Genomic DNA, 72,089 nt, shown 5'->3' on the forward strand with positions numbered 1-72,089 from the left:
ATTAAAATTTGCATTTAAAATAGATCCCTGAAATGTTTCAAGTTTAATTTTTCATAAAAATAGTTTCATAATGAAATATTGAAAGAGTATCCTATACATCTGAAAAAGTACACATGGAATAGTAAACAAAAGCATTCTGATAAAACTACTAGATTTTAATAAAAGGAAAATATCCTCTGGGTCTCTAGGGAAAACCACTCGTAAGTGAAGGAAATCAAATTATTATTAGACATTTCAATAATAATTTTATGCCAGAGGACAATAACACATTTAATATTCTAGGAAAGAAAATGTAAACCAAATACTTTATATCCAAATAGCTGACTTTCAAATAAAAAGACTGTGCACTGTTAGAAAAATACAAGTGCGTAATACTGGCACAATCATTTCCTTAGGAAAAATTATTTTCACAGATATTTCTTTAGGAATCTATTAAAGAGTTAGATTAGATTACCAAATGGAATGATAAATATTGGCATGAATATGTTGATAAACACAAAAGATAACGTTTTCCTTCAGAACCAAGAGTAAACAATGTTTATAGACAAGAGAAAAGTGGTTATAATAATGATTATAAAAGAGTAAATTATGGCAAACTTATATGCTCTGATGCTGTAGAAAAACTATATTCATAAAAAATAAGAAGATAAAGATCAGTATGAAAGATAGAATAAACTTTTTGATTGTTTTAAAGTTATTGAGGCTAAAATTTATTATTATATATCAGGTGCTGTGGGGAAGGGGAGAAAGAATTGGTTAATCACTAATTTCCTTATTGCTAATAGGAGGATATCAACATATATGAAAGGAGAAAAGTCTTTGACTTTATATATAGCTATTAATGTAAAAGCAAATGTTGGAATGAAATTAAAACCCCTCCTACATATAAAAGTAAAGATTAAATAAATAAATAAATAAATTTATTTAATAAATTAAATAAATAAATAATGAAATGGTTATATAAACTACATAAAATGGTTAACACACAAAAATATCAATCGTTAAGTGCAAACGAGCCTGACTAACCTCTTAAGTAAAAATATTTTCATATTGCCTGGCAAACAGCATATTAGATAATAAATTGGCAAAGGGATTTAGAAAGGACCAAACAAAATACAGTGTGCCCACCAATGGACAGGGCAATAAATGATGTGGATGTCACACAGTTCAGTTCAGTTGAGTCGGTCAGTCGTGTATGACTCTTTGCAACTCCATGGACTGCAGCACACCAACCTTTCCTGTCCTTCACCAACTCCCAGAGCTTACTCAAACTCGTGTCCTCTGAAACAGTGATGCCATCCAACCATCTTATCTTCTGTCGTCCCCTTGTCCTCCTGCCCTCAGTCTTTCCCAGCATCAGGGTCTTTTCAAATGAGTCAGCTCTTTGCAGCAGGTGGCCAAAGTACTGTAGTTTCAGCATCAGCATCAGCCCTTCCAATGAATATTCAGGACTACTTTCCTTTAGGATGAACTGGTTGGATCTCCTTGCAGTCCAAGGGACTCTCAAGAGTCTTCTCCAACACCACAGTTCAAAAGCATCTATTCTTTGGTGCTCAGCTTTCTTTATCGTCCAACTCTCACATACATACATGACTCCTGGAAAACTTTGACTATATGAACTTTGTTGGCAAAGAAATGTATCTGCTTTTTAATATGCTGTCTAGGCTGCACATAGCTTTTCTTCCAAAGAGCAAGCATCTTTTAATTTCATGGCTGCAGTCACCATCTTCTGTGATTTTTTTTGCTAAGTCACTTCAGTTGTGTCCGACTCTGTGCGACCCCATAGAGGGCAGCCCACCAGGCTCCCCCATCCCTAGGATTCTCCAGGCAAGAACACTGGAGTGGGTTGCCATTTCCTCCTCCAATGCATGAAAGTGAAAAGTGAAAGTGAAGTCGCTCAGTTGTGTCCGACTCTTAGCGACCCCATGGACTGCAGCCTACCAGGCTTCTCTGTCCATGGGATTTTCCAGGCAAGAGAACTGGAGTGGGGTGCCATTGCCTTCTCCATCTGTGATTTTGGAGCACCCCAAAATAAAGTCTCTCACTGTTTCCATTGTTTCCCCATCTATTTGCCATAAAGTGATAGGACCGGATGCCATGATCTTAGTTTTCTGAATGTTGTGTTTCAAACCAACTGTTTCACTGTCCTCTTTCATGTTCATCAAGAGGCTCTTTAGTTCTTTACTTTCTGCCATAAGTGTGGTGTCATCTGTGTATCTGAGGTTATTGATATTTCTCCTGGCAATCTTGATTCCTTCTTATGCTTCATCCAGCCTGGAATTTCACACAATTATTTATTTTTAGTTCAACTGAAGTAACCACCGTTTTTAATCTTGTACTCAGTGTCTATTTTATACTCTAATTTTATTGCATCTATATATGTATTACTATATATTTTTGAATTTTAACTATTTTATTTATTAAAAATCATGTGATATATCTTCTGTCAAACTTACTTTTCACTTCCATTAATGCAACATCAATGTGGTTCTAGTTCATTTTCTTTGACTGTTTTATAATAGTTGTGGGGGGGTGTGTGTTTGTGTGTATGTATGTGAAGTTATTCATCCTCTTTTCCATTGTTACCCTCTTAAGTTTATTCTAAGTTTTTGCTATTGTAAATAGTGTTAATGTGGATGGATAATCCTGTACCTAAATGAGGTAGGGAAATAGTTTCATTCTTTTTTTAACATAGTTAATTACTTTCTCTAACTTACTTGTTACTCATTTGACCTGCCCAGAGAAGACAATGGCACCCCACTCCAGGATGAAAAATCCCATGGATGACATCAAATTGCCAACATCTGCTGGATCATTGAAAAAGCAAGAGAGTTCCAGAAAAACATCTATTTCTGCTTTATGGACTATGCCAAAGCTTTTGACTGTGTGGATCACAAAAAACTGTGGAAAATTCTTTAAGAAATGGGAATACCAGACCCCCTGACCTGCCTCTTGAGAAATTTGTATGCAGGTCAGGAAGCAACAGTTAGAACTGGACATGGAACAACAGACTGGTTCCAAATAAAAAAAGGAGTACGTCAAGGCTGTATATTGTCAACCTGCCTATTTACCTTATGTGCAGAGTACATCATGCAGAGAAGGCAATGGCACCCCACTCCAGTACTCTTGCCTGGAAAATCCCATGAACGGAGGAGCCTGGTGGCCTGCAGTCCATGGGGTCGCTAAGAGTCAGACACGACTGAGCGACCTCACTTTCACTTTTCGCTTTCATGCATTGGAGAAGGAAATGGCAACCCACTCCAGTGTTCTTGCCTGGAGAATCCCAGGGATGGGGGAGCCTGGTGGGCTGCCATCTATGGGGTTTCACAGAGTCGGACACAACTGAAGTGACTTAGCAGCAGCAGCAGTAGCATTTGACCTGCCAACTCTGACTTCTTCCAAGTTCCATACCTGCATATGTCAGTGTGTTGGGATCTCTATTCTATCTGTTTAGTATGTATTTCTGTCAATATATCAAAAGCTTAATTATTATGGTTTCATAAGTTCATTTCTCTGTTCTGAGATTCATCCTCCTACCCAAGATTCAATGTTGTATTTAAGTGTTACTTCTTCTTAGTGTCCAACAGTCCTTCAACAGATCCTTAGCTTTTCTTTGTCTTTCAGGATCTCAACACTTTTGAAGTACTTATAAGTTATTTTTTAAAATTCTCTCCATTTGGGTTTATCTGATATTTTGTCATAATTGAACTGTGGTTATGCTTTTTTAGCAGCAATACCATAGGAACTGTATTGTATTGTACCATAGGAATGATATTGTGTTTATCTGAGTGCATGATATCATGGAGTTCATGATGATGTTTTTACACGTGATGTTTTCATTGATCACTTGATGAAATGTGTGTTCTGTGAACTTTTTCTACTGCAGTGTTACCATTTATCACTTTTATAGTTAATAAATATTGGAGAGAGAGACTTTAATATGATATAAATCCCATTTCTTCTCAAGTTGGCACTAACTTTAGCACACATCAATGAATCTGGTCTGCAGAAATTATTACTACTATGACATTTGCTTAATGCTGATTTTCTACTTTTTCATTTTCTTCTACATTTATTGAATGATATTCTACTATAAAGAAGAGCCATCTCTTGTCCCCCAGTTGAGTATTTATTTATATCAGTCTGGACTTGTAGATGTTTCTTTTATGTTATGGATTAAATTTCAATATTATCATTGTTTGTTTTCAAGCTTCCCTTTTGGCTCAGTTGGTAAAGAATCTGCCTGCAAAGCGGGAGACCTGGGTTCAATCCCTGGGTTGGGAAGATCCCCTGGAGAAGAGAAAGGCTACCCATTCCAGTATCCTGGCCTGGAGAATTCCATGGAGTGGCCAGTCCATGGGGTCCCAGAGTCAGACATGACTGAGCAACTTTCACTCAGTTACTCATTTTCATGCACAAAATGTTTCAGTTTGGACCATAAGAAGTGCCTTCAGGTTGGTTCCTGTGTTCTTTTGACACCCCATTGTGTTTCTTTGAGCTTTTTCTTATTTTCTGGGACCAGGCTCACTATTTTTCTTGTTTAGCCCTGGAATTAATCACTTCTCCAAGAAGTCCCAGTTCCATTTATTAGTGTATATTTAGAAACCAAGATACAGGTGCTGGACATGCATTTGGGGGCTATTTTGAATTTAAGAATCATTTCATATATTTAAAAGCAAGGTTCACACTCAGCAAAATTTATGCTTTCACTTTGAGGGAAATATAGGAATGAAAATGAGGGAGATTCAGATCTTAAACACACTTCAAGATCTGTATAATTGTCCATATTATTTTATATATTAATTCTCTATTGTCCTTGCATTAACATATGTGGATAATTTTGTCTAAACTAAGTTTATATGGTACAACCTCACCACAGTATGAAATTACAGACTAGGGAATCTTGTCCATTGACTCATATTGGCACCTGAGAAAAATTCAATGTTATAAACAAAAGAATTTTAAAATAGGTAAGGAGAGGTGGCTTTTATTTGCAATTTCACATATCCTTGTACAGGCCTCAGGGACAAATGCAAGTAGGAGCCCACGTGAAAAAGTTCAAGACTCCTGTGCTGTCTAACATTACAACCTCTTTCTGTGTTATTGGATGCAGGCTTCAAATTATTTTTTTAGGAACTTGATTCCTGACAGCTTCCATAGCTCCTGTAGCAGAGCTTAGTCATTAAATAGGAGCTGATTCTCTTTATTCATCCCAATCAACAAAATCAGGAAGATGGACTGTTTGGCGTGGCTTGGACCATATGTCCATCCCTAAACAAATCAAGAGGGATCAGGAGATGGAAATCCATGATTAGGACCTCTCACTAGAGTCATATATGATAGAAGTGTGGGAGAAATAGTTTCTCCCAAAATGGAATTTGATCTCAGAGAATGAGTACTCAGAATAAAAATCAGTTTCCAATCTTAGACAATACTTGAAAAATATTAAAAAATCCATTATGTGTGTGTGTGTGTGTGTGTGTATGAAGAAAAATCCTGTGCGAGTGAAATTGGAACCTGGAAGTTATGGAGGCACAGGAAAGCATCATAGGAGCTTGGAGGGCAGAACATATGTAGGCTACAGGATGTACAAGATGTTAGGAGACGAGGTGTGTGTAGCAAGAATATGAAGTGTGTCACAGGAAATAAGTTCACACAGAGTTGAATTTTTAACTGTTTTATTTTTTAGTTGAACTACAGTTGTGCAATATTATTATTACAGGTGTACAATACAGTGATTTTCAATTTTTAAAGGTTACACTCAATTTGTAAGTTATTTTAAAATATTGGCTGTATTCCCACATTATATAATATATCCTTGTATCTTAGTTTATACCTAAGAGTTCTAATGTCTTATTACCCTACCCCTAATAATTTGTTCTCTATATCTGTGAATCTACTTCATGAAATGCTTAGAAGTTTGAACTTTATCTTGGAGTTGGTAGCATCTGTTTTTATGTTTATTTTTTAATAACATAAAACACTGTCTTAACCAGGAGAGTGACATTATCATATTGCATTTTGCATTTTGCAAAGCAATCACCTTGTCAGTGGTTATTGGATGGGTCAGAAGCAGAAACTCCAGTTCGGGGGAGGAAAGATGAGAGAGCTCCACCTAGGGGAAATAAAAACGGGAAAAAAAGAAAAATCAACCAGTCCTTCAAGCTCATTTTATTTAAGGAAAATGGTAAGTCAAATAGGACTTGGTTTTGGTTTGGTAAAGAACCCACCTAACAATGCAGGAGACATGAGAGACAAGTGTTCAATCCCTGGGTCAAGAAGATCCCCTGGAGGAGGGCATGGCAACCCACTCCAGTATTCTTGCCTGGAGAATCCCATGGACAGAGGGGCCTCATGGGTCCATACCGTCACAAAGAATCAGACACGACTGAGGTGACTTAGCACACATGCAGTGAACATATTTTCTAAGCCAAAACCTATGTAATCTGATAAAATTTTTTATGATGCTTCTCAATATAAAATATAGAAAATGTAGTAGACTATAAATAGTAAAATATTATAATCTCTGGAATTTTAATGATTTACATGAACAAAGAAACAAAATATGTTTTAATACATATTTAAGGAAATATTATTAAGGAATATTCCTTAAATATTATATAAGGAAATACATTTTCCTTAAAATATAGGACTTATAGAAAAAATACATTCCTTTAATGAAAACCTTTACTGTAAGTTATAATGACTTTCTTACTTTCATTTAGCCTTTCCACATTCCATTCCAAACATCTCACACAGAATATAAAATATAACTCACTAAATTAAAAATTATAATCCTTTCCCCTGGATTCAATTGAAAATATTTGCTTTGTTAGATTTCCTCCTATATTATATATATACATTCCTTCATTTCAGTTCAACCGCTCAGTCATGTCTGAATCTTTGTGACCCCATGCATTGCAGCATACAGGTTTCCCTATCAAAACTCCCAGAGCATGCTCAAACTCATGTCCATCGATTGGTGATGGCATCCAACCAACTCATGTTCTGTCGTCCCCTTCTCCTACATTCAATCTTTCCCAGCATCACAGTCTTTAAAATGAGTCAGTTCTTTAGATCTTCTTTGCTTTCTGCCATAATGATGGTGTCATCTGCATATATTGATACCCAAGTTATTACTTGGGAGTTAGGGTGGGAGTCTCTTTCTTCTGTAACTACTTCCTCCTGGGAGTGGGCACTGTCTTGCCTCATAGAGAAGTCTCTCTCTACTTTATCAGTCCCCATCCTTTTTGGCACCAGGTACTCATTTTATGAAGGAAAAGTTTTCCACAAACAGAGGAAGAGGTGGGAGTTTGGATGGTTTCATCGGCATATCTGAAGTTATTGATATTTCTCCCAGCAATCTTGATTCTAGCTTATGCTTCATCCAGCCCGGCATTTCACATGATGTACTCTGTATATTAAGTTATATAAGCAGGGTGACAATATACAGCCTTGACGTACTCCTTTCCCAGTTTGGAACCAGTCTGTTGTTCCATGTCCAGCACTAACTGTTGATTCTTGACCTGTATACAGATTTCTCAGGAGGCAGGTCAGGTGATCTGGTATTCCCATCTCTTGAAGAATTTTCCACAGTTTTTTTGATCCACACGGTCAAAGGCTTCAGTGTAGGCAATAAAGGCAGAAGTAAATGTTTTTCTGGAACTCTCTTACTGTTTTGATGATCCAACGGATGTTGGCAGTTTGATGTCTGGTTCCTCTGCATTTTTTAAATACAGTTTGAACATCTGGAAGTTCATGGTTCATGTACTGTAAAAACCTAGCTTGGATAATTATAAACAATACTTGGCTAGTGTATGATATGAGTGCAATTTTCATTTGTTTGAAGGTTTTTTACCATTGCCTTTCTTTAGGATTGGAATGAAAACTGACCTTTCCAGTCCTGTGGCCACTGCTGAGTTTTCCAAATTTGCTGCCACATTGAGTACATCACTTTCACAGCATCAACTTTTAGGGTTTGAAATAGCTCAACTGGAATTCCATTACCTCCACTAGTTTTATTCATAGTGATGCTTCCTAAGGCCCACTTGACTTTGCACTCCAGGATGTCTGGCTCTAGATGAGTGTTCACAACATCATGGTTATCGGGGTCATGAAGATCTTTCTGTATAGTTCTTCTGTGTATTCTTGCCACCACTTCTTAATATCTTCTGCTTCTGTTAGGTCCATTCCATTTCTGTCCTTTATTGTGCCAATCTTTGCATGAAATGTTCCCTTGGTATCTCTGATTTTCTTGAAGAGATCTCTAGTCTTTCCCACTCTATTGTTTTCCTCTATTTCTTTGCATTGATCACTGAGGAAGGCTGTCTCATGTCTCCTTGCTATCTTTTGGAACTCTTCATTCAGATGGGTATATCTTTCCTTTTCTCCTTTGCTTTTCACTTCTCTTCTTTTCTCAGCTATTTGTAAGCCCTTCTCAGACAACCGTTTTGCCTATTTGCATTTCTTTTCCTTGGAGATGGTCTTGATCACTGCTCCCTATACAATGTCACAAACCTCTGTCCATAGTTATTCAGGCACTCTGTCTATGAGATCTAATCCCTTGAATCTATTTGTCACTTCCACTGTATAATCATAGTTAGTTAGTTCAGTCGCACAGTCGTGTCCGACTCTTTGTGACCCCATGAATTGCAGCATGCCAGGTCTCCCTGTGATCACCAACTCCCAGAGTTCACCCAAACTCATGTCCATCGAGTGGTGATGCCATCCATCCATCTCATCCTCTGTCGTCCCCTTCTCCTCCTGCCTCCAATTCCTCCCAGCATCAGAGTCTTTTCCAATGAGTCAACTCTTCCCACGAGGTGGTCAAAGAATTGGAGTTTCAGCTTTAGCATCAGTCCTTCCAAAGAACATCCAGGGCTGATCTCCTTTAGAATGGACTGGTTGCTGTCTCGTATACAGGGTTATTGTTACCGTCTTTCTAAATTCCATATATATGCGTTAGTATACTGTATTGGTGTTTTTCTTTCTGGCTTACTTCACTCTGTATAATAGGCTCCAGTTTCATCCACCTCATTAGAACTGATTCAGAACAGTCTTTTGGACTCTGTGGGAGAGGGAGAGGGAGGGATGATTTGGGAGAATGGCATTGAAATACGTATAATATCATATATGGAACGAGTTGCCAGTCCAGGTCCGATGCACGATACTGGATGCCTGGGGCTGGTGCACTGGGACGACCCAGAGGGATGGTATGGGGAGGGAGGAGGGAGGAGGGTTCAGGATGGGGAACACATGTATACCTGTGGCGGATTCATTTCGATATTTGGCAAAACCAATACAATATTGTAAAATTTAAAAATAAAATAAAATTTAAAAAAGAAAAAGAAAAAAAAAAAAAAAAGAATGGACTGGTTGGATCTCCCTGCAGTCCAAGGGACTTTCAAGAGTCTTCTCCAACACCACAGTTTAAAAGCATCAATTCTTCAGCGCTCAGCTTTCTTCACAGTCTAACTTTCACATCCATACATGACCACTGGAAAAACCATAGCCTTGACTAGATGGACCTTTGTTCGCAAAGTAATGTCTCTGCTTTTTAAAATGCTATCTAGGTTGGTCATAACTTTCCTTCCAAGGAATAAGTGTCTTTTAATTTCGTGGATGCAATCACCATCTGCAGTGATTTTGGAGCCCCAAAAAATAAAGTCTAACACTGTTTCCACTGTTTCCCCATCTATTTCCCATGAAGTCATGAGACTAGATGCCATGATCTTCGCTTTCTGAATGTTGAGCTTTAAGCCAACGTTTTCACTCTCCTCTTTCACTTTCATCAAGAGGCTTTTTAGTTCCTCTTCACTTTCTGCCATAAGGGTGGTGTCATCTGCATATCTGAGGTTATTGATATTTCTCCCGGCAATCTTTAATCCATCTTGTGCTTCTTCCAGCCCAGCGTTTCTCATGAAACACTGCCGCTGGCACTGCTACTAAGTCGCTTCAGTCGTGTCCGACTCTGTGCGACCCCATAGACAGCAGCCCACCAGGCTCCCCCGTCCCTGGGAATCTCCAGGCAAGAACACTGGAGTGGTTTGCCATTTCCTTCTCCAGTGCATGAAAGTGAAAAGTGAAAGTGAGGTCTCTCAGTCGTGTCTGACTCTTAGCGACCCCATGGACTGCAGGCCACCAGGCTCCTCCGTTCATGGGATTTTCCAGGCAAGAGTACTAGAGTGGGGTGCCATTGCCTTCTCTGCATGATATACTCTGCATATAAGGTTGCCTTCTCTGCATGATATACTCTGCATATAAGGTAAATAGGCAGGTTGACAATATACAGCCTTGACATACTCCTTTTCTTATTTGGAACCAGTCTGTTGTTCCATGTCCAGTTCTAACTGTTGCTTCCTTACCTGCATATAGGTTTCTCAAGAGGCAGGTCAGGGGGTCTGGTATTCCCATCTCTGAAAGAATTTTCCACAGTTTTTTGTGATCCACACAGTCAAAGGCTTTGGCATAGTCTATAAAGCAGAAATAGATGTTTTTCTGGAACTCTCTTGCTTTTTCAATGATCCAGCAGATGTTGGCAATTTGATGTCTGGTTCCTCTGCCTTTTCTAAAACCAGCTTGAACATCTGGAAGTTCACGGTTCACATATTGCTGAAGCCTGGCTTGGAGAATTTTGAGCATTATTTTACTAGCGTGTGAGATGAGTGCAATTGTGCAGTAGTTTGAGCATTCTTTGGCATTGTCTTTCTTTGGGATTGGGATGAAAATGGACCTTTTCCAGTCCTGTGCCCACTGCTGAGTTTTCCAAATTTGCTGGCATATTGAGTGCAGCACTTTCACAGCATCATCTTCCAGGATTTGAAATAGCTCAACTGGAATTCCATCACCTCCACTGGCTTTGTTCGTAGTGATGCTTTCTAAGGCCCACTTGACTTCACCTTCCACGTTGTCTGGCTCTAGGTGAGTGATCACACCATCATGATTATCTGGGTCGTGAAGATCTTTTTTGTACAGTTCTTCTGTGTATTCTTGCCACCTCTTCTTAATATCTTCTGCTTCTGTTAGATCCATATCATTTATGTCCTTTATCGAGCCCATCTTTGCATGAAATGTTCCCTTGGTATCTCTAATTTTCTTGAAGCGATCTCTAGTCTTTCCCATTCCGTTGTTTTCCTCTATTTCTTTGCATTGATCACTGAGGAAGGCTTTCTTATCTCTCCTTGCTATTCTTTGGAACTCTGCATTCAGATGCTTGTATCTTTCCTTTTCTCCTTTGCTTTTGAGATTGCATCCAAGTACTGCATTTCAGACTCTTTTGTTGATATGATGGCTACTCCAGTTCTTCTAAGGGATTCTTGCCCACAGTAGTAGATATAATGATCTTCTGAATTAAATTCGCCCATTTCAGTCCATTTTAGTTCACTGATTCCTAAAATGTCAATATTCACTCTTACCATCTCCTGTTTGACCACTTCCATTTTACCTTGGTTCATGGACCTAACATTCCAGTTTCCTATGCAATATTGTTCTTTAGAGCATAGGACTGTACTTCTATCATGAGTCACATCCACAATGGGCATTGTTTTTGCTTTGGCTCCATATCTTCATTCTTTCTGGAATTATTTCTCCACTGATCTCCAGTAGCATATTAGGCACCTACCGACCTGGGGAGTTCATCTTTCAGAGTCATATCTTTTTGCCTTTTCATACTGTTCTTAGGGTTCTCAAGGCAAGAATGTGGAAGTGGTTTGCCATTCTCTTCTCCACTGACCACGTTTTGTCAGAACTCTCCACCATGACTCATCCATCTTGGGTGGCCCTACATGGCATGGCTCGTAGTTTCAGATCCATGTGATCAGTTTGGCTAGTCTTCTATGATTGTGGTTTGCATTCTGTCTGCCCTCTGATGGATAAGGACAAGGGGCTTATGGGAATGTCCTGATGGGAGAGACTGCCTGTGGGGGACTCTGGATCTTGCATTCCTTAGATGTAAAATAGCAAATTAAACCAGAATACTTTAAAAATAAATTTATTTCTCCTTCAAACACTTCTCTCAGCTTTAGGATATATTTTTAAATTTCAACAGCTATTTACTCATAGTTTTATAAATGCTTCTGCTATCTTCCCACACAGTATTTATTGCAAAACAAATCATCTAAGAATTTTTAAAATGCATGAAAACTTTTTTCCTAATTTTTGCCATGTGCAAAAAAAAAAAAAAACCTGATCATTCCATTGAAAAACTAATAGACATCCTGAAAAATAACGTGAAATATTCATCTGAACCCCCAAATCATTATGAACTAAATAGTGAAAAGATATGGGATAAATTGAGCTTTAGTGATATATTATAAAAATAGTGACTTAAGTATTTTTATTATAAATAGTAGTAGAAAGTTTCTTCCTGTGATTGCTGATAAATATATTTCATATGAATATCTTCAAGAATTCTTGGAGATGGAGAGACATTAGTCAAAGTGTACTAACTTCCAGTTATAAAAATGAATAGTGTAATGTAATTTAATGTACAGGAAAGTGATTATAGTTTAATAATATTATATACTTGAAAGTTTCTCAGATAGTAGACTTTAAATGTACTCACCACAAAACAGAAAAACAAGATGATAACTGTGTGTGAGATGATATATGTGTTAACTAACCTTGTTGTGGTAATGATTTTGCAATACACATGTATATCAAATCAGCCTATTGTTAAGAGGCCAAATTATAAATTATAAACTCAAGTTATAAGTAATGCACATTTGCTTATTTGAAAAAAAAAAAGAGAATTCATGGAATGAGAATGTTGTGATTTATTTTTTTAAAGAAATAAATCTATAATCTGAATCTACTGTGGCTCTAACAAAGCTGATGAGTATAGGTGGTGGGTTGTTGTATGAGCTAAAAGGCATTTCATAAAAGGAAGAATCAGATAAGAGAGAGAAAGCAGGCAGAGATAGAAGAGCAAGTTGACTCAGAAAAGGCAGGTAGAGAAAGCATGTTAAAAAAAAGACATGACAGTAAGGGCAGGAGGGTGCCAAAGAAACAAGAGGACAGATTTGGATCTGGAGAGGGTAGAAAAAAACACACAAAAATGCTACTAAAGCGTGATTCCACATAATAAGCAGTGAAAAAACCTGCTTGTGAAATAAAGAAAAATACTGGTCACATTTATAATGCGGGCATTATTATAGTTAAGATGGTAAGATTAAGATACCAGCAGCCAAAATTGAGTACTGTAGGAGGTCATATGATTGACAACTACAATTTTCTTAGAAACTAAGAGATTTCCTATTATATGAGAAAGGCACATACATAGAACATGCAGAGTTATTCTCCCCTACCTTTTCCATAGCAAACATGGGCAATACATTGTGAGCCTTTTCTCTCTGGAGCTTGGAGGTGGTCTCTTAACAGCATTATTCATCTGATGACCATTGCCAACCAAAGTTGGCACATGATCAACATTCCCTCTTACCTATGTTGAATCTTTGAAAGTTAAAGTGTTAGTCGTTCAGTCATGTCCAGCTCTTTGCCTGCCAGGCTATTCTGTATGTGGGATTCTCCAGGCAAGAATACTGGTGTGGGTTGCCATTCTTTTTCCAGGGGATCTTCCCTACCCAGGGAGCAAATCCAGGTCTTCTGCTTTGCAGGCAGATTCTTTATAGTCTGAGCCACCAGGGAAGATTTTTTTGTTGCTATTGAACCTTTAAGCTTGTATTAATATAATCAACACAATATAATCGAATTATATGTCTAAAAAGGCACCAAACAATATTGGGTCTGTCACCTGCTTACTCACAACGGTTAGATCTTTGCATTAGAACCTTCCCAAATTTTTATCTACTCTGTGGCTGAAGACAGAACCATTGAGAGAGGTTTTATAAAGGAGAAAAAATTCTCAGGTCTAACATTTGGGCATTTGATGTTCTTTTCTATTTTCTTTCTTTCTTTTTTTTTTTTTAATTTTATTTTATTTTTAAACTTTACATAATTGTATTAGTTTTGCCAAATATCAAAATGAATCCACCACAGGTATACATGTGTTCCCCATCCTGAACCCTCCTCCCTCCTCCCTCCCCATACCATTCCTCTGGGTCGTCCCAGTGCACTAGCCCCAAGCATCCAGTATCGTGTATCGAATCTGGACTGGCAACTCGTTTCTTACATGATATTTTACATGTTTCAATGTCATTCTCCCAAATCTTCCCACCCTCTCCCTCTCCCACAGAGTCCATAAGACTGTTCTATACATCAGTGTCTCTTTTGCTGTCTCGTACAATGGTTTCTTAACCTGCTTCCTAAGATTGAATTGTGTCACTCCCAAATTAGTATATCATAGCCCCTACTTCCACTACCTTAGAAGGTGACTGTATTTGGAGATACAGCCTTTAAAGAGATAGGTTTAAATGGGGTCATTCAGGTGGGTCCTAATCCAGCATGACTGATGTCCTTATAAGAGGAAGATTAGACACAAGACAACACAAACTGAGGGATACCCATGTGAGGACATGGAAAGAGGGAAGAAATCTTAGGCCTCACAAGAAATCAAGCCTACTGACACTTCAATCTTAGAACTCTAGCCTCTAGAATTGCCCTTTTTATTACAGCACTAGTAACCTAACACAATGAGAAATATTTCCTGGTTGAGCACATTACTTTAAAGGATTTCTCTGGTGGTACAGTGGATAAGAATCTCCCTGCCAGGGCAGGGAACATGGGTTTGATCCCTAGTACAGGAAGATTCCACATGCCACAGAACAACAGCCTGCACGCCACAGCTAATGAGTATGCCTGCTCTAGGGCCCATGAGCCATAACTAATGAGCCCGTGTTGCAACTACTGAAGCCCATGCACCCTAGAGCACATGCTCTGCAACAAGAGAAGCGTGGCAACTAGACAGCAGTTCACACTCTTTGCAACTAGAGAAAGCCCACGTGCAGCAATGAAGACTCAGCATCAGTTCAGTTCAGTTCAGTCTCTCAGTCGTGTCCAACTCTTTGCAACCCCATGAATCGCAGCACACCAAGCCTCCCTGTCCATCACCAACTCCTGGAGCTCACTCAAACTCACGTCCATTGAGTCGGTGATGCCATCCAGCGATCTCATCCTCTGTCGTCCCCTTCTCCTCCTATCCCCAATCCCTCCCAGCATCAGAATCTTTTCCAATGAGTCAACTCTTTGCATGAGGTGACCAAAGTACTGGAGTTTCAGCTTTAGCATCATTCCTTTCAAACAAATCCCAGGGCTGATCTCCTTCAGAATGGACTGGTTGGATCACCTTGCAGTCCAAGGGACTCTCAAGAGTCTTCTCCAACACCACACTTCAAAGGCATCAATCTTTCAGCGCTCAGCCTTCTCCACAGTGCAACTCTCACATCCATACATGACCACAGGAAAAATCATAGCCTTGACTAGACGGACCTTTGTTGGCAAAGTAATGTCTCTGCTTTTGAATATGTTATTTAGGTTGGTTATAACTCTCCTTCCAAGCAGTAAGAGTCTTTTAATTTCATGGCTGCAGTCACCATCTGCAGTGATTTTGGAGCCCCCACAAGTAAAGTCTGACACTGTTTCCACTGTTTCCCCACCTATTTCCCATGAAGTGCTGGGAATGGATACCATGATCTTCGTTTTCTGAATGTTGAGCTTTAAGCCAGCTTTTTCACTCTTCACTTTCACCTTCATCAGGAGGCTTTTGAGTTCCTCTTCACTTTCTGCCATAAGGGTGGTGTCATCTGCATATCTGAGGTTATTGATATTTCTCCTGGCAATCTTGATTCCAGCTTGTGTTTCTTCCAGTCCAGCGTTTCTCATGATGTACTCTGCATAGAAGTTAAATAAACAGGGTGACAATATACAGCCTTGACGAACTCCTTTTCCTATTTGGAACCAGTCTGTTGTTCCATGTCCAGTTCTAACTGTTGCTTCTTGACCTGCATACAAATTTCTCAAGAAGACTCAGCATAGCCATAAACAAATAAAGCAGTATGTATTAAAAAAAAAAAAAAAAAGCCCTTCACTTTAAAGAGCAAAAGTTTTAACTGACAGACCATTCCATTTTTATAAATTCTGCCTTTTCTCCCCCATGACTACTTTTTCGAGGTAAATTGTCATGAAGTCAAGCTAAAAACTTATCAAAAGCTTTGTTTTAACTGAATAATATGTGTAGCAGATGATTTCCTATTGAAGATATTTTGTGTCTTTGACTATTGTATATTATGAATTAGCAAAGCATGGATCTCTTTCCTTCATTCCATTGCACTGTACATTTTTACAAAAATATAAGGCATAGTATGTTTATACAAAAATAAAATTTTTCCCATTCATTTCATCCAAATGTATTCCATTGTACTTTAATTATCTTGTTCACTATTTTCACTGAGTATACTTTGTTTTTATACAATACTAGGACTTCTTCTTACCTTTCTTTTAAATTATATATTTCTTTTTGTTGCTTCTGGCTAGTTTTGAAAACTGCCAAAGCACTTAAGGGGCTTCACAGGTGGCACTAGTGGTAAAGAACCCAACGCAAGAGATGTGAGAGGCAGGTTTGATCCCTGAGTTGGGAAGATGCCACCTGGAGCAGGGCATGGCAACCAACTCTAGTATTCTTGCCTGGAAAACCCCATGGACAGAGCAGCCTAGTGGGCTATAGTCCATAGGGTCTCAAAGAGTTGGACACAACTGAAGCGACTTAGCACACATGCACAAAGCATTAAGAAGCTATTTCACATTTCGTATAATGTCATGTTTAGCATCCAAACTCTATGCATTGGTATATAGACATCTGATGATATAATTGTTGTTTCTGACTTTATAATGATACTTTTAAGTTTATTAATAGAAAATTTGTCCATCATTATTTTTCTTATATGTATTTTTTTTACAGCCCCTTCCTCCTGTTCCCATATCATTAGTGAAGTTCTAGATAATACACCTGTCATGCATCTACCTGAATATATTTCTCCCACTAAAATCAGGTCTACAAATATTCAGATTAAAAAAACATAGTCTTTCATTCTTTTACAAGTGGTTGACCAGTTTTCCCAGCACCACTTGTTAAAGAGATTGTCTTTAATCCATTATATATTCTTGCCTCCTTTGTCAAAGATAAGGTGTCCATATGTGCGTGGATTTATCTCTGGGCCTTCTATTTTGTTCCATTGATCAATATTTCTGTCTTTGTGCCAGTACCATACTGTCTTGATAACTGTGGCTTTGTAATAGAGCCTGAAGTCAGGTAGGTTGATTCCTCCAGTTCCATTCTTCTTTCTCAAGATAGCTTTGGCTATTCGAGGTTTTTTGTATTTCCATACAAATTGTGAAATTATTTGTTCTAGCTCTGTGAAGAATACCGTTGGTAGCTTGATAGGGATTGCTTTGAATCTATAAATTGCTTTGGGTAGTATACTCATTTTCACTATATTGATTCTTCCAATCCATGAACATGGTATATTTCTCCATCTATTAGTGTCCTCTTTGATTTCTTTCACGAGTGTTTTATAGTTTTCTATATATAGGTCAACCACTTGTAAAAGAATGAAACTAGAACACTTTCTAACACCATACACAAAAATAAACTCAAAATGGATTAAAGATCTCAACATAAGACCAGAAACTATAAAACTCCTAGAGGAGAACATAGGCAAAACACTCTCTGACATACATCACAGCAGGATCCTCTACGACCCACCTCCCAGAATATTGGAAATAAAAGCAAAAATAAACAAATGGGTTCTAATTAAACTTAAAAGCTTCTGCACAACAAAAGAAACTATTAGCAAGGTGAAAAGGCAGCCTTCAGAATGGGAGAAAATAATAGCAAATGAAGCAACAGACAAACAACTAATCTCAAAAATATACAAGCAACTCCTACAGCTCAACTCCAGAAAAATAAATGACCCAATCAAAAAATGGGCCAAAGAACTAAATAGACATTTCTCCAAAGGAGACATACAGATGGCTAACAAACACATGAAAAGATGCTCAACATCACTCATTATCAGAGAAATGCAAATCAAAACCACTATGAGGTACCATTTCACACCAGACAGAATGGCTGCTATCCAAAAGTCTACAAGCAATAAATGCTGGAGAGGGTGTGGAGAAAAGGGAACCCTCTTACACTGTTGGTGGGAATGCAAACTAATACAGCCACTATGGAGAACAGTGTGGAGATTCCTTAAAAAACTGGAAATAGAACTGCCTTATGATCCAGCAATCCCACTGTTGGGCATACACACTGAGGAAACCAGAAGGGAAAGAGACACGTGTACCCCAATGTTCATCGCAGCACTGTTTATAATAGCCAGGACATGGAAGCAACCTAGATGCCCATCAGCAGATAAATGGATAAGAAAGCCATGGTACATATATACAATGGAGTATTACTCAGCCATTAAAAAGAATACATTTGAATCACTTCTAATGAGATGGATGAAACTGGAACCTATTATACAGAGTGAAGTAAGCCAGAAAGAAAAACACCAATACAGTATACTAACGCATATATATGGAATTTAGAAAGTTGGTAACAATAACCCTGTGTACGAGACAGCAAAAGAGACACTGATGTATAGATCAGTCTTATGGACTCTGTGGGAGAGGGAGAGGGTGGAGAGATTTGGGAGAATAGCGTTGAAACATGTATAATATCATGTATGAAACGAGTCGCCAGTCCAGGTTTGATGCACGATACTGGATGTTTGGGGCTGGTGCACTGGGATGACCCAAGGGAGGGTATGGGGAGGGAGGAGGGTTCAGGATGGGGAACACAGGTATACCTGTGGCGGATTCATTTTGATATTTGGCAAAACTAATACAATATTCTAAAGTTTAAAAATAAAATAAAATTTAAAAAATGAAAAAAAAGTAGTCTTTCTAGCATTTTTCTCGATCACTTTTGGGATGTAGATATCCTCATCCTTATTTTACAAACATGAAAACTTGGTAAAGATAACGGGTTTATGTCCAAGAATGGACATAAGAACACTAAAAATAGAAGAGACATTCAAGACATGTCTTTTTTTCTTTTAAATTAAGTAATTTATTTTAATTGGAGGCTAATTACTTTACTCCTTGGAAGTAAAGTTATGACCAACCTAGATAGCATATTCAAAAGCAGAGACATTACTTTGCCAACAAAGGTCCGTCTAGTCAAGGCTATGGTTTTTCCTGTGGTCATGTATGGATGTGAGAGTTGCACTGTGAAGAAGGCTGAGTGCCGAAGAATTGATGCTTTTGAACTGTGGTGTTGGAGAAGACTCCTGAGAGTCCCTTGGACTGCAAGGAGATCCAACCAGTCCATTCTGAAGGACATCAGCCCTGGGATTTCTTTGGAAGGAATGATGCTAAAGCTGAAACTCCAGGACTTTGGCCACCTCGTGCGAAGAGTTGACTCATTGGAAAAGACTCTGATGCTGGGAGGAATTGGGGGCAGGAGGAGAAGGGGATGACAGAGGATGAGATGGCTGGATGGCATCACTGACTCGATGGACGTGAGTCTCAGTGAACTCTGGGAGTTGGTGATGGACAGGGAGGCCTGGCGTGCTGCTATACATGGGGTCGCAAAGAGTCGGATACGACTGAGCAACTGAACTGAACTGAACTGAATTACTTTATAATATAATTACAATACTAATTACAATATACTGGTCATATCTGTGAATCTACAAAGATTTTTTTAAAAATTAATAAACTTATTGTTTTTAATGAATCCACAAACACCACCAGTATCTTCTCATTTCTTTTCAAACTGGAATAACCCATTATGCAATGAGACATAGATCTGTGTGCACATTTATACATTCAGATACACATGCACACAAGTTTTTTAATTTTACATTTTATCAAAACAATCGCAAATCACTCTGACAGTAGTATGTCTCGGTTTTTGAACCATCTACCACACTTGTATACCTGCTGATTAGCCTTCAAAACTCAGATCAAGGACCACCTTTTCTATAAACATCTTCTGACTCTCCATGATTACCAAGAACTACTTATTTCTATCTAAAAATTTGTGTTTTTGAACATTTGATATCCTATTGCCTATATTTATTTGCATTACTGCATTTTTATTAGACAGTAAAAGCTCCTTGAGTACAAGAACTTAATCATCTTTATATGTTCAGCATTTAGCAGTATGTTTGGCAAATAAGTACTCAGTAAGTGTGTGGTGGATCAAAGAATAAATATATATGAAGCAAAGTCTCTAGATATGAGTCTAATGAATGCAGTTTTTGCAGGGTTCAGACAACCTAAAAAAACATGTGCTTGCATTTTTGCACTGAAAAGTGAAATGTGTTAATGTTTCTTAACTGTTAAGAGATGGAGCTGGGCTATTAGAAATAAGACTAATGAGTATAATGCACATGGACCATATCTCATTTTTGTGCCCCAGCGCCTCCTACAATAGCAGTAAGGGTAAATGATTAATGGATAAAAAGATGATTAATATGATCATTTTTTACTGAGAAAATAAGAACACTTGCAGTTTTGACTGAGATAATATAGTTCTAATATGTTTTTAAAATTGCTAAAAGACTGTTAAATTGCAAATATAGAGTCTATATGCCATTAATGTTTTTTAAAAAATAAAGCCCTGATTATATAATAAACTGTTTTGCTTACCTGTCACCCTTTGTATAATCAGTATATAGGTTGAAGTAAAAATAATACACTTATTCAGATAAGAATTTTAGTTTCCTAAAATAGCTAAAATTCTTCACCAGGATTCTGAGGAACAGAAGCATCACAAGTAAATGTGCAGCAATTGAACTGAAATATCTTTCATATTTCTGATGGCTGGTGGTAATTTGGTTGGCTCCTGAGTGTCTATGACACTGATCAGTGCTCATGAGTTTTCCTTTTGCTTTGCCACACAATACCAGAGGATGACTTTTGCAGATGGAGGATAAATATTCTTTAGTCAAGGATATAGAAAATGAAGCTAAAAAGGAAGGTGAGAACTTTATAATATGATTTAAGCACATTTGCACTTCATCATCATTTACGTACTTCACTTCCTATACATTTCTAAGTAGTAATCTCTATTTTTGCCGTCAGGAATCTATGCATTGCAAACTCAGACTTGTACAAAATTATGAAATTTTGCTCCTTGAATTTTAAATGCAAAATCTGGCATTCTCATTTGCATGAGAGGAAATTTGTAGTTATAACCAACAGCCACATTTCTGTATGTTCAAAAACATATTTAACAACGAACAAAAAAGAATAATATTTGAACAAATCGAATGGTATGCTATTCTTAAACACAAATCAATTTCATTTTTGCCTATTCCATCCTATTAATTATCTGGCATTTATATTCTTCTTTAGTGAACTTTGTTTCCTCACTATCTCTTATTTGCCATCATTCTTCAATCTTTGCCTGTGGATCTCTCACAATCTGGAGCACCTTCATCCTTCTTTTCTTTACTATTCAAGTTCTCCATATTTTATAAGATTGACCACTTGTTTTCTTCATCCCAAAAGCCTTTCAGAAATATTTCAGTCCTATTTAAATTTGTTTTTGGCACCAGCTGACAATCCTGACAGTCTCCTCTGAAAGTGAAAAGTGAAAGTCACTCATCTGTGTCCAACTCTTTGTGACCCATGGAATACACAGTCCATGGAATACTCCAGACCAGAATACTGGAGTGGGCAGCTGTTCCATTCTCCAGGGGATGTTCCCAACCCAGGGATCGATCCCAGGTCTCCCGCATTGCAGGCAGATTCTCTACCAGCTTAGCCACAAGGGAGGCCCAATTTTCTCTTTACTCCTTCTTAAGTTTTTTTACATATATACTTCTGTATAATAATAATAAGACTTTTCATGACACAGTCTATGTCTTATAATTTTTTAGTGTTTCCTATTTCACTAAACTAAGTGGTAAGAACAAAATTCAACAAATATTTTTTGAACTGAAATAAATGTATCTTAAAAATGCATCTTATATTAAAAAAAAAAAAAAAAACTATGAAAAATGCTTTAAGACTAGGAGGAATAAAATTGACATGGCAGTATAATAGAGGCTCCCAACTAAATTCAGAGCTGCCACTATGATCACAGAAATTGTATACCCCAACAAGGAGGTTAATACACTCTATTTTGGTTACTTATTGCTGAATAATAATATCAACATTTAAAACCAACAACAGCCATTTATTATCTTTCATGGTTTTATGATTTGTCTGAACATATTGGGTGGATCTTCTGTTACATGAGGCATTGACTGGGGCTGCAGTCACCTGGCAGTTCCATTGAAACATCCAAGGTGACTAACTTGCATGTCTGACAGTTTAGTAACAGCTGTTGGCTGGGAACTCAGTTGAGACTGTTGAGCAACAAGCCACAGTTCTCACCTGTGTGTGGTCCCTCCCTGTAGCTTTAGTAATAGCAGCGTCTCTCTCCCTATTAGTAGAGAGGATCTCTCTCTATAGACTGGATTTTTCACAGAATTACAATTAGATTTCAAAATGGAGTGTTGCAAGTGATTAAAGCAGAAACCACAAATCTCTTTAGGTACAACTTGAGAAGTTGTGGAATCACTACCACCAGATTCTGTTATATAAAGCAAGTAATAAGGTCAGACAAAAAGAAGGAGATAGATGCTATTTCTTGACAGGAGGAATGGCAAAGAATTTGCTGGCATCTTTAATCAAAAAATCATCTCTTTGATTTTCAACTAAAATCCTGGATATTCATCAAGTGACTAATTAATTAGCTGATACTTTGAAACTAGGTTTTTCAACTTTTAAAAGTTAATGTAAATGACTGTACTGGATTTTCTATCTTGCAATGTTAAATTGCACTTAGATGATGAAAATATTATTTTTAGTGAGGAATATTTCATAATATTAATATGCCTTATCAAATTTGTATAAAGCAAGTATAATTACTTCTTCCTATACTTGTACTATCATATATATAACTTTTAATTTTTGTTCACTTTTCATCTGTCCACTGAAAAAGACAAATTGCCAGAATTTTCTTACAGATTGTGTAAAACAAATAGTAGTCCCAGATAATATGTCAATCTGCAGCATATACCATTAAAAGCTAGAATGACTTCAGGTCATTGCCTATTCTCTTTGTCTAGTTTGATGGATCTAGTTGACATTATTCTCTGAGATTCCCACAAAGTCTCCTAAGGTGATTTGATGTTAATAACTATGAGTTTCTGAAATGTTAGCATATAGTCTTAGTATAGAAACCACAGAAAACTGAAAGCACCATCAGAAGGTTTCAGTACTAAACTGAACCTAGCATATTTTATTGGAGTTAGAAGTACAAAGAAATTATGAATAGTAAGTTATCTGTGGTTTCTTTGAAAAAGACAACCATGGTGGATAGACTTAGAAAAACAGTGTTATTTTCATCAGCAACTACAAATACTGGTCTGTCTTAAATTTTCTTTCACACTGACCCTATGACATAAAAGGTACACTTTAGAGAAAAATATATGGATAGTTAAATTATAATACTTATATAATTATAAGATATATTTCTAGCTTAGGGAAACAGAAACACAGTAAACTACTTTTATAATTTGTACTATACTTTTATAATTTAGTTTTTTTAATTCTTCATTTTGAAATAAATTCAGACTTAACAAAAAAGTTGCAAAAGCAGTCAGCAGATTCTTATACACCTGACATTGTCTCCCAAAATGTTAAAGTCTTACATAACCACAGTATGATTATCTAAACCAGGAAATGAGCACTGATACAATATTGTTAAAAAACCTACAGGACTTATTTAAATATCATTAACTGTCCCAGTATCCAATCCAAGATCATAAATTGAATTTAGTTATCATGTCCATTTAGCTTCCTTTGGTCCCAGTTTCTTAAATTGAAGTCATTTCTACCTGATGAGAGAGTGAAAAGAAAGCCTTCTATAAATATATGTAATATTATCATTTTTAAAGTATTAATTCCCCTTTATGAATTAGGGTCAGAAAAAACTCCTGAAACTGTGCTCAGTTTCTTTCTATTCCCCAAAATAGCTTCTTCCAGATAATATCCAAGGTAACTCAAAAATTTCAAGGACACAAGTTTGGCCACTGGATGACAATAGAGTCCTTTTCTATTTGTCAGTATTTCTTTCAATCTTGCCGAGGTTTCCAGGTTAAGGATTAACACCAGTGGCATATTAACCAAAGACTTTATAATATTCTAATACTATTTGAATATGACACATTATACTAGAAGATTTAACGTTGTACAGATCACATTGTCTTATAATTAGCTGTTTTCATGTCTATCTCCTTACCACACTATGAAGTACTTAATGAACCTAGTCATCTCTTATTCTTATATTCATGATATCAAATACTACTGCCAATATATAGTTGATTGTCAGTACATGCTTAACATATATATTGTTAGTCATTCAGTCATGTCTGACCCTTTGCTACCCCATGGGCTGTAGCCTGCCAGGCTCCTCCATCCATAAAATTCTCCAGGCAAGAATACTGAAGTGGGTAGCCATCCCTTCTCCAGGGGATCTTCCTGACCCAAAGATTGTGCCCAGGTCTTCTGCAGTGCAGGCTGACCATCTGAGCCACCCGGAAAGCACAATAAATTGGATAATGGATATTATATATATATGTATACTCATACATACATATATACCATTTTACCTTTAAAACAACTTTCAAACAAAATATGAATTAATAAATTGCCAAATGTTTTATGTATGCTCTATAAGATTTAATACTTTGCTTTTCAACAGAATTGAGAATTATCTTTAAAACTGTTCTTTGCAGGTTGATTTGGAATTCTCTTTATTGGTCATTTGCACTGGAAAATAATACTTAGTAATTTTCTAGTCCTGTGTTGAAGGGTCTTCTATTTTTGGCTCATGCAATCCTCTTGATCATCTTTTAGCCAATAGTGACAATATAATCCAGGTTTAGACCAATTTAAATGTAAATAGAAGTACATTGTGAGTTCCTTATAGAACTTTTGCTTTTCTTACCTAGATGTCATCTTGTTCCTTCTTTCATCTTTCCATTGAAATATGTACAATAAGACTCCTTTATAATGAACTGCTGCATTAAGCATCTTGTGATCATGGGAGACACAAGTAAAAGCCAAAGACAACAACCATGGTTATAGGTCCACCTTTATTTAACTCCCAAAGAAATGGCAGCAATTGCTTTCATCTGAAATGTCTGCATATGAGGTGAATAAGCCCTATATGTTTCACTGTATCTGTGATTTCTGTTACCAAAAAACTTGATTCATTCCAAATGGATAATAAGTCTATAAGTAATTTGAAAGGAAAAGCTACTTTTTTTAAGTAACCAGTTTTTAAATTCTATGAAGCAAATACCATGTTTATCTTCACCTTATATTAACTTTGTAATGACTAGTAGAGGGCTTCATACATATTAGAGGACTGAAAAACATTTGCTTAATTTATGAATAAATAATTTCTGAAATTTCTAGGTGAAGCTTATGTTAAATTGAAGTATTCTTTTTGAGATGGCCATCCTTATTCAGAAATTTAAAAAATAGATTTTCAGGAATAAAAAATACAAATGGACAACCACTGAATGGGAGAAATATTTTCAAATGATATGACTTTTAAGGGGCTAATATCCAACAATATAAACAGCTCATATATTCTACATTAAAAAAAAATAAACCTGATTTTAAAAAATGAGCAGGACTTTTCCATCAGTCCAGTGGTTGAGACTCCATACTTCCACTGCATGGGGCATGGATGTGATCCCTGGTTGGGGAAGTTGGGCATACTGTGCAATGTGGGGGAAAAAAATAGGCAGAAGATCTGAATAGACATTTTTCCAAAAAGGATGTGCATAGGGTCAACAGACACTTGGCCTAATCATCAGGGAAATACAAATCCAAACCTTCATGAGATATGGTTGGCAAGGATGTGGAGAAAAAGAAACCCCCATGCACTGTTGGAAAGAATGTAAGTTGGTGCAGCCACTGTGGAAAACAGTATGGAAGTTTCTCAAAAAATTAAAAACAAAACTAGCACATGACCCAGAAATTCTACTTTGGCATAATTTGGAGTGAATTGGAGTATTTGGAGTAACTATCTGAAAATAAGCAAAAGCACCAATTTTAAAAGATACACACATCGCAATTTTCATAGCAGCAACTATTTACAATTGCCAATATATGAAAGCATCTAAGTGTCCATCAACAGATAAATGGATAAAGAAGATGTGGTACAAATATACAATGGAATACTGCTGCTGCTGCTGCTGCTGCTGTTGCTAAGTCGCTTGAGTCGTGTCTGACTCTGTGCGACCCCATAGACGGCAGCCCACCAGGCTTCCCCGTCCCTGGGATTCTCCAGGCAAGAACGCTGGAGTGGATTGCCATTTCCTTCTCCAGTGCATGAAAGTGAAAAGTTTAAGTGAAGTCGCTCAGTCATGTCCGACTCTAGCGACCCCACGGACTGCAGCCTACCAGGTTCCTCCGTCCCTGGGATTTTCCAGGCAAGAGTACTGGAGTGGGGTGCCATTGCCTCCTCCGAATGGAATACTACTCAGCCATAATAAAGAATGACATTTTGCCATTTGCAGCAACATGGTTGGACTCAGAGGGTTTTAATCTAAATGAAATAGTCATGTATAGTTTGAAATTAGAGTTTTCTCCTGATACATGGCCAGGAAGGGGATTTTAGGATCAGAGAGTAACTATGTTTAGTTTTTTAAGGAATCTCCATCCTATTCTCCAAAGTGACTGTACCAATTTACATTCCCATCAATAATATATGAAGGTTCCTTTTCTTCCACATCCTCTCCAGCATTTATTATTTGTAGATTTTTAGTGATGGCTGTTCTGACTGGTGTGAGGTGATCTCTCATTGTAGATTTGATTTGATGTCTCCAATAATTAGCAAACTTGAGCATCTTTTCATATGCTTATTGCTGTCTGTATGTCTTCTTTGGTGAGATGTCATTTTAGAACTTTTGCCAGTTCTAAATTGGGTTGTTTTCTAATTCTTGAGTTTTAAGAGATATTTGTATGTTTTTAATACCAGTACTTTATCAGCTATGTGTTTGCCAAAATTTTCTCCAAATCTGTGTATTATCTTTTTTTCTCCTAACAATAATTTTTTTTTCCAATAAAAAAGTTTAAGGAACAATAATACAATTTTAAGCTGTATTTATTACTCATAGAGATTCTCCATAGCAATAAAAAATTACATAACTCTAATTATTTATATGACTAAGGCAATATAATATATAATATTAAATAATTCTCAACTATTTCTGGGGAAATTGTCTCCACTTATTTGAAATAATTTCTGAAAAAATGTATACTTATGTAGTGTTGGATATTGGTATTGTTGATTAATGGAAGTAAAATAAATAAGTTTCTTCTAGAGATTTTTCAAATATAATGTTGCCATAACTGACAATTTGTTTATAACTATGAGAACTTCCTTGTTTCTAAGTGTATACACCACAAGCAGAGGCTTGCAACTTTTTTAGTGTTATGGAGTCACTAAAACAGTCATCTGTTTAGTGTCACAGATGAGAGCTATTTATTGATAAATAACCCATTTATTATTAAAATAAGAAATTCAATAACATAAAAAGAGTTAATTCAACGTAATTTATATTAAGTGGTCCAATTATAGGTTGATTTTGATCAAGTACTGAGAATACAGCTATATTAGGCAGGATTCCCAGTTGCAAACAATCTACCTCTGGCAGATTTAAGCAAAGCAAACAAACTTATTCTAACACACTCATGGCACAATGTGACAAAAATGGATAATTATGACACAGGTTTTGTACTTTCTAATCTGTTGAAAAGAGTTGTTGCTAAGAAATTGCTGCAAATTATGAACTATATCACCCTTCACCTGTGAATCCGTGTGGGTCTGGTGTCTGGGTCTCATCTAAGAAGGTGAGGATAAGTGATGTGTAATTGCTTCATAGAATGACTTTAAAATAGAGTAACTTCTTCATTCCTGTTTGTTCTTGCTTTAACTGCAGATGCTGACAGTCTTAGGGAGTGACAGAGTATCAAGATGGAAACAATCCAAGCTATCTACTAACTAAAAATCCTCGAAGTTCAGTGACTTGATGAGAAATAAACTTCTATATTTTAAACCACTGAAGCTTTGAGTGGTTTATTCAAGCAGCTACAGTTACCTCAACTGATATATGAATAAATTTGCTGGAATTCTATATTATCAGGCTTAGAAAACTGGCAACAATAATAGAAAAGTGAAAGTGCAAGCCACAGCCAATTTTCACCACTGGATCAGTTGGGTGAAGACTCCTGTTTCTACAGCTGAACACTGGAAATTGTAACTTTGATTGCAACTAGCACTAGGCAGTGGGTATGGCTACTGGCTCTGTGGCCCTGGCACACCAGGATGCTTGAAGTTGCTACAGTCTCTGAAGCTATTATTAGAATTTGTTTTCCATCACCTTTAATTGATTATATAAATAACTTTTGACTCAAAGTCCCAGGTGAAATTGGACGAGCTTATCTAACATATAGATACAGTGTTCAGTATTGAAAATGTTGGAAAAGTGAGTGTCTGACCTTTTGGAGCATCTACAGTGAGGGGCAATCACTAAGTTTCTATGCTGGAGAGTCATCTGATTTTTAAGTTATTCAGATATGCACTAAACTAGCATTTAAGACATTAATTTTGAGAAGTATACTAGTTACCCATTGTATTTGTGTTAATTACTCAGTCGTGTCCAACTCTTTGTGACACCATGGACTGTAGCCCATCAATCTCCTCTGTCCATGGAATTCTCCAGGCAAGAATACTGGAGTGGGTTGCCATTTCCTTCTCTGGGAAACTTCCCAACCAAGGGTTCAAAACCAGGTCTTCTGCCTTCCAGATGGATTCTTTACCATCTGAGCCACCTGGAAAGTCCCAGTTACCCATTACTGCACAACAAATTAATCTCCAAAAATCAATCCCCTAAATGAAGGACTAAAACAGTAAAAATTAGTATCTTACAGTTTTTGTGAGTTAGGAATTCATGAATAACTTGGTTGACTGGACATGGCCTCTCATGAGAGACCTGATAGGGGCTGCAGGTATCTGCTGACTAGACAGGAGACAGAGGATCTTCTCATAAGATGGGTCATTCATAGGGCTTTTGGCATAATACATAAGTGGATCTCCTCATAGTATATCAAGTGACCTCATGACACAGCAGCAGGCTTCCCCCTAGCCACATAATCCAAGACAGAACAAGAAGTAAATGCCATCATTTCTATTATGCCTTAAACTTCTAAATTGTACACCATCACTTCTGTCATATTTTATAGGGCACACAAGCCAATTATGACACAATATCAGAGAGAACTACACAATGATGTGAATATCCAGAGTCAGGGATCATGGGGGTCACTTTGAACAGTGACCGTCACAAGAAAAGTGGACTTTATTATGCCACTACATACTTCAGTTTTCACTACAGAATTTTAATTGTAGAAGCAGTAAGTTTCAAAGAAGAGGTAATTTTATTGATTCGGGTACTACCAAATATTTCTCTGAGTTTAACTCTTTAATTGCTATATCTACTGATTTCTGGATTCCAGTCAATTTGGGGGCTGGGAGGTGTGTGGAGATTAGCTTCTTTCAGCTCTAAAGAAAGACTACCAAGGAAAAAGGGAGCAGCTGAGTCTCTTCCTCACCACTCTGGTCCTACTGTGTGCCTGGCCACTTCTTGTCCCATATCCTGCCTCGCCTGTCTCATGGTGACCAGAGTAAGGTAGCCATAATGCTGATGCTGGCAAGACAACTGAATCAGGATAATTATCTCAAAGAGTCCCAAGCATAGACACAGCCTCTGATTCCACCCATCAGGTTTCTGTGAGAGAAAGGCTACCTGTTAGAGGTTGAAACTGATTTACCTTGTAGGTATAAAGTGCATTTTCTTCATCCAAGTAAGCTTCATTGTTTTCAGCTAATTGTAAACCCCAGGATTGTTGTTGTTGTTTTGTGTTTTTTGATAGATGAGGGTTACTACCAGGGTAGAAAATTTGTTTGAAATTGAAGTTCCTGATGTGTATAACATGGTGCCTCCCACAGTGAGATGCTTCATCAGGTTACAGCAAGTTATAGCACCCCAACATCACAGAGACAGGTAAAATATGTCTAGGTTTATTGAGAGAGTGTTTGATTGACAGCACTGGCTGGGCTCTCAGGAGGACACTGAGGAATGTTGTTTGGAGATTCAACTCATTGTTAACTGATCTTTTGCATTTTGATTATCCACCAAATATTGAAGCTGCAGAACCTCATTTGCAGGACAAGGATGGCTTCCAGAATAAAGTTGAAGACAGCATGAAGTTTTGTGCCAGAGATTATGAGAAGACTACAGCATTCTGTACTGTGTGTTATAAGTTTGTCTCCACCTGAAACAAAAAGGAAGCCTCTTTCCCAGTCCTCAGGCTCCCCTCAGTCCCACTGGGTCCTCCAGAGTCCTGTGAGTATGTTGTTTTGAGGAAGAACCTCTTCACACAGCCTGTGGTAGACAGAGAGTTCCACATAAATACAGCAAGATAATGTGTTTGGGGTTATCAAGAGTTATCCACTTACCTTAACATGTTTACCTTTTTTGAAGCTGTGCTGTATAGGTTGCTGATGAGATTCTTGAGAAGTCGTCATGAACTCAGAATTGAGGCTAAAGCATGCTGCTTTCTCTTTTCCCAGAGTCAGTCCCAAAGTCAGTCTCATGCACAGGTGATGCTACTGATGTGCTCAATGTAGCTTGCAGATGGGTGATTAGAAACTCGTTACAAACTGTGAATGGATGCAAAAATCTTAGCTCCTTTCTGGAATGCCTAGATGTTATGAAACTGCCCAGTCACCATAAATCTCTTTCTGAAGTGCATATTTTCTTTAATGTAAGTATATTTTGGAATAGATTTGGAATTTATATTATTTAATAATTTAACAATTTTTTTGTATTCTTATTTAATTTGTATTTTCATTGTGTAGAGCAGACAGAAAGATGCTGAGTCAAACAACTATTGAAGAGAAATACAAAGAAAATATCAAGGAAAAAATGACTGGCAAAAGCACTGCTGATAATTTCTATACCTTCACATTTCCAAGGCAGGATCAAGCAAATGGGCTGTGAGAACTGGTAAGAATGAAAGGATAAGATGAGAAGTTGATGCTGTTTGGTTGTCAGCATGAGAATTGCTAAGACTTAGATGCCAATGTCTGAGGGAAGAAAAATACAGAAATATGCTGAGTATCCAAGGCAAATGATGTGCATTCAGGTCCAGGTACCTTCTTGGACTTTCCTGATGGAAAGCATGCATATTTGGAAAATATCAGCAGAGGAAAGAGTGTTTACCTGGAGCAGAGTGAACAAGGAAAAGTGCAAAATGATATAAGCCATAAAGTGGAATTGGGGACCAAATCATTTAGGTTTTTATAGGCAATTATAAAGACACTGGATTTTACTTTGGTATAAGAGGATTTTTAAGGGTTTTAAGTAAATGAAAAATATTAAAAAAAAAAAAAAAACCTTTAAGGAATAAAAGTGAATGTAGAGAAATAGAATAAGAAGGCAATACAATGAAAGAGGCAAGAAATGATGGTTGGTTGAACTATAATAGTATCTTAAAAGTTGGTGAGGAAAGATCAATACTGGCTATAAACTGATGGTACACAACATACTTCTGAATTGGATGTGAAGTATGTGAGAAACAGATAAGCCACAGATGATGTCAGGATTTTATCTTGAGCTCCTAAAGTAAGGGAAAATTTTTTTAAAGAAAGACCGTTCATTATTAGTGGTGGGAGAATCAAGAGATTGTTTTTGAACCTGTTACATTATTTAAGCAAGCTAAATATCAAGCTAAACATTCCTTTATTTGGGCTTCCCAGGTGGTGCTAATGGTAAAGAATCCATCTGCCAATGTAGGAGACATGAGATGTGGGTTGCATCCCTAGGTTGGGAATATATCCTGGAGGAGAGCATGGCAACCCACTCTGATATTCTTGCCTGGAAATTTTCATGAACAGAGGAACCTGGCAGGCTACAGTAAATGGGGTCACAAAGAATTAAACATGACTCAAGCAACTTAGCACACATGCAAACATCCAGGGGAATTTTGAATAGGCAATTTGATGTACCAAACCTGTACATTCTGAGATGTAGAGGAATCAAATATGTGGTTGGGAAAGAGACAGGGTGGTATCTCAGAAGCCAAATGTAGAAAGTGAGTCAATAAAATGGAACTATCAAATTGCCCTAAAGGTTTGAGTATGGTGAGAACTGGGTTTAGTTTAGTCATGATATTGTCACTAACTACCCAACAATCTTGTGATTCAGTTCAGTTCAGTTCAGTCACTCAGTCGTGTGAGCTGCTTTTTTAATGGCTGCAGCCATTAAAAGACGCTTACTCCTTGGAAGGAAAGTTATGACCAACCTAGATAGCATATTCAAAAGCAGAGACATTACTTTACCAACAAAGGTCCGTCTAGTCAAGGCTATGCTTTTTCCAGTGGTCATGTATGGATGTGAAAGTTGGACTGTGAAGAAAGCTGAGCACCGAAGAATTGATGCTTTTGAACTGTGGTGTTGGAGAAGACTCTTGAGAGTCCCTTGGACTGCAAGGAGATCCAACCAGTCCATTCTGAAGGAGATCAGCCCTGGGATTTCTTTGGAAGGAATGATGTTAAAGCTGAAATTCCAGTACTTTGGCTACCTCATGCGAAGAGTTGACTCATTGGAAAGGACTCTGATCCTGGGAGGGATTTGGGGCAAGAGGAGAAGGGGACGACAGAGGATAAGATAGCTGGATGGCATCACTGACTCGATGGACATGAGTGTGAGTGAACTCCAGGAGTTGGTGATGGACAGGGAGGCCTGGCGTGCTGCAATTCATGCGGTCGCAAAGAGTGGGACACGACTGAGCAACTGAACTGAGTTGAACCCAACCATCTTCCTTTTAGTTGAGGAGAGACTGCATTCCTACTGGAATGAGATTAAAGAGAATTCAGTTCAGCTCAGTCTCTCAGTCGTGTCCTACTCTTTGCTACCCCATGGACTGCAGCACACCAGACCATCCTGTCCATCCCCAACTCCCAAAGTTTACTCAAACTCATGTCTATTGAGTCAGTGATGCCATCCAACGATCTCATCCTCTGTCATCGCCTTCTCCTCCCGCCTTTAATCCTCCCCAGCATCAGGGTCTTTTCAAATGAGTCAGTTCTTCACATAAGATGGCCAAAGTATTGGAGTTTCAGCTTCAGCATCAGTCTTTCCAATGAATATTCAAGATGGATTTCCTTTAGGATGGACAGGTTGGATCTCCCTGTAGTCCAAGGGACTTTCAAGAGTCTTCTCCAACACCACAGTTCAAAAGCATCAATTCTTCAGCACTCAGCTTTCTTTATAGTCCAACTTTCATATCCATACATGTCTACTGGAAAACCCATGGTTTTGGCTAACAGACCTTGGTCGCCAAAGTAATGTCTCTGCTTTTTAATATGCTGTCTAGGTTGGTCATACCTTTTCTTCCAAGGAGCAGGCATTTTTTAATTTCAAGGCTGCAGTCACCATCTACAGTCATTTTTGAGGCCAAAAAAAGTCAGCCACTGCTTCCACTGTTTCCCCATCTATTTGCCATGAAGTGATGGGACCAGATGCCATGATCTTAGTTTTCTGAATGTTGAGTTTTAAGCTAACTTTATATCTCCTCTTTCACTTTCATCAAGGGGCTCTTTAGTTCTTCACTTTCAGCCATAAGGGTCATGCCATCTGTGTATCTGAGGTTATTGATATTTCTCCTGGCAATTTTGATTCCAGCTTGTGCTTCATCCTTCTCAGCATTTCTCATGATGTACTCCGCATATAAGTTAAATAAGCAAGGTGGCAATATACAGCCTTGAACTACTCCTTTCCCAATTTGGAACCATGTTATTCCACATTCAGTTATAACTGTTGCTTCTTGACCTGCATGCAGATTTCTCAAGAGCCAAGTCAGGTAATCTGGCATTCCCATCTCTTGAAGAATTTTCCACAGTTTGTTGTGGTCCACACAGTCAAAGGCTTTGACATAGTCAATAAAGCAGAAGTATATGTTTTTCTGGAACTCTCTTGCTTTTTTGATGATCCAAACAGATGTTGGCAATTTGATCTCTGGTTCCTCTGCCTTTTCTAAATCCAGCTTGAACATCTTGAAGTTCACAGTTCACATACTGTTGAAGCCTGACTTGGAGAATATTGAGCATTACTTTGTTAGTGTGTGAGATGAGTGCAATTGTGCAGTAGTTTGAGCATTCTTTAGCATTACCTTTCTTTGGGATTGGAATGAAAACTGAAATTTCCAGTCCTGTGGCCACTTTTGAGTTTTTCAATTTGCTGACATATTGAAAGCAGCACTTTCACAGCATCATCTTTTAAGATTTTTTTTTTTTGGGGGGGGGGGAGGTTCAAATAAATTTTATTATTTTTTTTCTTTTTATTTTAATTGGATGCTAATTACTTCACAATATTGTAGTGGTTTGTGCCATACATTGACATGAATCAGCCACGGGTATACATGTGTTCCCCATCCTGAAACCCTTCCCACCTCCCTTCCAACCCATTCCTCAGGGTCATCCCAGTGCACCAGCCCTGAGCACCCTGTCTCATGCATTGAACCTGGAGTGGTGATCTGTTTCACATATGATAATATACATGTTTCAATGCCATTCTCTCAAATCATCCCACTCTTGCTTTCTCTCACAGAGTTCAAAAGACTGTTATATACATCTGTGTCTCTTTTGCTGTCTCACATATAGGGTCATCATTATCATCTTTCTGAATTCCATATATATGTGTTAATATACTGTATTGGTGTGTTTCTTTCTGACTTACTTCACTCTGTATAATACACTCCAGTTTCATCCACATCATTAGAACTGACTCAAACACATTCTTTTTAACTGCTGAGTAATATTCCAGTGGACCAAGATAATCAAGATGGCATGATCACTGACCTACAGCCAGACATCCAGGAATGTGAAGTCAAGTGGGCCTTAGAAAGCATCACTATGAACAAAGCTAGTGGACGTGATGGAATTCCAGTTGAGCTGTTTCAAATCCTGAAAGATGATGCTGTGAAAGTGCTGTACTCAATATGCCAGCAAATTTGGAAAACTCAGCAGTGGCCACAGGACTGGAAAAGGTCAGTTTTCATTCCAATCCCAAAGAAAGGCAATGCCAAAGAATACTCAAACTAGCACACAATTGCACTCATCTCACATGCTAGTAAAGTAATGCACAAAATTCTCCAAGCCAGGCTTCAGCAATATGTGAACCGTGAACTTCCAGATGTTCAAGCTGGTTTTAGAAAAGGCAGAAGAACCAGAGATCAAATTGCCAACATCCGCTGGATCATCGAAAAAGCAAGAGAGTTCCAGAAAAAAAACATCTATTTCTGCTTTATTGACTATGCCAAAGCCTTTGACTGTGTGGATCACAATAAACTGTGGAAAATTCTGAAAGAGATGGGAATACCAGACCACCCGACCTGTCTCTTGAGAAACCTGTATGCAGGTCAGGAAGCAACAGTTCGAACTGGACATGGAACAACAGACTGGTTCCAAATAGGAAAAGGAGTACGTCAAGGCTGTATATTGTTACCCTGCTTATATAACATCTATGCAGAGTACATCATGAGAAACGCTGGGCTGGAAGAACCACAAGCTGGAATCAAGATTGCCGGCATAAATATCAACAACCTCAGATATGCAGATGATACCACCCTTATGGCAGAAAGTGAAAAGGAACTAAAAAGCCTCTTGATGAAAGTGGAAGAGGAGAGTGAAAAAGTTGGCTTAAAGCTCAACATTCAGAAAGCAAAGATCATGGTATCCAGTCCCATCACTTCATGGGAAATAGATGGGGAAACAGTGGAAACAGTGTCAGACTTTATTTTTCTGGGCTCCAAAATCACTACAGATGGTGACTGCAGCCATGAAATTAAAAGGCGCTTACTCCTTGGAAGGAAAGTTATGACCAACCTGGATAGCATATTCAAAAGCAGAGACATTACTTTGCCAACAAAGGTTCATCTAGTCAAGGCTATGGTTTTTCCTGTGGTCATGTATGGATGTGAGAGTTGGACTATGAAGAAGGCTGAGAGCGGAAGAATTGATGCTTTTGAACTGTGGTGTTGGAGAAGACTCTTGAGAGTCCCTTGGACTGCCAGAAGATCCAACCAGTCCATTCTAAAGGAGCTCAGCCCTGGGATTTCTTTGGAAGGAATGATGCTAAAGCTGAAAGTCCAGTACTTTGGCCACCTCATGCGAAGAGTTGACTCACTGGAAAAGACTCTGATTCTGGGAGAGTTTGGGGGCAAGAGGAGAAGGGGACGACAGAGGATGAGATGGCTGGATGGCATCACCGACTCGATGGATGTGAGTCTGAGTGAACCCCAGGAGTTGGTGATGGACAGGGAGGCCTGGCATGCTGCGATTCATGGAGTCACAAAAAGTCAGACACGAGTGAGCAACTGATGTGATCTGATGATCCCATTGCCATTTACTTTGTTGTTTTGAGTTCAAGTTTATATACCTTTTCTGTGTTTCCTGTCTAGAGAAGATCCTTTAGCACTTGTTGAAGAGCTGGTTTGGTGGTGCTGAATTCTCTAAGCTTTTGCTTGTCTGTAAAGCTTTTGATTTCTCCTTCATATTTGAATGAGATCCTTGCTGAGTACAGTAATCTGGGTTGTAGGTTTTTCTCTTTCATCACTTTAAGTATGTCCTGCTATTCCCTTCTGACTTGAAGAGTTCTATTGAAAAATCAGCTGTTCCTTATGGGAATCCCCTTGTGCATTATTTGTTGTTTTTCCCTTGCTGCTTTTAATATTTGTTCTTTGTGTTTGATCTTTGTTAATGTAATTAGTATGTGTCTTGGGGTGTTTCATCCTGGGTTTATCCTGTTTTGAACTCTCTGGGTTTCTTGGACTTGGGTAGCTATTTCCTTCTCCATTTTAGGGAAGTTTTCAACTATTAGCTCTTCAAGTATTTTCTCATGGCCTTTCTTTTTGTCTTCTTCTTCTTCTGGGACTCCTATGATTTGAATGTTGGGGCATTTGACATTGTCCCAGAGGTCTCTGAGGTTGTCCTCATTTCTTTGAATTCTTTTTTCCTCTCTGCTTCATTTATTTCTACCATTCTACCTTCTATCTCCCTTATCCTATCTTCTGCCTCAGTTATTCTACTGTTGGTTCCTACAGAGTATTTTGAATCTCATTTATTGTGTTATTCATTACTGATTGACTCTTTTTTATTTCTTCTAGGTCATTGTTAAACTTTTCTTGCATCTTCTCAATTCTTGTCTCCAGGCTATTTATCTGTAACTCCATTTTATTTTCAAGATTTTGAATCATTTTTACTATCATTCTGAATTCTTTTTCAGGTAGACTCCTTATCTCCTCCTCTTTTGTTTGGTTTGGTGGGCATTTATCATGTTCCTTTACCTGCTGAGTATTTCTCTGCCTTTTCATCTTGTTTAGATTGCTGTATTTGGGGTGGCCTTTCTACATTCTGGCCATTTGTGGTTCCTCTTTATTGTGGAGGTTCCTCCCTGTGGGTGGGGTTGGACGAGTGGCTCGTCAAGGTTTCTTGGTTAGGGAAGCTTGTGTTGGTGTTCTGGTGGGTGGAGCTTGATTTCTTCTCTCTGGAGTGCAGTGAAGTGTCCAGTAGTGAATTTTGAGATGTCTGTGGGTTTGGTGTGACTTTGGGAAGCCTGTGTATTAAAGCTCAGGGCTATGTTCCTATGTTGCTGGAGAATTTGTGTGGTATGTCTTGCTCTGGAACTTATAGGCTCTTGGGTGGACCTTGGTTTCCGTGTAGGTATGGAGGTTTTTGGATGAGCTCTTACTGATTAATATTCCCGGAAGTCAGGAGTTCTCTGGTGTTCTGAGGTTTTGAACTTAAGCCTCCTACCTCTGGTTTTCAGTCTTATTCCTACAGTAGCCTCAAGACTTCTCCATCCATACGATACCAACGATAAAACACCTAGGTTAATGGAGAAAAGATTCTCCACAATGAGAGACACCCAGAAAAGTTCTCTGAGTTACATGGAGAAGAGAAGAGGGAGGAGGGAGATAGAGGTGACCAGGGGGAGAAGAAAGGGACTCAAAAGGGGAGAGAGCAATCTATCCAGTAATCAAATCCCTATGTGCTCTCCACAGCCTGGAACACCCAGAGGTTCACAGAGTAACATAGAAAAGAGAAGAGGGAGGACGGAGATAGAGGTGACTAGGAGGAAAAGAGGGAGAGTCAAAAGAAGAGAGACAGAACTAGCCAGTAATCAGTTCCCTAAGTGTTCTCCATAGCATGGAATACCCAAAGAGATTCACAGAGTTTGGTAGGGAAGAGAAGGGGGAGGGAGGAGATAGAGGTGACCTAGGGGGGAAAGGAGCCTGGTAGGCTGCAGTCCATGGGGTCGCAAAGAGTTGGACACGACTGAGCGACTTCACTTTCATTTTTCACTTTCATGCATTGGAGAAGGAAATGGAACCCACTCCAGTGTTCTTGCCTGGAGAATCCCAGGGACGGCGGAGCCTGGTGGGCTGCCGTCTATGGGGTCGCACAGAGTCGGACACGACTGAAGCGACTTAGCAGCAGCAGCAACAGGGGAGAAAAAGGAGAGTCAAAAGGGGGACAGGGCAATCAAGCCAATAATCACACTCCTAAGTAAAAATGGGTACTGAAGATTGGATTCTTAAAGGTATAAAATTTATAACAAATTCCAAAAAACAAAGATTAAAAATTTAGAGGTTAGACTCTCAAAACTACAATATTTTTTTTAAAAATCACAAAAGTTATAAAAAAAAATATATGAAGTTTGCTTTAAAAATAGGGTCTTTTTTTTGGCAAGGTAATAGTAGGTTATAAAAATGAAAATTAAAGGAGTAATAGAGGACTTAAAAGTAAAAAAAAAAATAAATTAAAAAAATGATAATAGTAAAAATATATCTAAGAATTTCTCTGGAGCTGTTGTGGGCAGTGTGGGGTCAGTCAGTTCAGTTTCAGATGGTTTCTTGTTCCAGCTATACTTCTCAAGATCTATAGGCCCCTTCCAATGTAGTCGGTGCTAACTACAGGGTTTTAATCTGTTGCACCTGTCGCTTCCAAAGCAGTTCCTCTGTTTGTTTTGTCTTCTTCTGTTTGCAAGTCTCTTCAGCGTCTAATTTCTGCCCTGACACAAGGGGGCGAAGGTGGTCACTTATTTAGGCTCATTTCTTCAGTTGTGCGGTGGGGAGGGAGGAACACTGGAAACTAATATCACCGGCATGTGTGGGGAGTGCTCGCAGTGTCTCGGCCACAATGGGTTTGCCCCAGCTCACGACATGTGTGCTTTCCCAGTCTACACTGCTCAGGCTCCAGGTTGCTCTGTAGGGGAACTGTCTAAAGTGGGCCCTGGTTTGTGTGTACTTCCCAGGTCTAGGCCACTCAGGTTCAGGTTCTCAGGTACTCCACAAAGGCACAAACTCGGTTGGGCCTGTGTTTTGTGCCATCACAGGTCTGAGCAGCTCAGGCGACAAGATGCTTGGTGAGCACACACTCCCCACGTGCGGTTTGTCTTATTGCCTCCCCCATCCCAGCTGCTCGGTTTCCTGGGTGTGCAGCGGGAGCACCATCTCAGGTGTGCTTTGTGTCTCTTCTAGGGAGCTGATCTCTGGTTGCAACCCTCCTGGCAGATGTCAACCGTCCAGGATCCCAGGAAGACTTGTTTAGCAACTGAGGGCCTGCTCACAGCTTGATGGAGGATGCCATCTCTGGGGCCGAGATTGTCCCTTTCCAGCTCTGGCTGCTGCCTACCTCTGGTGGGGGTTGGGCCAGTCTGCAGCTCTCCTCTGGTATTCACTCAGTCCTTTGTTCTGTGAGTGGGCCCGCAGTGCCTTAGGTTAGTGTTTTTCACAGGAAATTTCTCTCTCTCTCTCTCTCTCTTTTTTCTCTCTTTCTGGCTATCTCACAGTTTGGGTTGCAATCTCATGTTAGCTTCCTCAGATTGCCCTCAGGGCATTCAGGCTGGGTCCATGCCTCCCTGTTCAGCCCTCACTTGCTGGTGGCAGATGCGAGCCTCTGGCGTACTTCTCACTGGGAGTTGCTGTAAGGGACGTAATCTGTGGGTTTTATTTATTTGTTTATTTATTTTTCCTCCTGGTTATGTTGACCTCTGAGATTCCAAAACTCCCCACAGACCCGCTGGTGAGCAGATTTCCTAGTGTCTGGAAACTTATCCTCTTTTAGGACTCCTGCCCAGGACGGGTCTCCATCTCTAACTCTTTTGTCTGTCTCTTAATCTTTTATTTTTGTCCTACCTCCCTTTGAAGACAAAGGTCTGCCTTTCTGGATGCCTGATGTCCTCTGCCGGTGTTCAGAAGTTGTTTTGTGGAATTTGCTCAGCATTCAAATGTTTTTTCGATGAATTTGTGGGGGAGAAAGTTATCTCCCCGTCCTCTTCCTCCGCCATCTTAGGACCACCCTTCCATCTTTTAGAATTTCAAATAGCTCACCTGGAATTCCAGCACCTCCACTGTTTTGTTTGTAGTGATACTTCCTAAGGCCCACTTGACTTTGCATTCCAAGGTATCTGGCTCTAGGTGAGTGATCACACCATCGTGATTATCTTGATAGTGAAGATCATTTTTGTATAGTTCTTCTGTGTATTCTTGCCACCTCTTCTTAATATTTTCTGCTTCTGTTAGGTCTATACCACTTGTGTCTTATACTGTGTCCATCTTTGCATGAAATGGTCCCTTTGTATCTAATTTTCTTTAAGAGATCTCTAGTCTTTCCCACTCTATTGTTTTCCTCTATTTCTTTGCATTGAACACTGAGGAAGGATTTCTTATCTCTCCTTGCTATTCTTTGGAATTCTGCATTCAAATGAGTATATCTTTCCTTTTTACCTTTGCTTTAACTTCTCTTCTTTCCTCAACTATTTGTAAGGCCTCCTCAGACAACCATTTTGCCTTTTTACATTTCTTTTTCTTGGGGATGGTCTTGATCACTGCCTCTTGTACAATGTCACAAACCTCCATCCTTAGTTCTTCAGGCACTCTGCCTGTCAGATCTAATCCCTTGAATCTATTTGTCACTTCCACTGTGTAGTAATAAGGGATTTGATTTAGGTCATACGTGAGGGGTCTGGTGGTTTTCCCTACTTTTTTCAATTTAAGTCTGAATTTGGCAATAAGGAGTTCATGATCTGAGTCACAGTCAGCTCCTTTTTTTGTTTTTGCTGACGGTATAGAGCTTCTCCATCTTCGGCTGCAAAGAATGTAATCAATCTGATTTGGGGGTTGAGTATCTGGTGATGTCCATGTGTAGAGTCTCCTCTTGTGTTGTTGGAAGAGGGTGCTTGCTATGACCAGTGTATTCTCTTGGCAAAACTTTATTATCCTTTGTCCTTCGTCCTTTGTCCTTCATTCTGTATTCCAAGGCCAAATTTACCTGTTATTCCACGTATTTCTGACTTCCTACTTTTGCGTTCCAGGGCCCTATAATGAAAAGGACATCTGTTTTGGCTGTAAGTTCTAGAAGGTCTTGTAGGTCTTAATAAAACCATTCAAATTCAGCTTCTTCAGCATTACTGGTTAGGGCATAGCCTTGGGTTACTGTGATATTGAATGGTTTGCCTTGGAAATGAACAGAGATCATTCTGTCGTTTTTAAGATTTCATCCAAATACTGCATTTTGGACTCTTTTGTTGACTATCATGGCTACTCCATTTCTTCTAAGAGATTCTTGCCCACAGTAGTAGATATAGTGGTCATTTGAGTTAAATTCACCCATTCCAGTCCATTTTAATTCACTGATTCCTAAAATGTCAGTGTTCACTCTTGCCATCTCCTGTTTGACCACTTTAAATTTACCTTGATTCATAGACCTAATATTCCAGGTTCCTATGCAATATTGCATTTTACAGCATCGGACTTTACTTCCATCACCAGTTACATCCACAACTGGGTGTTGTTGTTGCTTTGGCTGTGTCTTTTCATTCTTTCTTCTCCTCTGAGCTCCAGCAGCATATTGGGTACCTACTGACCTGGGGAGTTCATCTTTCAGTGTCCTATCTTTTTGCCTTTTCATACTGTTCATGGGGTTCTCAAGGCAATAATATTGAAATGGTGTGCCATTCCCTTCTCCAGTGGACCATGTTTGGTTAGAACTCTCCACCATTAAAGAGAATAGAAAGAGATAAATAAGAAGTTGCTCCTGGCTAGAAGCTAAACTGTAAAGGAGAGTAAACAAGTGAATGATATCTATAAAGGGATATAGGTGGGGGCAGGGGGTGTGGAGAACGAGGAATTTTTTTTTCTCCAAAAATGAGAACCAAAAGCCAAGTATCTAATTTTTTTCTTGATGAAAGTGAAAGAGGAGAGTGAAAATGTTGGCTTAAAGCTCAACATTCAGAAAACTAAGATGATGGCATCCAGTCCCATCACTTCATGGCAAATAGATGGGGAAACAGTGGAAACGGTAGCTGACTTTATTTTTCTGGGCTCCAAAATCACTGCAGATGGTGACTGCAGCCATGAAATTAAAAGACGCTTACTCCTTGAAAGGAAAGTTATGACCAACCTAGATAGCATATTGAAAAGCAGAGACATTACCTTGCCAACAAAGGTCTGTCTAGTCAAGGCTATGGTTTTTCCAGTGGTCATGTATGGATGCGAGAGTTGGACTATAAAGAAAGCTGAGAGCCGAAGAATAGATGCTTTTGAACTGTGGTATTGGAGAAGACTCTTGAGAGTCCCTTGGATTTCAAGGAGGTCCAACCAGTCCATCCTAAAGGAGATCAGTCCTAGGTGTTCATTGGAAGGACTGATGTTGAAGCTGGAACTCCAATATTTTGGCCACCTGATGCAAAGAGTTGACTCATTTGAAAAGACCCTGATGCTGGGGAAGATTGAGGGCAGGAGGAGAAGGGGACGACAGAGGATGAGATGGTTGGATGGCATCACTGACGCAATGGACGTGGGTTTGGTTGAACTCCGGGAGTTCAACTCAGGGAGGCCTGGCATGCTGCGGTTCATGGGGTCGCAAAGAGTCAGACACGACTGAACGACTGAACTGAACTGAACTGAATTAGTTTTTGGAGTTGAGAATCTATTTATATTAATACTTATTTAAGCCTTCCTTGGTTTTCCTAACTGGATAGTTTACATATAGCTGAATTTTCATTCCAAGTAGCAGAGACAAAATAAAAGACAAAGATTGATTTTGTTGAAAAATCATAAGAAAACTGCAGTTATACTCTTAGAAAACTTAGAAATTCATGATATATGGTTAAAATTTAAATGTAAGTCTGAAAGATTTCAACACTGGACCTAGTGTTTTGGTAAGGAGCCCACAAAATCTAGTATAATATTCCATTGCCTGAAGATGAAAAAATGAAGTCATTATACCTTTAATGTGTGACATAAGTAAAGATAAAATGATACCTTCCAAATCAAAAGATTGGGAGTCACAATTTAGGCCTATAAAATATGCCTATCTCATTATTGAATCTAACTAATAAATTCATCAAACTATACTCTTTGAATTTCTAATTTTGTACAAAGTGATGCACAAAATTAAAAAATGTATTGACTCTAAACAATTGTAATTTGCATCCTGTGCCTTAAGATAGGTTTTGAAAGTTATTTGAATAGAGTTTTATTGGGATCCGATAGTATCTTCTTCAGGATACAAATTAGTTTTAAGTCTATATCTTGATTTACATAGCAATTACTTTTTTATTAGTTAGAAGTTGACAATTTACTGTACTTTCTTATTTGCATTATCTTAGTTTTAGAGTCAATAATAGCAATAAAATACCCTAATTGATCTCGGGTAGCCTTGGCCTGCAACGGCTTGAAGTGAGACTTGGGATCCCAGAGTTTGGGGCCAGGTTGTGGCAGTTAAAGCACCAGATCCTAGCCACTAGGCCAGTGGTCAGTGACAAGGGCCCTGGCCCTTTGGCTTTGCAGAAAAGAATTTCCACAAAGATAGAAAGTAGTGAAACAAGTAAAGGACTTATTAAGGGGGGAAAATGTATGGTATATGTGGATAGACACATGGGCAAACTCAGAGAGAGAGTCCCTGAGTCACACCCTTGTAGCAGCTTGAATTACTTTTTTGGGACATTTCTTCTGGGCTTCCCTGGTATTAAATCTCAGGATTCTCCCATGTGTGCACACTTATCCCTTAGCCAAGATGAATTTTACTGAAAAGGTGTATAGGTAGAGGCCATACCTTGATGTAACTCCCCTTTGGCCTCCAAGGAGTCTTTTCTGTGCATATATGGTCAGGGAGATCGCCTGACTTCAAGAATAAGAAATACATGGTCTGGGCAGGGCCCAGCCTTCTCCCTTGTATTCTGCTATTCTCCTCTTGGAGTTTCAGTCCATAGGGAGTGAATCTCCAATTGCCTTACACTGGAGAGGGGCTCACATCTGTCTTCTGTCTCATGATCAGGAAAGTCCTGGTATTTACAATTGAGATAGCAGCAAATAAGGTGACAGATAGTCTTTATCTGATAAAAATACATGCAAAGCAGCTTTTTTTTTGTATTTTTCAGTAGAATAATAAGAAATAGATTAGTTTCCTTCTCTTTGTTCCCTTCTCAAAACTTTACAACTGTTTACCTACATACACTATAGCTTCTGATTACATAGAAGGTGATTCACACTATTTGGAGAAATACATTATATTTTTAGGATTATAGCATATTTTTTTGTGAACATTTATAGAATAATATGGAATAATAAAGAATTATATCTTAAAAATACAGTGCACATTAACAATTCCTTGAAAATACTTTATAATAAATATTTCTTATAATTTTTAGGTAACTTTGTAGTTTTTGTGTTTAACTTATTCTTGAATTTATTATAATTTGGGCTCTTTTCTTAGCATCCAACCACCTAGTTGTCATTGTTCAGTCACTCAGTTATTTCTGACTCTTTGAGACCCCATAGACTGCAATATGCCAGGCTTCCCTGTCCTACACAATCTCCTGGAAGTCACGTCCATTGAATCAGTGATGGCATCCAACCATCTCATCCTCTGTCTTCCCCTTCACCTCCTGACTTCAAGTGTCCCCAGCATCAGGGTCTTTTCCAATGAGTCAGCTCTTCACATCAGGTGGCCAAAGTATTGGAGTTTCAGCATCAATCCTTCCAATGAATATTCATGGTTGATTTCCTTTAGGATTGACTGCTTTGATCTCGTTGTAGTCCAAGGGTCTCTCAAGCATCTTCTCCAGCACCACAGTTTGAAAGCATCCATTCTTTGGTGCTCAGCCTTTTTTACGGTCCAACTCTCACATCCATACATGACTACTTGAAAAACCATAGCTTTGACTACATGGACATTTGTTGGCAAAGTAATGTCTCTGCTTTTTAATATGCTGTCTAGTTTTGTCATAGCTTTTCTTTCAAGGTGCAAACATCTTTTAATTTCATGGCTGCAGTCACTAACTACCTAAATAGCTTTAATAGAAATTGCCATTTAACTCCTAAGTCTGTCTCTTTCTTTCTGTGTTTTAGTTTACAATGTCCAGGGAATCTGTCTGGCATTTTACACTTTATACACAACTCTTCCTTCTTGGGACTCCCTCATCTCCAGGCTTCTGTGACAATACAGCTTTCAGATCTCTAACCTTTTTGAATTATCTTTCTCAGTTTCTTATTTATCTGCTTGTTTGATTTAAAATTTTAAATTCTTTGTTCATTTTTTGTTTCTACTCTTTCTTATCCTGATCTTTAGATATTTTTTTATCCTGAAGATAATGTCTTTTGCATCAGGTGATGTCTTAATTTTTTTTTTTTTTTTTTTTTTAACTCTACCAGGATTTAACTCTGACTTTGCATTAGAATCACCTGGGAAGGTTACGAACAGTATTGTTTGGCTCCACCCACAGAGATGTTGCTTCAGAATTCCTGGGGTGGATCCTGGGTGTTTTTATTTTTTTTAAAGCTCCCTAGGTAATTTGAAAGTGTAGCCATATTTGAGAACCCATGCTATTTACATTCTCTGGGAGTGATCTCATCCACTCATAAAGCTTCAACTACCTGCTCTACTCAGATTTATAAATATGGATCAGCAGCTTTAGCTTCTCTCCTGAGCCACAGGCTTGTTATAGATAATTGCTCAGTTTGGATTCCTTCCTTCCTTCACTCCGTGAATGTTTTAGAGTGCTACCAAGGGCTAGGTGTTCTGCTAGATGTAGGGATTCAGAAATGAGGTAGATATTAGTCCTGCCCTCAGGGAATGTAAGTAGTATATGAAATAAAGACAAATAAATAAACAACTAAGTACTATACTGTCATAGGCACAACAGAGGTAAAAGGAGAATGTAGGATATACACCTAATCCAGATTAGGCAGACTTGTACAACTCAGGGGAATTTTGTCTCAGATAAGTACAAAAGATAAAATATGTCTCAAAATATGGAAATATATTTTGCAGATGTGAAAGATGGTGGTGATAGGGGGAGAGAGGGATTATTCACAGTTATAGGAACAAAGAAAACTAGGCTATATCTGGGGAAGTACATACAGGTTTCTGTGGAGTAACTATTTCCTCTTCATGATTTCCCAGTAAAATATCAATAGTTCTGTTATTTTTATGACTAAATTTCATAGAACAAATATATCTTTCAGTTAAAAGTTTTGAGTCAAAATTTAAATAAGAAAAATGTTATATTTATGAACTAAAATGCAAAATACTGTGTGGGAAGTTGCCAGTTATATTCTAAAATATAATTGGTAGAATGTCAGATTTATGTGTAGATATTTTTAAAATCACATTAAGTATAAACAGGGAACACACATCTTCACTGCTCCTTGTCCTAAGAGAAGCAGTTACACTCCATTATGCAGTCTATAATATTCTCTGTCACTATCTTGAAGGTTTCAACTGTTTCATTTTTAGCTTTTGTTTTTTCCTGAGTTTTATAATGAATTACAAAAGTTAAGAAAAAAAAAATTGAAATAAAATTCACACAAAAGGTAGCAAGGGGCATGACAAAAGTGATTAAAATGGAAACACTATGGCACCATACAAAGAAAATCAGTAACAAGAATATGAACAAAACTGCATTTTGCAATTCTTTCATGCTAGAGCATCAATGTGCCCTGATTATTTACAAACCCCTTTTGTGATAGAGCTCTTTCAGATGCAGCAAAATGATGGAAACCATCAATTCCTCTGAACTGGATAGTTGGTCTTAAATATTCCCTTTACCACTTATCTTTTCAAGGTCATAAAATTTCTTTTACAAATTTTTGGGGTTATAATCCATGTTTCATGCAATTAACCCATATATGGTGAACAATTCTATCATATTTATATTCATAAAGTTATGCAAACATCAATCACCACAGTCAACTTTAGAACATGTTCACTACCTCAAAAAGAAAACTCGCACTACTTGGCCCCCAACTCCTGAGCCCTCGTCTCCCAACCTTAGGCAATAACTATTGATAATTTACTTTGTGTCTCTGTAATTTGCATGTCTGTATGTGTTTGTTGTTTAATATAAATGGAATCTTAGACTCTGTTGTTCCTTGTGACCAGCTTCTTTCACTTTGTTTTAAGGTTCACCCATGTTGTAGCATACATCTATATTCATTCTTTTTTTACACACACACAAAAAGGCTTATTTTTAGTCATCTTATAACCGCTTTAGTAAAAGTTGATTTCTGTTGGAATCCAATGAATTTAGCTCCTTTACTGTGGTAAAATACATACAAGGTATATCATTTAACCCATTAAAAGTGTACAACTCAGTGGCCTGAATGTTGTGCAACCATCACCACTATCTAGTTCCAGGACTTTTTCATCACCTCAAATGAAAATCCATTAAGTAGACATTCTCATCATCTTCCCTACAGTCTCTGACAATCACCACTCTGTTTCCGTTTCTATGTATCTGCCTATTCTGGATATTTCATATAAATGGAATCATATAATATGTGACCTTCTGTCTCTGACTTCTTTAATTAATTTTGTGTTTTTAATAATGTTTTTCTGATCAGGGACCTGTGGCATCATAATGAACTATAACATGTAAATGGACAAAAGAAGATTTACAACAAGCTTATTGTATAAATTGCTTTTCACAAAAGAAAAAGAAAAAGCTTATTGAGCCTCTGTTATATGCTAGTATCCAGGTCTAAGTATTTGCACGTTTTTCCATCTTTATTGAGCTATAATTTACAAATAAAAACTGTATATATTTAAAGTATAAGACAATTTTATAATATATATACCTTGTGGAATAATCCCCATGATCCAGCTAATTAACATATCCATTACCTTACAGAGTTGCCATTGTTTTTTTGTGTGCGTGTGATCTACACACCAAATTTCAAGTATGCAATTAAAATATTGTTTTATTTAATATTGTGAATACTAACACACTGCTCTACATTACACCTCCAGAATTTATTTATCTTGCATAATGGAAACTTCATATCCTTTGATCACCTCTCCCTATTTCCCCCACCCCAGGCCCTGGCAACTGCCGTTCTGTTATCCGCTTCTATGAATTTTAGATTCCTCTTATAACAGAGACCATACAATATTTGTCTTTCTGTATCCGGTGTATTTCACTTAGCATAATGTCCTCTAGTTTCATTCATATCATTGTAAAAGTCAGGATTTCCTTCATTTTTAAAGCTGAATATTATCCCATGTCTATATAATATTGCATTGTATGTGTATAAAATGTTTACTTTATTTACCAGTTAATGGACATTGCTATTGTTTATACTTTTTGGTTATTACGAGTAATGCTGTTATAAACCCATGTATCTGTGGTCAACCAATTTTCATTCAGGATGCCAAGATCATTCAATAGGAAAAGAATAGCATTTCCTATAAATAGTCTGAGGCATGACTGGATATCCATATTCAAAACAATGAATTTGGACCCATATCTCACACAAAATATAAATATTAACTTAAAATGAATCAGAAACCTAAATATAAGAGCTAAAACTAGAAAACTCATGGGAAGAAAGATAGATGTAAATTTATTGGACCTTGGATTAGACAAAGACTTCTTAATTATGACATCAAAAGCACAAGCCACAAAAGAAAATACAAATAAGTTGAACTTTACTGAAATTAAAAACTTTGGCTCAAAGGAAACCATCAAAAAAGTGAAAAGGTAACCCTGGAAGGGGAGCCAATATTTGCAAATCATATAATTGACAATGGGATAGTACTCATATATAAACAATTCTTATAACTCAACACAAAAGACAAATAACCCAATTTAAAAATTAGTAAACTTAGACATTTTTCCAAAGAAGATACACAACTAGTCAATAAGCCCTAGAAAAAAATACTCAGCATTATTAATCATCAGGAAAAGTGTTAACACCATAATGAAATAACACTTTATACCCACTAGGAAGGCAATTTTTTTTCTTAAGGAAAAGAAAACTGACAAGTTTTAACAAAGATATTTAGAAACTAGAATTATCAGTTTACTGCTGGCAGGAATGTAAAATGGTGCGGCCCCTCTGGAAAACATTTGGTATTTCCTGGAAAAGTTGATAAAGTTACCATAGCATCCAGAATTTAAGCTTGTTAGAATTGCTACCAGCACATCAAGACAACTGAAGATGTGGTCATACAAAAAACCAGCACCATAAACTTACACAGCTCTTGACAACCTGTGTCTACATCAAGCCTATTTCCTTCTCCCTCCTCAAAGTTTTTCACTCCTCAATTTTCTTTCTCACTTGGGAGTAAATTTTTTTTGTGGAGTCACTTTTTTTTTTCTTATTTAATATTTTTCATGAATTTTGTTCTAACAAAAATTCATTTATTTAGTTTAGCTTTGCCTTGCTATATTGTAAATCTTAACATTTATGGCCTGACATACAAACAATGTATGTATCACATAAAAGTCAACTGCTTGATTAACAAACATATTGATAGTTTAGCAATGGAGACATTTTAATTATTGTGCACCCTAATACTATCAATTTTTATAAATCTAAGCTTTTAAATATATTTTATTACAGTTTTCAGAAATGGGTTAGAGATTTTAGCTTGATAATGATGATTCATTTTCTCATTGGAAAATGAGTTCCTGGTTGTCATTTTCATACACTGACTAATTTTAGGGAAAGCATTGCCAATATTATTTGAAAAAAATAGCAACGCCATTATTTCATTGTGCCCAGAAAACAGATCTTCAAGGTACTGACCTGTTGAAAGATGTAGACAGGTTTTAGATCATGAATTGTATCTACCATGATAAAAAAAAAAAAGTATAAAGATGGCTCTGGAAAGTCTTTGAACAATCTTAGTGATATGAATGTATTTGAACTTAGTTAGTCTGCTGTCAATGTTGAGATAGGATGAAAGGGCACTACTGGAGGCAATGGGAGTAGCTAAAAGGCTAAAGTGGTAATCTATGCAAAAAAATCTGAGAACTTTTACAGAAGCAAAGAAAAAGAGGACAGAAAGTAGGTGATGGATTTTAGGAAGTAGACTCAAGTGTATGGGAGGCCAACAAAGGTGAGCATAAAATATTAGCATCCAAACTTGGGTATTTTTCAAAGTTAAAGTAGGCACTAGCGTTAATAACACTGGATAAGCACACATAGCCTGTGTGTTCCAAGGAAAACAGAGACCTATAAACATCCTAATAATCTATCATGGAAAATAATAATAAGAGAAAATATTTCACAAGAACATGTACATGTCGAGTATGGTGGTAAGTATATTCCATAGGTCATACAGCATAATCCAAATACCTATACCCTGAAAGTGAAAGTGTTAATCAGCCGTGTCTAACTGTGACCCCATGGACTGTAGCCCACCAGGCTCCCCTAAATTATTGAAACCGAGTGGAGCCTTGCGGGGCTCCCAGACATAGAAGCCTTTCTGTACCTTATTTCTTGGAGGCAAAACTCCAGCCTCCATGAATCTCTGAGTTTCAAAGGGCTGATTTGAACAGTTGCTGATCAAGGAACAAGCAGCTAAGAAGTCACCTGACACAAGATGAAAGGGAAGAAAGAAGCTCATTAAGATCAGGAGGGCTTCCCTGATAGCTCAGCTGGTAAAGAATCCGCCTGCCATGCAGGAGACCTGGTTCGATCCCTGGGTTGGGAAGATCCCCTGGAGAAGGAAAAGGCTACCCACTTCACTATTCTTGCCTTGAGAATTCCATGGATTGTATAATCTACAGGGTCACAAAGAGTCGGACACAACTGAGCAACTTTCACTCACTCAAGATTAGGAGAAGGACCACCTGAGATGAGATTAGGAGAGTGCAGGCCCTGCTAACACCCTAATCTTGTCAGGGAATCCACCTTTGACTCACTGTTATAAAAACCCTCCTTAAGTTCTCTAGGGTTGAGACACATAGATTTTTGAGGCAGAAGCCTGGTGTGTCTCCCTTTGCCAGGCAAAATAATAAAGCTATTTTTTCCTACTTCACCTCAACCTCTGTCTCCAGGATTGGATTGGATTCAGCTTCAGTGTACAGAGAGGACAAGCTTTCAGTAACATTACTGATAGGGGAGTAACTCTTCCTCAAAATGACGTGCCCAAACAAAATGGGTCATAATATCATGACTGTAAGGTAAGGGAGTTACAGGTGAGGTTCGGAAAAAGAACAAGATCGACACTTTACAGGAACAGATCACCTTTAATGAGGTGAGAAGGGGCAGCCGTCAGATTAGTTGGCTGATGCGCTAAGTCAAGAGAAGAGTAGGTATATATAGAAAACATATATATGCGGAGATACATTGTTTGAGGGGATCTGTTTTTCCTCATGATTATTTTTGATTAGTTAGCTTTCAACAACCGGGGCAAGGAATTCCTGAGACCAGGCAGAGATTGTGATCAGCTGGGAGCTGAACATAATCAATCTTAACGTCCATTCCTTTCTTCGGGGGCAAAAGTTCTTTATTCTGTGGGGAAGACCTGGAGGGGAGTTTTAACTCTAAGCTATTTTGAGCCCTGTAGCTTTCCTTCAGTGACAGCTGTAATTGGCCCTTTCATGAGAAGGAGGTAATGCTCTTATTACTCTATAGGGTAAGGGGGAAATTTGTTTGGCCTCACATGATCCATGTGAGCTCTTTCTGGCTTCTACTTGCACAGTTTTGAAGGTAAATGGACAAGCATAGCAATCTCAATCAGAAAAGAGCCTGATAACAATGTGCTTAGATTCCTCATATCAGGCCACTAAGAAAATAACCTGAAGGCCCCTTCTCTAACACAGGAGTAGAGACAAGTGAAGTGGCTTTCTCCATTTTATTCCAAAAGAAAATCCTTGGTTGAAATTTAGAAAAGTCAGTGGGACAAACAGCAGTGCCCACCACTGTAGCTGGTCTCATTTGAGGCCACAAATAACATTCATCATCTTCTTTCTGTATCCTCACTGTCAGCACTTCTTCTGGCCTTGAAACTGAAAAGAACTCTGTGGGGCTCCCAGGTACAAATCCTTTCTGTGTCCCCTGTTTCTTGTTCACAGGAAACAGGCTTCTTTCAGTTTCCTTGACCTTCCACTGAGTTTCAAAGGGCAGCTTCAAACAGTTGATAATAAGGGAAGGGTGGGGATGCAGAAAAGAGGTAGAAGCAGTCAAGAAACATTAGCGCAGCCTTGGGGGCAAGGATTCGGGTTATGCCTCAAGGAATATACTTAACAACTTCTGAGTAATTTTGTGAGAACTAAGGTCCCCACCCAGGTGGACAAGGTAACTTCAGGCTAAGGACAAGATTCCTAGAGCACAACCCTGTTACCTCTCCAACAACTAGTCAAAAGAAAGTCACATACCCTGCAACACTTTACCCACATTTTGCTTTTCCTTTTCAAGACCTGTTGGTTACCATCCTGTTAGTCCTCCTTTTTGACCACTGTCTATTTCAACTGCTCATGAAGTTTATTTCTGACAGGCTTCAACAGTCTCAGGCTAAATGATTACTAAGTGAAAGTGTTAGTCGTTCAATCCTGTCTGACTCTTTGCAACCCCATGGACTATAGCCTGCCAGACTCCTCTGTCCATGGAATTCTCCAGGCAGGAATACTGAAGGCAATTGCCATTTGCTCTTCCAGTGGATCTTCCAACCCAGGGATTGAACCCGAGTCTCCTGCATTGCAGGCAGATACCAGTTAACGCCTATGACTATGTGGGGGAAGCTAATTTGAGGCATGAAATATCTCAGCTTAGATCAGATAGAGTAGGAGTCCCCAACCTCCTGATAATTTGAGGTGGAGCTGGCTTAATAACGATAGAAATAAAGTGCATATTAAATATAATGCACTGAAACCACCTCAACCCCCACCCTGCCCCCTGTTTGGGGAAAAATCATCTTTTATGATATGAGTACCTGGTGCCAAAAAGTATGGGTACTGATGAAGTAAAGAGAGACTTCTCTATGAGGCAGGACAGCACTTACTCCCAGGAGGAAGTAGTTACAGAAGGAAGAGACCCCCACACTAATTCCCAAGAAATATCTTGGGTATCAATATATGCAGATGACACCACGCTTAAGGCAGAAAGCAAAGAGGAACTAAAGAGCCTCTTGATGAAGGTGAAAGAGGAGAGTGAAAAACCTGGCTTAAAACTCAGCATTCAAAAAACTAAGATCAAGGCATCCGGTCCTATTGTTTCACTGCAAATAGATGGGCGGAAAATGGAAACAGTGTTAGACTATTTTCTTGGGCTCCAAAATCACTGAAGATGGTGGCTGCAGCCATGAAATTAAAAGGCACTTGCTCCTTAGAAATAAAGCTATGACAAACCTAGATATTGTATTAAAAAGCAGAGACATTACTTTGTCAGCAAAGTCCATATAGTCAAAGCTATGGTTTTTCCAGTAGCCATGTATGGATGTGAGAGTCAGACCATAAAAGAAGGCTGAGCACTGAAGAATTGCTTTTAATCTGTGGTGTTGGAGAATACTCTTGAGAGTCCCTTGGACTGGAAGGAGATCCAACCAGTCAATCCTAAAAGAAATCAGTCCTGAATATTCATTGGAAGGACTGATGCTGAAGTTGAAACTCCAATACTTTGGTCACCTAATGCGAAGAGCCAACTTATTAGAAAAGACCCTGATGCTGAGAAAGATTGAAGCCAGGAGGAGAAGGGAACGACAGGGTACAAGATGGTTGGATGGCATCACCAACTCAATGGACATGAGTTTGAGCAAGCTCCAGGAGATGATTAAGGACAGGGAAGCCTGACGTGCTACAGTCCATGGGGTCGCAAAGAGTCAGACACGACTGAGTGCCTGAACAACAACAACAATCTTGAGTATGAAGTTTTGGGGGGAATTGTTAGGGAATGATTAACTAAAAACACCTGCCCTGACCAGCTTGAGGGAATTATCCCACAATAGGAAGACCTGATAATGAACACAGAACTGACAACCTGTAGCCAACCAGAAGAACTGAGAAGGAGCCAAAATAAGGGAGGAAACACCAGCCCATCTAAGTCCTGCCAACCTCTCGGAAACATCTGAGACAGAAACCGTCTTGACTAAGAGATGGATATACTGTCAAGAAGGGCCTTGAACTGGACCAAATATAGGAACAGGAAAGATGATCATTCTCCTAGGTGGCACAGATTGTAAAAAATCAACCTGTCAATGCAGGAGATGCAAGAGAGAGTGACTTCTATCCCTGGATTAGGAAGATCCCCTGGAGGAAGTAATGGCAACCTGTTCCAGTATCTTGCCTGGGAAATTCCATGGACAGCAGAGTCTGGAGGGTTATGGTACATGGGGCCTTAAAGAGTTGGACAAGACTGAGCAACTTAGCACATGTAGCAGCACATGGCACATTTAGGGTTTCCTGGCTGGTGCTTGTGGTAAAGAGCCTTCCTGATGCAGGAGACATAAGAGAGACGATTTCAATCCCCAGTTCAGGAAAGTCCCCTTGAAGTGGAAATGGCAATCTGCTCCAGTATCCTTGCCTGGAAGATCTCATAGACAGAGGAGCCTGGTGGGTTACAGTCCATGGGGCAGCAAAGTATCAGACATGACTGAGCACAAAGCAAAAGATGATCAGCCAGAGACAACCCAAAAGGCTAACACTATCTCCATAAACCCTGAGTCTGCAAGTCAGAATAGTTCTCCTGGGTTCCCTTATGCCGTTGCTCTCTGCTCCAGTGCCTATTTCCAAGAAACTTCTTTGCTTTGTCAATTATCTGTCATTTCCGAATGTTAGTCAAGAAAGCTCTCAACTATGGAAGATGCCCCCCTGCCAGTAACTCCTGAAGATATAAAACCTGGACCAAATGCCCAGAACAGCTTTTGTACTGTCTGAAAAGTAAAAGAAGTAGGTCAGTTGGTGGAGGGGGGCGGGGGGCGCAGGGGGGAAGCAGAGGTAAGAGTATATTTGTTTTTGTTTTGGTATGCTTGGTTTTTGTTTTAGTTTGATATGCTCCAGCCTAAGCTCAACATAGTCTGAAACATAGACATAGACATGGACACTGGGGCATAGATGGGAACAGAGACTAAAAAGCAAGATAGTTCTAGCTCAAAGAGCATAGAAAAACTTCATTTTTCCATTCCTCTCTTTTCTCAATGCTCTCCCTCCCCAGGACCCCAGCCATCCTGGGTTGGCAGTGGCAGCCCTGTCTGCATGATTTCCAAGGAGCCAAAATTCTTAAGGAAGGAAACTTCCTCTCTGATCAAAAAACTGTGGCCCCAAGGGTCAGGGGTGAAATCCTCTTAGTGTTTTTCTTCTCTGTTCTCCTGTTGCTTGATCTCAAATGCAAGTGCAATAATAGAAAGGCATATTGGTGGGGTAATAAGCTAACAGCCTTCAGAATGGAATAATGAGAAAGGAGCCCTAGGAAACTAGAAAGTACTGGAGAGATTGTGAAGAGTGGTTGTTCTCGGAAAGCAGTCCCCATAAGTTTTGCACGGAGTCCTGAACTTACTCCTGGGCTACATAGACAGAGAACTGGCCTTCATTAGAATATACTTGGAAAACTGGACTAACAAGCCATCCAGTGGCCAGCGGGAGAGCTCATGTGGAAGAAATCAAAATTCTCAAAGGTTTTGAACTCTGAAGTGACGTTGGAACCACAGAAAGTGGTTTGAATTGTGACTTGAAGAGGCTTTGTATTCTAGTTAAATTCTAGTTAGAAGATGAAATGGGTACTCAATTTCACAAAGCACTAGATTTAGATACAAGCCTGTGACAAGTATACAGTCAATTTATTCAAATGGCCAACTGGATTAAATACTCTGCCTTTGAACAGAAGAAGAGACTTATGTTGATACATACTGTCAAAAATAAGCCAGCAGTTGTAGCGCTGTCTGAAAAGTGTTTAAAGAAAGTCTCCAGGTTAAGACTCAGTGCTTTTACTGCCATGGCCTAGATTCAATCCCTGCTCAGGGAACTAAGATTTCCAACCTGCAAGCTATGCAGTCAAAAAAAAGAAAAAGAAAGGTGTCTAAGTAGGAACACAAAAAACATACAACAAAACATCACATCTGATCTGTTGATTTTTTCCCAGATGTTTGTAATACTATTTTATGAAGTACATTTAATAATTGAAATCCTAGTACATCAATGCATTTTAAATTATAGGTCAGATGAGCTGAACTAAACAGTTAATCCTAGTGGTTTGTGTTTTGTATAGAAAGCATATTTTAAAAGATTTTTAAAACATAAATCTTTGCTTATGAGTTATATTTTGTTCTTTAAGTGCAAGTGAATAGCTACAGGGCTTCCCTAGTGGGTCAAATGGTAAAGAATCTGCCTGCAATGCGGGAGACCTGGGTGCTATCCCTGGGCTGGGAAGATCCCCTGGAGAAGGGAACAGCTACCCCACTCTAATATTCTTGCCTAGAGAATTCCATGGACAGAGGAACCTGGCAGGTTATAGGCCATGTGATCACAAAGAGTGGGACCCACCTAACTGAGTGATTTTCACTTTTATTTTCATAATGGAAACCAAAGAGGAGAAATTTTTCAAGAAGGAAGTGATAGATATCGTAAAACACAAAAAGGGTCAAATAAGACACACAGAAGTGAAGGTAACTATAAATAATTGGTAAAGTATTGTTAACTTTCTCTAAAGCAGTTTCAGTTTAATGCTTGGGGTTTGAGATGGATGAAGAGGTATTAGGTAGACAGATGATTGTTTTCAATTGATGATGGAGTGGGAGGTGAGGAAGTGAAGATGCTCAGTGGGAATTGTATCTGAGAATGTTTCCTGTTAACAGTAGAAAAAAGAGCCCTTCTGGGACTCCCAGGAGAAGGGAATGGCTACCCATTCCAGTATTCTTGCCTGGAAAATTAATGGTGCTCAATTTTTTTCTTTTTTTTTTCCCTAAGAAAATATAGGAAAGACTAAATGTTAATTTGAGAACTGACTGAATGATTTCACAAGGAGAATATTTGTTTAATCATGAATGATAAAACACAGAAATTATTTCTGGCATACTAGAATAGGGCTTACTTTTGAACTTCAGATAAGAGACTAATAATTTTTCCTGTCATTTCAAAAAATATTTTTACTTCTTCAGCTTATATTTTTTTTATTTTTCAGTGATGTTTTTAATTTCTAATAATGGAATACATTTAAAGTTTCAAAAGGTAAACAAGATACAGGTTTACCTTTCTCCTTTTATAAGTCAAGGATACATCACAAAAGAGGAAAAGAGAACACAATATAATTGGTACTTGGTGAGGATTTAAAATTGTCTTGATATTGTGCCTTATTTGTGGGGATTTATTTTAATACTGTTTCAGCTTCTTTAATGGCTTTTAACCTATCCAGATTTACTATTTCTTCTTATTTATATTATTATATTGCTTAATTTTGAAGAAAAAGTTTTCTTTATATATTTTAAGATGCTTAAATTTATACAACTCTCATATTTTAAATGTAATTGTATCTGACTGCAGCCATGAAACTAAAAGATGCTTACTCCTTGGAAGGAAAGTTATGACCAACCTGGATAGCATATTCAAAAGCAGAGACATTACTTTGCCAACAAACGTTTGTCTAGTCAAGGCTATGGTTTTTCCTGTGGTCATGTATGGATGTGAGAGTTGGACTGTGAAGAAGGCTGAGTGCTGAAGAATTGATGCTTTTGAACTGTGGTGCTGGAGAAGACTCTTGAGAGTCCCTTGGACTGCAAGGAGATCCAACCAGTCCATTCTGAAAGAGATCAGCCCTGGGTGTTCTTTGGAAGGAATGATGCTAAAGCTGAAACTCCAGTACTTTGGCCACCTCATGTGAAGAGTTGACTCATTGGAAAGGACTCTGATGCTGGGAGGGGTTCGGGGCAGGAGGAGAACGGGACAACAGAGGATGAGATGGCTGGATGGCATCACTGACTCGATGGACATGAGTCTGAGTGAACTCCAGGAGTTGGTGATGGACAGGGAGGCCTGGCGTGCTGTGATTCATGGGGTCACAAAGAGTCGGACACGACTGAGCGACTGATCTGATCTGATCTGATAACATCTTTTTATCACCAATATTATTTCATTAAACATTATGTCTTCTTAATTTTGCCTATAAGTAATTTGCCAGTTTTGTTTTTTCAAAATCTGTTTGTTCTCTTTTCAATTTAATGAATGATTTTGCCTTATTATTTTGTTCCTCGCTATGTTTTAATGCTTCCCTGATAGCTCAGTTGGTAAAGAATCCACCTGCAATGCGGGAGACCCTGGTTCAATTCCTGGGTCAAGAAGATTCCCTGGAAAAGGGATAGGTTACCCACTCCAGGATTCTTGGGCTTCCCTTGTGACTCAGCTGGTGAAGAATCCACCAGCAATGTGGGAGACCTGGGTTCGATCCCTGGGCTGGGAAGATCCCCTGGAGAAAGGAAAGGCTACCCACTCCAGTATTCTGGAGAATTCCATGGACTGTATAGTCCATGGGGTCGCAAAGAGTTGGACACGAGTGAGTGACTCTCACTTTCATGTTTTAATGAATTATTTTCTCATTGTTTTTTCCTTGAGTCTCACTTCTTTCTTCTGGCTTCGATTTTCCTTTTGTTGAAGGGATAATTTGTGAGTCTAAATGTCTTAAAATGTCTGTATTTTGTATGTACTTAACAGTAATTTATAGTTCATATTGTGCCAATAGTTCTATTTTCCCAGTAATTTTCTCATGGCATCTACCTTTATTTTCTGGTGATTTGGGTTGTTTTCTTTAATTCTTCATGTTTAGCAGTTTTTCTATAATATGTCTAGATACTAGAAAAAATCTGCTATATATTTTGTGGATTTTTAAACTCATGTAATTTTTCAACATATGTGATTTTTCTCTGATAAATTCTGAGAAAGGCACACACACAAAACACCATCATTAGCTCTTCAAATATCACTTGTCTTTCCTTTATTAGAATATGTTGAAACTTCTTGCTTATTATCCATATTTTTTAGTGTTTCTTTACCATCATTCATTATTTAACTTTTCTATGCTGCACTCAGAGATTTTCATCATTATAATATAATCAAGAATTCTCTTTAGCTATATCCAGTTGTTAAATTCTTTTAGTTGTTATCAGATTTAACATATATAGACATTTTTACTATATTTTTAAATTTCTGAAGTTCCTATGAAAACTTACCTTGTTTTCAATTTATAACTGCCCTTTCATGTTGAATAAATTCTCATTATTTATAAATATTATTTCATCATTTATTTATGTAAAGATTACAGAATTGCTTCATGGTCTTTTTCAGATTGCTCTATTATCTTCTCTCTTCTTTTGACAATTTGTTCAATGTGTTGAACATCTTTCATGGAAGCAGATATTCTTTTGTATTTGGCATTTCATGTTTAAGAGCTAATCTGCTGAGCATGCCCCTCTCTATATGATGTCTGGGCTTTAGGCAAACTCTGGTCCTGTTTAATGTATAGTTCTTTAGTTAGAAGTTTTGCTTGTGGCTATGGGTGGTAGACTTTCAGGTTTTGATCCCATGTGTTCACAACTTGTTCAGCCCATCAGAGCTCTTTCATCATCTTTTATGTATGGAAAACACAATTGCAGCTTTAGACATCATGAGTGGATGCCAAGTATAATTTCTTGTCCAGTATGAGATGTTTGTCTCTGTCCTCAGCTAGCCTTAGAGTTCTTATACTATATTTCTTATGTCAAAGCACAGAATCCAAGTCTCATCATAGTTTCATTTTTATTTTCATATATTTATTTTTAATTTTTTTTTTTTTTTTTTTACTCTTTGACCATGCTGTGTGGCATGTGTGATCTTAGTTCCCTGACCAGGGATCAAACCTGTGCCCCTTACATAGGAAGCATGGGGTCTTAACCACTGGATCACCAGAGAAGTCTCTCATTTTTACTTTTAATCAAGATATTTTTCTTATTTTCAAACATGACGATGTGTTTTTTTTAACCTGACAATATTTTTTATACAAATTGTGTACCATGAAATGTAGTCATTTTAAATGTACAGTTCACTGAGATTGAACAAATGTATATACAATCAAGATATCTAATAGTTCCATGACTACATAAATTTCCTTCATGTCATTTTTATTTTTTAATATAATGTTAAAAACAATTTCAAACTGATAAAAATGTAGCAGGTATTGATATAATACAAATAACCTTCTTTCCTAAACTATCTGAAAATAAATTGCCAAACTGATGATGGCCTCTCACTATGAATATGTTGTGGGTAATTTTTTACAGAACCACAATATGATTATCAAAATCAGAAAATGAACACTAATCAGTACTTACAGTACTACATTTAATCTTCAGACCCCATGCAAACTTTGCCAATTATCCCAATAATGTCCTTTACACAAAAGGATACAGTTGAGAATCATGCTTTTTAGTTATCAGGTCTTTACAGACCCCTTCAATCAGAAATGGTTCTTCAGTATTATTTTGACCTATAAGCTTCAAAATTTGAAGGTTCACATCAGTTACTTTATAGAAATTCAAAGGAGATTGCTGTATACTACCACTTTTAATTTTGAAGATGGGCCTATTTACAAAGTCTCCTTTGGCTATGGATATTTGTTTTGTGAGCTTCCTAGGTGGCACTAGTGGTAAAGAACCCATCTGCCAATGCAGGAGATGTAAGAGACTTGGGTTTGATACCTGGGTCAGGAAGATCCCCTGGAGGAGGACGTGGCAACCCACTTCAGTATTCTTGCCTGAAAAATCCCATGGACAAAGCCTGGCAGCCTACAGTCCATATAGTCACACAGAGTTGGACATGACTGAATCAACTTAGCACAATCTTGCTTTGGTTTTGCCTCATATTTTCTCATAACTAGATTTAGATGGTGCCTCATTGACAAGAGTACTAGACAAATGATGTGTATGCTTCTCATTGCATTTTATCAGTTGTACACAGGTTCCAGTTACTTAGTACTGTGCTGTTCACTTTAATCTTTTCATTAACAGTCATGGCTGTGGTTTTCTCCATTTGTGAACATTTTCTTTTGCCCTTTGTGACTTTTATGTGTTTTGTGGAGACACACTTAGGAATAACTCATTACTCAACAAATTCTCAGTTTATTCATTTATTTCACTGTGGATGCACAAATCTTTATTTTATTCAATACATAATGATTTCAATTTTGTTACTGATATTTTCTCAGAGAGTTGGCCAGTTAGAGAAATCCCCTTTAAACTGGTTACTTTGGCCTCTTGGTGCCGAAAGCTTGGCCTCTGCATTGGTGCTGAACTGAATCTTGGAGACAAGATTTTGAATGAAGTAGAAAAGAATAGCAAAGGGGGACAAAGCAGGTTCCTACCCTTGATAACTATATGTCCCAAGCCAGGGGAACATAAAACTTCAGAATAATTTCATAGCAATAGTTCAAGGGTGAGATTGCTGATATGATTAGGGTGTGTTCAGGGCCTGTACTCCTCTAATCTCATCTATGGTGGTCTCCTGATGGACTTTTTGGTCCCATTAATCTTGCCTCAGGTGGGTTCTTGGCTGCTCCTCCCTTGATTAGCAACTGTTTGAATCTACCCTTTAGAAGTCAGGGAAGGTCATGGAGGCTGGAATATTGCCTGCAAGAAACAAAAAAGAACAAAAGGCTGGTATGTCCAAGAACCCCACAGAGCCCATCTTAGTTTTACTCTTGGCTTATTTTCCATTTTTCTTTAAGCAGTTATTTTTTTTTCTGGCACAATGAATGTTCCAGGTATTTTGTAATCTCCTTGCTCCACCTCTGTGTCAGGGTACTGTGTAATTTCCTCAGTTCTGTCTCACTACAATAAAGATTTGAAATGTGGACCAGTGTTACAGCTCAGTTACAGCTCAGTTTTATCAAGCAAAGGATAGTACACCCTTGAGTCATGAGGGTGGGCTGACCCCAAAGGAGAGGCCTCAATCCATCTTGGCTTCCTCCTTTTATTCATCTTGTCTCCTCCCCAGTGACCCTGCCCTATGCAAATTGGGCTGGCCAAGAAAGGGGCATGTTTGTTTCACCTGAAGTTCTCACTCCCATCCATGAATTTTCTTTTGTTCCATTTTTACAGGCTTTCCCCTTTTTTTGTCTTTTAGCCACCACCATTTTGGACTCCTTTTTCCTATTCTAACTACCTAACACCTGGATTCAGCCATTTCTCCAAAGAGCCCTCATATTATTTAGTGGATTATGATATGTATAATCCTGTGGGTACTATGTATGCTCATTGCTATGGGAGTTTCATCTACACAAGCTCCTGTCCTTTAACCTAAAATATTGCCTCCTCCTCATGCCACTTCATCATTCTCCTTTACTTCAATTTTAGACACTTTTATAATCTACATTTTTTTTCTCTTTCTGTTTTAATCTCTTCTTGCTTTTAACCTCATTTTACTTCACTATTTAGCCTATTTCAGTTTTCATGTTGTAGTTCTTAACATTTATCCCATTGTCCTTGAATGATGTATAAAAATGCAAAAAGCAACACTAAAATTATAAGCTATTCTATTTATATGACCTCTTAAAATAGCAAAAGATAAAAAATATTATTAAAAATGCAAAACATTTGAAATATTATGGATTAAAATGATAATTATTTTGTATCACACTTTATATAATGCTAATAAAACTGTGATTTTAGTTGTTTCTAATCTACTCAACTTTTATAAAATTATGTTAGGGAAAAATTTTAACTTTGAGTCGGTAAAGTGCAAAATTTAACTTAAAGTTTTATATCAGTAACATTTTTTACTTTCATGATAAATTTTGACTGAAAAATGGGTAACTTCAGTTCATGATAATGGAAATGTTTTGTAGTAACTTGAAAAGCTTTAGGAAAAAGTCATTCATTGGATACATCAAGAAAAATATACAAAAGGTACAATATATTATAAATTTGCAAAAATATGAGTGCCAAAACAGATGATTATATCTTTGTAAATCAATAACACTGACTTTATTTAGATGAATTTTAAAGCTCCAAAATTTATAAATATTTAGTGAGAATACTCAAGCACATTTATATTTCCTTTATCTAAAACACTGATCACATGTTGGCAAAGGCTGAATACTGTCTAGTTCACAGATTTAGCATACAAATATTTGCCTAGAAGCAAGCTATGTAAGCGTGCTTCATTATAACCAGTAATTGGATAGCTGGCAAAGGATAGATAACCTTGCAAGAAAAGGAAATACAAACGGGATTTCAGGCTGTTTATCAACATACCCCAATCCTAAGATTCACATTCATGGTAAAATTCAGTGCTTTGTAACTACACTACCAAGTTAAAGATTAATTTATTTTATAAGTATTTGTTGACCACCTACTATGTTACTGTGGTAGTTGCCGGAAGGACAAAATTAAAGAAGACTAAATAAGATACAAGTGCCCTCAATGACTGATCTTACAGTTTAGTAGGTTTAGTGGTTAAATATACCTATTCAGTGACTAGCAGATGCAGGAGACACATGTTTGATCCCTGGGTGGGGAAGATTGCTGCAGGAGGAAATGGCAACCCACTCCAGTATTCTTGCCTGGGAAACCCCATGGACAGAGTAGCCTGTCGGGCTACAGTCCATAGAGTCACAAAGAGATGGATATGACTGACCACAGAACAGAAGAGTGCTTAAATATACACAAATGGCACATTTCATTATCAGCTTAAAAGTGCTATGATAAGGATATGTTCAGGATGTCTTCCCACTGATTAAGAGGTGGCTGAGACAATATCCATTCTAGGGGGAAGGCACTTTCATGCATAAGTCATTTTGTGTGAAGATGCCATCATTTTGCCATAGATGCTCCTCTAGAGTGATTTATGCCTCTATGTGTTCAATATAAATCATGTGACCTGTCTATAGTGTAAATGGCTGGATTTAGACATTGTACTGTGTGTAAAATGTGAATATGTGACAGACTTTAGTTGTAGCTATTTGTTTTAAAATGCCTTCTTGCTCTTCAATCATTACAGTAGATCAACTAGGAAAGCACCTAGTCAATTTTGATATGGCAGTTTACATAGCTCATGCCTGTTTTTTGGTGTTTCATTAAATCTCAACCTCACCCAGCTGTGTGAGGTGGAGCCCAAGAATCACTCTCCCTAGTATTGGTGCAGGAAAAAGTAGGATGCAAGAGGATGGTCACATCCCAGGTCATGTCCGAGCCCCTGGGTTGGCCACCAAGGGCTTTTTGGCCTCTTGCAGGAAAGAATGCAAGAGCAAACCACGGTAAAGGGAGAGAAGGTTTATTCAGGAAAGAAACACACTCCATAGACAGAGTGTGGGCCATCTCAGAAGGCAAAAGAGGCACCAGGGTATAGGATTGTCAGTTTTTACAGGGATGGGAAATTACATAAGCTAATGAATGGGAGGAGTATCCAGGAGTTTTGAGGAAGGAGTGAGGATTTCCAGGAACTGGGACATCACCCACTTTTTGACCTATTTTGTTCGTCTTGGAACCATCATGGCACCGAGGTGTGTTACAGTGAACATATACTGAGGCTCAAGGTCAAGTGGAAGATGAGTCTGCCATCAAGGATTCAGTATGTTCTAATCAGTTTATATAATATCCTCAGGCTATATAATTCTTTTAAAATTTGTGCCCTGCCCTCTGTCTCAGTATTTTGAGACAATTAGACACCACAAACTTCAGCTGGAACTGCTATCCCTCTGCTGAGAGAGGACAGTTTGGCTCCTTCTCAACCATCTGCATGTCATATATCTTGCCTGGAATAGCGAAAACCAGTGATTCTTTCCTCTCCTCTTTGATTAGGTACATTTCCCTTTCTTAATAAGGTCTTCGAAGGATTAGGAGGCAATCTTCTTTAAGAAAATTTAATCTAAATATTTTTATTATTAATATATTTGAAAAATTATATTTTCAAATGTATCTGTATTTCCTCTTTACTGCTTTGTGCATCTGTTGCTCATTTGTGTTGCTTGGAACTTTAGTAATTTTCTTATTATTTGTATAAAATGTAATTTTTTTTAAACTTTATTGAAGCCTATTTTACCTGTCATATTATGCAAACATGTCAATAGCTTTTGAAATAAATTTACCAAATTGTACAAATATCACAAGAAATCAGTATTAGAATATTTTCATCATTCCATTAAGATCCACAATGCCCATTAACTATTAGTCTTCACCGTGCTGCTCAATGAAGCCTTACCCTGAAAGAAAAGTGAGAGTGAAACTTGCTCAGTCATGTCCAACTCTTTGCGACCCATGGACTACACAGTCCATGGAATTCTCCGGGCTAGAATACTGGAGTGGGTAGCCTTTCCCTTCTCCAGAGGCTCTTCGCAACCCAGGGATCAAACTCAGGTTTCCCATACTGCAAGCAGATTCTTTACCATCTGAGCCACAAGGGAAGCCCAAGAATACTGGGGTGGGTAGCTTATCCTTTTTCCAGCAGATCTTCCTGACCCAGGAATCAAACTGGGTTCTCCTGCATTGCAGGTGGATTCTTTACCAACTGAGATATCAGGCAAGCCCCAAAGCCTTACCCTAGACAACCACTAATCTATTTTCTGTCTATAGATTTGCCTTTTCTGGATATTTTATATAAATTGGAACCAGGAAATATGTAATGTCTTTTATCTAGCTTATTTAACTTAACATGTATCAATTGTTTATTATTTTTTATGTGCTTATTTTGTTTTCACTTTTTGATTGTTGATCTTTTTCTGTTTTTATTGTAGTGTAGTTGGTTTACAATATTGCTTTAGACATAGGTGTATAGCACAGTGATTCAGATATAAATATATTATTTTTCAGAATCTTTTCCCTTACAGATTATTACAAAGTATTGGGTATATGTCCTATGTTATATAGTAGGTCCTTGTAGGTCCACATACACACTACTATCTAGTTAACCCTAACTTCCTAATTTATCCATCCCCCCCTTACCATGGAACGATATTCCATTGTAAGACTATCATCATTTTACCAGTTAATGGACATTTAGGTTGTTTCCAGGTTTTTACTTATAGACAGTGCTGTTGAGAACACATGTGCAAGTCTTGTATGGATATGAAAAATTGAGCATTTTTTGAAATTTTATCAGTTCAGTTCACTTGCTCAGTCATGTCTGACTCTTTGTGACCCCCATGGACTGCAGCACATCAGGCTTCACTGTTCATCACCAACTCCCAGAACTTGCTCAAACTCACGTCCATTGAGTCAGTGATACCATCCAACCATCTCATCCTCTGTCCTCCCCTTCTCCTCCCGCATTCAATCTTTCCCAGCATCAGGATCTTTTCCAATGAGTCAGTTTTTCGCATCAGTCGGCCAAAGTATTGGAGTTTCAGCTTCAGCATCAGTCCTTCCAATGAATATTCAGGATTGATTTCCTTTAGGATGGACTGGTTGGATCTCCTTGCCAGTCCAAGAGGCTCTCAAGAATCTTCTCCAACATCACAGTTCAAAAGCATCTGTTCTTTAGCACTCAGCTTTCTTTATAGTCTCTCACATCCATACATGACTACTGGAAAAAGCATAGCTTTGACTAGATGGACCTTTGTTAGCAAAGTAATCTCTCAGCTTTTTATTGAAATCTTATTGCTGTCATCAATTTGATATCATTTGACATCAAAATGCAAGTATGTTTGTTTATTGTTCATATGGTTATTGTGAGGATAAATGCAATATATAAAATGTAATTACTGTGTTTTTTTGACTTTTAACTCTTCACTTCTGGGATTAGTTATAAATTAGAATTTATAATTTTTAAAAAATGTTTTCTGCACTTCTCATAATTTTTGTTATTGTACACTTCTAGTGCCTTCATGGAAAGTTTCTATTTTCTTTTCTATCACTGTTTCTACTTTTCATACCAAAGATCCTGTTCTTTACTGTTTTCCATGTCTCCAAGGTGAATTTTATAATTATTTATAATTATTTTGTAATATTTTAAAAATAATTCCACTTTCAGCTCATCCTGCCTTCTCCTCATGGCTCTCAGTTTCTATTACTTTACATTTTATTTAGTCTATTAAATATATATAGTCTCAGATTAAAAAAATTCTTTATAGTTAAAAAAAAATTGTATCTATTTATTTTTGGCTGCACTGGGTCTTCATTGACATGCATGGATTTCTCACTGAGGTGATTGTGCTTGTGGAGCATGGACTCTGGGCGTTTGGATGCAATCAGATCAAATCAGTCGCTCAGTCGTGTCTGACTCTTTACGACCCCATGAATTGCAGCATGCCAGGCCTCCCTGTCCATCACCAACTCCCGGAGTTCACTCAGACTCACGTCCATCGACTCATTGATGCCATCCAGCCATCTCATACTCTGTCGTCCCCTTTTCCTCTTACCCCCAATCCCTCCCAGCATCAGAATCTTTTCCAATGAATCAACTCTTCGCATGAGGTGGCCAAAGTACTGGAATTTCAGCTTTAGCATCATTCCTTCCAAAGAACACCTAGGGCTTATCTCCTTCAGAATGGACTGGTTGGATCTCCTTGCAGTCCAAGGGACTCTCAAGAGTCTTCTCCAACACCACAGTTTAAAAGCATCAATTCTTCGGCACTCAGCCTTCTTCACAGTCCAACTCTCACATCCATACATGACCACAGGAAAAACCATAGCCTTGACTAGACGAACCTTTGTTGGCAAAGTAATGTCTCTGCTTTTGAATATGCTATCTAGGTTGGTCATAACTTTCCTTCCAAGGAGGAAGCGTCTTTCAATTTCATGGCTGCAGTCACCATCTGCAGTGATTTTGGAGCCCCCCCCAAAAAAGTCTGACACTGTTTCCCCATCTATTTCCCATGAAATGATGGGACCGGATACCATTATCTTCGTTTTCTGAATGTTGAGCTTTAAGCCAACTTTTTCACTCTCCACTTTCACTTTCATCAAGAGGCTTTTGAGTTCCTCTTCACTTTCTGCCATAAGGGTGGTGTCATCTGCATATCTGAGGTTATTGATATTTCTCCCAGCAATCTTGATTCCAGCTTGTGTTTCTTCCAGTCCAGCGTTTCTCATGATGTACTCTGCATATAAGTTAAATAAACAGGGTGACAATATACAGCCTTGATGTACTTCTTTTCCTATTTGGAACCAGCAATAGTGGTATATTGGCTTAGCTGCCTCAGAGCATGTGGAATCTTCCCAGGTCAGGAGTGCAACCTATGCTGACTGCATTAGCAAGTGAATTCTTAACCACTGGCCCACCAGGGAAGTACCTGGTCTCAGATTTTTATCTTTTTGCATTATTTGGGCTTTCTGAGTTAAGGTTTCAGACCATCACTTATTTGACAATATAATGTCTCAACTTTTCTATCTCTAAGATGAAATGTGTGTTTTTGTGTGTGTATGTGTGCACACATGTTCAGTTGTGTCTAACTCTTCCACATCCCCATGGACTATTGCCTGTCAGCCTCCTCTGTCCATGGAATTTTCCAGGCAAGAATACTGGAATGGGTTGCTATTTCCTCCTCTAGACTATCTTCCCAAGCCAGGGATCCAAACTTCATCTCCTGCATTGTGGGGAGATTCTTTACTAGGGCACCAACTGCAAAACCCAAAATGAAAATATAATAGTAATAATGCCTACTACATTGATTCAGGTTAAGAATAATGACAAATTACTTTCCAGTAGAACAAGATATGGTGTAATAAATGCTCAAAGGAGAATAATACTTCACTTTTCCCTTTGGGAATCATTCTTTACCTAAAACTGGATGTACAATTTCAAATAGTAAAAGAGTGATTTAACTTCAGCCAGAATTTCAGCTCTAGGAAATAAATTATTTCTTTTTTAGTACCTGAGGTATCCCAGACTTAGGCTGCTTGGATATTTTCAATAATTTAATCTCTTTTTACTGTAATGTAACCAACACAGCATTTCCCCTTCACTGAGGAAACTGTGATCAGAAAGATCAAGAACTTTCTGAAAGTTACACAGCTATAGGAATATTTGTGTGAAACTGGATTTATAACCTAGATCTGTTAAAACATAAAACCCATGTTCTTTTCCCTATATCACACTAATGTTTATTATAAATGTCTCTGAAAAAATTCAAACTGATATAAGTGGGTTCACTGTAAAAATATAAATTGCTTCTAAATGTATATAAATTCTTGGGTGATGCCTAATGAATTAGACAAATGAATTATCTTTGATACTCAATGCTTTGTTTGTTTTTGGCCATGCCACTCAGCTTACAGGATCTTAGTTCACCCATCCCCCATAGTAAAAGCTCAAAAGCATGGAATCTTAATCACTGGACCATCAGGGAATTCCCTCAATCTTGTAAATTTACAATGAATTAAGATAATTGATTTGCTAGATAAAAAATGAATCAGTGTTTCCTTGTCAGTCTTTTTCATTTTTCTGAATTGACCACATAAAATCATATAAAACTAAAAATTCTGTCAACTAATCAGGGATTTAATTTCTAGTCATTAAATATAAATAATTGGAATAGTTTTCAATACACTGAATATTTCACATTATATCTAAAATCTATTATAATTACCTTGTGTATTAATATTAATTCCTTTTAACAAATATTGCTAAAGAAATTTGCAGCATATCATTATATTTAAATGTATTTCATAGCTGATTTAGTATTATAATTTTATTGCTGGATATTAAAAATGTATATATATCTTTACATTAAATATAGATTTTTCTGTAGTAAACATAATGAATTTTCTAACAATAAAAATCCCTTAGGTATTAGAAAATATATATTCAGATATGTAGAAGATACAATTTGACTCTAGGATTTGAAACCAAACATTCGTCTAATTGTGTTTTTACATATTTGAAGAGGAAATCACTCTGATCATCCAAAAATTGTTAGAAATACAGAAATGATTAGTACACACCAGACATAAAAACTGAATAAACTAGGACTGTATTCTTTACTGTTTGTTCTTAGAAGTGTTTCATTTCTAGAGAAACATCCTGCTGATGTGGTTATCTTTTTCTGAGCTTGCTTAAATTCCATGAGGACTTCTTTTGGATCACTTGCCACAAAGATTACATTCTCTTTGGAGTTCAGATACCATACATCAAAACACTGGAGCTTTTGCAAGTTTTCTCTCAACAGGGGAAATACATCCCCTACAAACTAAAAGCAAAGTCAAAATAGCAGTAAACAACTTTCTAACTCTCTTCTCCTAGTTTCCTTCATTAAAGAATATGACTATCCTGTTCCTTCCTTATAGTAAGTTTCATCATTAATACTAGATCATTGACATAAATATTGCAAATATGAAATTACAATAAACCAATTCTTCCTGCTCATTTGTTTGCTTTTGCTTGGTTCATGGCTTGCTTAAATATAAGCAAGAAAGATAAGCAGAAAACAATCTCAAGGTTTTTTTTTTTTCTGAAACAAATAATTTCTAAATTTAATTATCACGTTTCCAAGTAGACTGAAAATGAAACTTTCTGGAATCATATCATACAAGACTACAAATAGAAGCAAATCACATCTATTTTTCTGAGCCCTTTATGTTTATTTTATCTGTTCTTGTAAATAGGAAACATCTGAGTTCTAAAATTGATTTATAACCATCCAAATCATTATTACATCTACACAATTTGGGGAGAGTTATAGTGATAATTTCAATATAACTTTACTTTTATCTAGTTCATTCATTTCTAAATATGATTTTTTGTTTTTTATCTGCTGTTACTTAGATTTATAACTCATATCTCCTTCATAAGCCTGCCTTTTTATTACCCAGTGTCTCCTTTATCTTGTTTATTGTTTTTAATCTTTTAAGATTGTCTACCTTGGCTAATATTAATATTGCCATTCTTTCTTTCCTTTTGTTTGCATATGCCTGTTATTTATTTGTTCATGTCTTAATTTTAACTTTTATTTTTCACCATGCTTAGGGTGTTTATTGTAAACATCATCTAAGCTATATTTTTTTTAACTTCAATGATTGTTTATCTATTTTAATGGAAAGATTTAGGCTATTAGCATTATATTTAATGATTTTATTATTTCCCTTCATATTTATTACTTATTTTATTATTTGCTCAGTTTCATTTCATCTGCTTCTTTGTTCAAGTTGTTCATTTCATTTTCTTTCCCTTGCTAATAAAGAATTTCTGTTGTCAGTTTCCATCTATTAATTGTTACATTTCCTTTCTGGGATCTTGTAATAAAGCACCCTGTGCCAAGTATTTCTCAATGTAAGTTACTCAAATTCCATTCTATTTTTTTGAACACAAATAAGATCTTTCCAATATTCTTATTTCTAGTACTTTCATCCTTTCTCTTTTGATTTTACCACTCCCTTTTTCCATTCTGGAGACATTACTGTAATTGTTTTATTTCTCTTCCTCTTCCCTCACTCCCAATATTTTCTTGTTATGGAGACATTCTAACTGGAATTTTCCTTATAGGAACTTTCCTTTATTTAAAAATAAACTTCTTTTTTTAGCATTAATAATCCTTATTTCTATGCAGTCTATCCTTAAATATAAGTATATATCACAAGATTCTTTGCTTACTTCTTGCCTTATTTATTCTTTTGTCAGCTTGAAATCTTTACTATTTTTCATCTGGTATTTGATTAGAAACTTCTTTCAAATATTTTTCTCAAATTTTTAGTATGACTGAGAATTACTCAGAATTTTTTCATGCCCTAAAATATTTTTCTGTATTTCCTTTATATATAAATTGTTTTTTTTCTGTCTGAAAACTTATGGCATTTTCTCTTTAATACTTTTAGTTAGCAGTTGCATTGT

General features: G+C 37.8%; 1 long non-coding RNA gene and 1 pseudogene across 2 annotated transcripts; both read left to right on the forward strand.

The window, feature by feature from the left end:
- The first annotated feature begins 29,717 nt into the window (after positions 1-29,717).
- LOC147375925 (NEDD8-conjugating enzyme UBE2F pseudogene) lies at positions 29,718-30,428 on the forward strand (annotated as a pseudogene). The gene has a single exon (XR_015161614.1). The product of XR_015161614.1 is annotated as an NEDD8-conjugating enzyme UBE2F pseudogene (transcript).
- A 224-nt stretch (positions 30,429-30,652) lies between these two features.
- Positions 30,653-48,197, forward strand: LOC147375926 (uncharacterized). The gene is made up of 3 exons (XR_015161615.1): positions 30,653-30,846; positions 30,941-31,088; positions 47,992-48,197. It is a non-coding gene; the product is annotated as an uncharacterized LOC147375926 (long non-coding RNA).
- The last annotated feature ends 23,892 nt before the right edge of the window (positions 48,198-72,089 follow it).

Source organism: Bos grunniens, chromosome 3 (genome assembly GCF_055505025.1).
Source record: "Bos grunniens cultivar Pamir isolate PY7600 chromosome 3, Bosgru_T2T1.0, whole genome shotgun sequence".
Lineage (NCBI taxonomy): Eukaryota > Metazoa > Chordata > Mammalia > Artiodactyla > Bovidae > Bos > Bos grunniens.